The following is a 67131-nucleotide window of genomic DNA, read 5'->3' as shown; positions in this document are numbered from 1 at the left end:
CAAGCAATTCTCCTGCCTCAGCCTCCCGAGTAGCTGGGACTACAGGTACATGCTGCCACGCCTGGCTAATTTTTTGTATTTTAATAGAGACAGGGTTTCACCGTGTTGTCCAGGCTGGTCTTGAACTCCTGAGCTCAGGCAATCTGCTCACCTCAGCCTCCCAAAGTGCTAGGATTACAGGCATGAGCCACCGTGCCTGGCCTTGGCAATCATTTCTTTTATTTTCTTTTTTTGTTTGTTTTTTTGAGACAGAGTCTTGCTCTTTCACCCAGGCTGAAGTGCAATGGCATGATCTCAGCTCACTGCAACCTCCGCCTCCTGGGCTCAAGTGATCCTCCCACCTCACCCACCTCGGCTCCCAAAGTTCTGGGATTCCAGGCATGAGGCACTGCATGTGGCCTCTGGCAAGCATTTCAAAGCCTGTTCTGTGACAGCCCATGACATCAAATCCACTCAAGTGGAGGGCTGGATAGAACCCCGGACACACCCACTGGCACGGAGGTTCAGCTCAGGTGTACAGGAGCCCTGAGGAGGCTCCTGACTCACCGCTCCATGGTCCCAAACAGCCAGTGGGGCTCCTTGGTGAAAGGCATCTCCATGCCATGAAATTGCGCCATCTTCGTGGCAATGGCTGCTGACAACACTGGCTCTCGAAGCTCTTGAGTTTTCAATGGCCGGCTCTGCACCCAGGAAGCTATCAGGGTGGTGATGGGGCTGGGGCAGGAGGGGGAAGGGTTGGGGCAATGGGGGGAGGTCAGGGTTTTGGGGGAAATTCCCTACTTGGGGTGAGGGATGTGAAGGCAGACATTGGGCACTGGGGTAGGGTTAGGGACTGGAGGTGCCTTGGGGAGGAGAGGGTAGGACTGGTCTCGTACTGGGATGTACTGTTCCAGCCGGCCCTCCGGAAAGACTCCGTACAGCTGGGGCCCCAGCGACCGCTCTGCAAGGATGGCGAACATCACGCTTTCCAGCACCAGGGAGTCCACGCCCTGAAAAACGATGGATAGCAAAGGGGCCAAGGCAAAGTGGCACAGGGACACACATCAGGGCTCGCCTTCCTTCCACCAGAGCTGGGACTTCTGGTCCAATTGCCTGGAGGCTCTGGAGCACAGGCTTTAGCGTTGGTCTATTTTTATTTAGAGATGGGGGTCTCACTATGTTGTCCAGGCTGGTCTCGAACTCCTGTGCTCAAGTGATCCTCTCGCCTCAGCCTCCCAAACCGCTGGGAATACGGGCCCAGGCTTCGGTGTAATGAGGTGTTACTGAGACCGTAAGCCTCGGTGTCCTCAACTGCGCAATGGGAACACTACTACCCGCATCGCGTAAGCGACAGGCCCTAAAGCCACTGGCGCTGCGGCGCTCACAACCCCCTCACCTGCAGGATGGCTCCGTACAGCCGCAGCAGCACCTCCCGGGGCTCCTCGCCAACGCTGGGCAGGTGATCCGGGAGCGAGCAGCGGAAGAGCAGGTTGCTGAGGCCTCCGCTGCAGACCCACACCAGGCGCGCTCAGCCGGCGGCCGGCCCTACCTGCCGCGGCCCCGGCCCCCTCCCGGCCAGGTCGGCCCCGCCCCGCCCCAGGCGCGGGCGCAAGAGGGGGGCGAAAACATGGAGCATCCTGAGGGCCCCGCGGCTGACCCCTGACCCCGATCCGCGCACCGGAGAGGCTGACCCCTGACCTCCCACCTCACGGGGTAAACCCTCAGCTCCTCGGGCTGCACTCGGCGCCAGGCCCCGCCCAAGTACTCCCGGCACCATTGGTAGGCTCGGCGCTCGGCGTCACGCGACAGCGACGAGGCGCGCCGCCGTTTTGGGGTAGCGTCCGGGCACTTAGACTGCTGCAAGCCGTCTTTGGCCAGGCAGCCGCCAACAGCCCCGCCTCCGGCCACAGCTGCCCCCTCGGCCGCCATGGCGCGGGGTCGACCGGGCCCCACGCCCAGCTGCGCTCCGCTCCCTTCGGACGGGCTCGGTTCCTTCCGGCCGCGCTCGGCTCCTCTTCCGGCCGGCCTGGACTTCTCCGGTCATACTCGGGTCTCTCCGGCTCTATTCGGCTCATGGCTGCGGCGCTCGGCTCTGTCCGTGCTGCGGCCCGGGGGCTCTTTCCGAAGGCCGAATACCGCAGCTCTCCGCCGTGCCCCGCCCCTATGGACAAAGACCAATGGCCTCTCTCTGGGCGGGGCCGCTGTTGGACGGCCTGGGCCAATCCGGGGCGCCGGGGGCCAGTCAGGTGGCGGAACGGCGCGTGCGCGGGCGAGGAACGGCCTGGGCGCTGTAGCGTCCCGGAAGACCCGAGAGAAGGAGCTGAGTCTCTGTGGGAGCCGGAGGGGCGGCCGGGCGGCGGCTGCAGTTGCAGCTCCGGCGCGAGGGCTCCCTTGCCCGGTCCTCTTCCCCGACCCCTAGGGCGCTCCGACAAGGAAGAGCCGCCCAGCGCGCGTCCGTCCTGAGCGTGGGTGAGGCCTGGAGGAAGCGCGCGCGCGCTAGGCAGGGCCCCACAGCGCGGGCAGAGTGCGGGATACGGGCACCCGGTGGGTACGCAGTAAACATTTGCTGAAGGAATGTGACCCTTGGGACAGTTCGGATGACTCTAGTTGCATACATGCCAGTCACACGGGGACTCCCTGGCCGGTAGAGCCGCGACTCTGAATGAGGAGGCTTTTGCTGCCCTGCTTGAGATGCGCGTCTTCATTCATTCCCCTCTCCCCCTATCCTCCTCGTCTCCTCCAGGCCTAGAACCAATTACAGAGTCAAACCCAAGAGCATAAAGTGAAGACTCCTCCTCGGCCTGCGCACCTCACATTGAGGGCGTCCCGATTTAAACGCGTGCCTCCTGCATTTCTGCTTCTGCCCCAGGCTAGAGCGGCGACCAGGAACGCTGGACCCACAGAGATCTGTGGCAATGTCTGTCGAACCATGGTGTTCTTTGGGGCTTCTGACTAGAGTATTGTTTGATAACCAGAAAGAAATCAACAATTGGTGATCACAAGGCTAATGTCACTTGCTGCAGTGGAAAATCATGATCATTCTGTTTAAATCTGAGTCAGTTTTGAGACCTAGAGCCCATTAATTGACAAGGAGGCTTGGTTCCTTTCGGGGAGGATCTTAGAATACCAGCATCTGAGCATGTACCAAGAAATATTCCTCCAGTCCTTCCCTAAAGGGACCTAGAGCCACTTTAAAAAGTAACTGGGCCGGGCGCAGTGGCTCACGCCTGTACTCCCAGCATTTTGGGAGGGCCGGGGCGGGCGGATCACTTGAGGACAGGAGTTTGAGACCAGTCTGGCCAACATAGCAAAACCCCGTCGCTACTAAAAATACAAAAATTAGCCGGGTGCGGTGGCTTGTGCCTGTAATCCCAGCTACACGGGAGGCTGAGGCATGAGAATCTCTTGAACCCAGGCCTTGTTGCAGCGAGCCACTGCACTCCAGCCTGAGTGACAGAGCCAGACTCTGTCTCAAAAAAAAAAGAAAAAAAAGATTCTGGCTGGGGTCGGTGGGTCACGCTTGTAATCCCTGCACTTTGGGAAGCCGAGGTAGGAGGATCGTTTGAGCCCAGGAGTTTGGGACCAGCCTGGGCAACAGCAAGAAACTGTCTTTACAAAAATTAAAAGATTAGCTGGGTGTGGTGGCAGGCGCCTGTGGTTCCAGCTACTCTGGATGCTGAGGTGAGAGAATCACTTAAGCCCAGGAGGTCAAGGCTGCAGTCACCTGTGTTCACGCCACTGAATTCCAGCCTGAGCAACACAGCAAGACCGTCTGAACAACAACAACAAACACACCAAAAAAACTAGTTTACTTCGGAAAAGGGACTATCTAGGTCTTTGAGGGGCTGATACAGGATCTGAGCTGACACTGTTTCCAGGAGCCCTGAAGCATCATGGCCCTCTCATTAGGGTGCAGGCTTATGGAAATCAGATGATAAGCAGAATTCCCAACCCAAGTCCTGTGGTTACTTCTCTGGTCTCAATGCATACTTGGGATGTTTGTACCTAGCAGAGCGCGGAGCTTGTACATTGATCCTAGGCCTTTGGTACCATATGTAAGGAAGAGCAAAGTAGAAGCCTTTGAGACTCCTCACCCTACTGAAACCTTTCCAAGACAGTAAGTCAGAAACAATGCTGCATTCCAGGTGTAATTGCAGAGGTATTTCGCCCTCGAAGACTTATAAAGCAGTGGTTACCCTTTCATCCCTTCAGTTAACCTGAATGGCTCCTGCTAAATCTCAGTGGATTCAAGTAAATGATGATGTCCTGCACAAACTTAGCCAAGTCGTGTCCCCGATCACACCGCTGTGCTAGGTGTGGTATCTTTACTGGAACCGATAAATGCACCTCTGGCACTTGATAATGCAATTATTGACTTGGTGAACATTCTTTTCAATTCCCAGTGGTAAAGAGGATTAAAAGCAGTTCACATTTATATGGGAAGGACAGCTCTGTAAATGGTCTTGCTTCTTGCTATTTGAACTCTCCTGTTCTCAGTCACAATAGTCCTTAGGTAGCTTATCTATATTCCATGTAACATTGATGACGTCATACTAGTTGGACATGGTGAAGAAGGAAGCGCTCTGGCCTTGTTAAGGCCATGCATGTCAGAGGATGAGCGAGAAGCCCTCAGCAGTTCTGGAGCCTGCCATATCAGCGACGTTCTCAGTGGTGCAGCGTTTGAGGGCAAGCCAGGGACAAGTTATTGCATCCTGCATCCTTACAAGGAAGAAAGAGTCACAGCATTGATGCACCTCTGTGTTTTGGAGTCAGCATGCACCACACTAGAGGATACCTCTCTGACCCCTTTATTGGGTAACGGGAAAACTGCCAGCTTTGAGTGGGGCCCAGAGGAAAAGAGGGCTCTGTTAAAGATTTGGATTGGGGCCGGGCGCGGTGGCTCACGCTTGTAATCCCAGCCCTTTGGGAGGCCGAGGCAGGCGGATCACGAGGTCAGGAGATCGAGACCACGGTGAAACCCCGTCTCTACTAAAAATACAAAAAAAAAAAAAAAAAAATTAGCTGGGCGTGGTGGCGGGTGCCTGTAGTCCCAGCTACTCGGAGAGGCTGAGGCAGGAGAATGGCATGAACCCGGGAGGTGGAGCTTGCAGTGAGCCGAGACTGCGCCACTGCACTCCAGCCTGGGCGACAGAGCAAGACTCCATCTCAAAAAAAAAAAAAAAAAAAGATTTGGATTGGGAGATGGGCTTCCCTGCTGCATAGATCCAATGGGTTACCGGGTGGCTTATTTGGGGTAGGAAGGACCCTATATGGCATCTCTGGCAAACTCCAGTGGAAGAGTTGTAGTGCACTGTCCTAGAGTTCTTGGACAAGACCATGCCTTCTGCCGCAGAGAACTACTCACCAAGTGAGAGCAGTACCAGGCACACTACCAGACCCAGGTAGAAACCGAGCACCTGCTAGTGGGACATCAGTGACCATGCGACAGGGTCTGCCCAAGTGAGGTATCGTCAGATCCTCCAAGTCAGTAGGTCAGAGGCTCAGTAGCAGTTGATGGTACAATGAAAAAGGTAGCCTCGGGCTTGGACCCAAGCGTGTCTAGTGGGTAACAGTCATTTACAGGAAGAGGTGGCAGTGTGGCCCCACATCTGCTTTGCACTGATATTTCTCCCTTAGCAGACAAGCATTCTGGTCTGGTTCGTATACGGGTCAGTTTGATGTGTTGATATGAACTGAAAATGAACCACAGGTACACTACAGTCCCATTCAGGGTGACCCTAAAGGACGATAATAGGAAATCCTCTATGGGGCTGAGCTTCCAGCAGTTCATGTGGATATCCACTTTGTGTGGAGGGAGTGGACAGTGGACAGAGTAGTGGCCTGAGGGAGGGACGCATATGGACTTCTGGGTTGTGACGTCCTGCTGGCTGGTCAGGGGCCTGAAAAGAGCAAGAGGGGAAGATGGGCCTACAGGAGTGGCCACACAATATGTGCATCTTTCTCCCTCGTGTTAATACTGCAGAGGAGTCGCTGAACAGCAGGATGGATGGGATGTCAGTCAGCTGTGCCCCTGGCTACCTATGTGCTTGAACAGTGGATTGTGAGTGGAGGCGTCATGCAGAAGGGCACAGGTTAGTGTCCGCCAGCACAGGCCTTCTTTTATCAAGGCTTGTCTCATGATTACTCCTGCTGAAAGTGATCAGTGCTGAGCCCCTCCTGAGATACCATCCCTAGAGCACCCCAACTAGTTACTTAGTGGCAAGTCGGTTACAGCCCTTCATCCTTGCTGGAGTTGACATCTGCTCTGGATAAGGGTTTGTTTTCTGTATCCACAGGGTCCCAGGCCAGCATCACTATCCAGGAGCTTCAAGCATGCTCCATGTACCAACATGGGATCATGGGTCACATTGCCTCAGGCCAAGAAAGCCATTTTATAGTGAAAGAGGTATGGTAGTGTGTGGATTACCATGGGATCCACTGCTTCTCTAATATCCTGCGTTATGTAAAAGCAGCTAGGCTACTGGAAAGATGGGATGACTTTTTAAGGGCTTAGCTGAGGTCCTGGTTCTCAGATAGTATCCTGAGGAGATGGGATATATACACTGAATCAGAGTCTAATATATGGTGCTCTGCCCCCAGTAGATACATCATGTGGATCCGAGAACAGACACAGGTCCAAGAACCCAAGAGTTAGGATTAGCTACGTCTCACCATCATTCCCAGTGACTCACACGTAGAATTTGTACATTCTGTCTCCACAGCCTTAGGATCTGCTGGATTACAGCCTGTTTCCCAGGTAGGAACGCTTCCACGAGGGCACTCCCACTGGTTGCAGGAAGGATACCTCCGCTGAGCCTGAATCTGCAAAGACCACCAGGTTACTCTCAGCTCCTCATACTGGTGGACCAGCAGGCCACAAAGGAGGGGATACTTGATCCTGATAAATGGTGAGGAGGTAGCGTGGCTGCTGCATAACGGGGCAAGCAGGCATTGGTCTGGCACTTAGAGGATTCATCTAGGTCTGTCTTAGTGCTTCCATGCCAAGTAATGACAATGAAAAGGTCTTTTCAGCAGCCGTAGCCTCTAAGAGCTCAGATGCCTTAGGGTGAAGGTCTGGGCGACGTCACCAGGCACGCCATGGAGACAAGCTGGAATACTGGTGAGGGTGAGGCCAAGGAGGAGGTGGCTGCTGAATATCTGTTACTTGGGAGAAGCTGTAGCAGTGGGGATTGTATTTGTTCTGCTAAGCCTCTTGTATTAAGGCTTTCATAGGAGTTGTAACTAGCCTTTACTTTGAAGAATCGTGACAGAGTAGACTCAGTGTTGTAGCTGAGTAGATCTGAGGGGTGCAGGAGATGGTGTCTTCACTGATGCCCTCAGCCCACCTTTAACTGCAGTGGACACAGAGCTGCATCTCTGCCGTGTGTCTTTGCACTTCCTGCTCCAGGCCTTCTCTGATACCATGGCAACCCCTGAGCCTGTGCCGAGATCGTGCCACTGCACTCCAGCCTGGGCAACAGAGCTAAACTCCGTCTCAAAAAAAAAAAAAAAAAGGCGAGGGGAATACATACAGGAATGGACTGTGAGGATACAAAGCCAAGAATGAATTGTAGATTAGTGCAAATTTATCAACATGGGTGCACTTCAAAGAGAATCTTTGATTCCATATTTTGGCTCAAGGCCTGGGAGTAGTTATGACTGTGCCTGGTTGGCTGAATGAAGCCTGGACTCCTTGGTGGTTTACACTGATGGGAAGATGAGAATGTGGAGTGGATTTGTGAGTATGTGACATGACCTGGCTGCCACTCTCCTCTCTCTATCCCTTCATTAGACTGTTGTGTAATTAAAAAAAATAGGTTATAAATTTCTTTTCAAGATAGTAAAGGGGTACAATCAACAAAATGAAAAGGCAGCCCATGGAACGGGAGAAAGTATTTGCAAATCATATATCTGATAAGGAGTTAATGTCCAAAATGTATAAGGAACTTACAAAACTCAATAGCAAAACACCAAATAACCCAATTTAAAAATGTGAAAAGGACCTGAATAGACATTTCTCCAAAGACGACATGCAAATGACCAACAAGTATATGAAAGGGGCCCAACATCACTAATCAGGGAGATGCAGACACCCCAATGAGACACGACAACAACGCGATCCACCTCACACCTGTTAGGTTGGCTATTATATAATGAAAGGGGCCCAACATCACTAATGAGGGAGATACAGACACCACAACGAGATACAACAACAACGCGATCCACCTCGCACCTGTTAGGTTGGCTATTTTATATATATATATATATATATATATATATATATAAAGGCAAGAGATACCTAGTGTTGGTGAGGATGTGGAGAAAAGAGAACCCTTGTATACTGTTGGTGAAAAGGTAGATTGGTACAACCATTATGGAATACAGTAAAAAATTAAAACAGAACTACCATGCAGTCCAGCAATCCCACTTCTGGATGTATATCCAGAGGAAATGAAATCAATATCTTGGAGGATGTCAGTACCAGCATGTTCATTGCAGCATTATTCACAATAGCCAAATTAGGAAGCAACCTGAGTGTGCATCGGCAGGCGAATGGATAAAGGCCAGGTGTGGGTGCTGGCTAGGGATTCTAAAATTATGGGAAAACTGGAAAATTGATATTAGGGGACCATCTGCCCCTTTGGCCATGCCCTCTCTATTTCCTGTATACAAAACTCACTCACCTTATCCTTAAGGGAGACCACTGTAAAAGTTGTTGCAGCATCCAGCTCAAAATTTAGGTTCTCTGACTTCTATGCAATTTGCTCCTTCAGGTCCATAAGTAGATCCTTGTGGTCCAGTGACTTATAAAAGATTTGTCATTCATTCTCCAACAAACTCAGTGTACACTAGTTTAATCCAATGACGTATAAACTAAAACATATTTTATGTGTCCCAAACATACAAAGAAAGATTAAGGGCCGGGTGCAGTGGCTCATGCCTATAATCCCTGCACTTTGGGAGGCTGAGGTGGGCAGTTCACCTGAGGTTGGGAGTTAGAGACCAGCCTGACCCACATGGAGAAACCTTGTCTCTACTAAAAATACAAAATTAGCCGGCTATTAGCCAGCGTAGTGGCGCATGCCTGTAATCCCAGCTACTCGGGAGGCTGAGGCAGGAGAATCGCTTGAACCCAGCGGGCGGAAGTTTCAGTGAGCCGAGATCGCGCCATTGCACTCCAGCCTGGGCAAAAAGAGTGAAACTCCGTCTCAAAAACACAAAACAAAAAACAAAACAAGAGTAAGAATTGGGTAAATACAACAAATACCCCATATTTAGACCCAATCTCTAGTCTGTGGCACTTGCCAAATTCTGTTGAGCATAAATAGTGAAGTCCCCTTTCCTGGCAGCGCCGGCTCAGTTTTCTGGAATGTTTCTCCTTGTCTGTTACACTTCGTGTCCACATCTAGGAGGATGCTGGAGAGGAACCTTCCTGGAGGCTGCATAGTTTCTTCTATGGGATCAAATGCCTCCTGGCTTTTGTAGGGGTTACTTTAGGAGCTGAACTGTCAGAGGGTTTGAGATTGTAGTTTCTTTGGTGATACGATTTCTCCACATTTTCAGTAGTGACATTCTAGCTTCATAACATGAGTTGGGAAGGTTTCTGCCTCCTGTTTCCTGAAATGGTTATGTAGGGTTAGTATTATTTCTTCCTTAAGTGTTTGCTAGAATTCACCAGTAAGGCAATCTGGATCTGGAGTTTTCTTTGTGGAAAGGTTTTTAATTGGTAATTCAATGTCTTTAGTAATTATGAGGCCATTCAGATTTTTCTATTTCTTTTTGTTCCAGCTTTGGTAATTTGTGTCTTTCAAGAAATTTGTTCATTTAATTTACATTGTCAAGTTTATTGGCATAAAGTTGTTCATAGTTTTATAATTCTTTTAATATCTGCTGAATCTATAATGATATTTGTGCTTTCATTCCTGATAAGGTTATTTATGTCTTCTTTTTTCTTGATTAGTCTAGCTAGAGGTTTATCAATTTTATTGAGTTTTTTAAAGAACCAGCTTTTGGTTTCATTGATTACCCTCAATTGTGTATATATTTTTTATTCCATTGATTCTGATCTTTCTTTCTAATTCACTTTTCCCTTTTTTTCTTTCTTTCTCTTTCTTTCTTTCTTTCTTTCTTTCTTTCTTTCTTTCTTTTTCCCTTTCTTTCTTTCTTTCTTTCTTTTTCTTTCTTTCTTTCTTTCTCTCCCTCTTCCTCTTCCTCTTCCTCTCTCTTTCTTCTTTTCTTTCTGACAGTCTCACTCTGTTGCCCAGGCTGGAGTCCAGTAGCACTATCACAGCTTACTGCAGCCTTGACCTCCTGGGCTCAGGCGATCCTTCAGCCTCCTGAGTGGCTGAGACTACAGGTGTGTGCCACTACCTGGCTTGTGTGTGTGTGTGTGTGTGTGTGTGTGTGTGTGTGTAGATGGGGGTCCCACTATGTTGCCCTGGCTGGTCTCGAACTCCTGGGCTCATGCTGTCCTCCCACCCTGGCCTCCCTGCTGGGATTACAGGCATGAGCCACCACACCTGGCTCATTTATTTTTCTTTCTTTCCAGTCTATTACTTTTAGCCTATCTTGGTGTTTATATTTAACATTTCATTTCTTGAGGTAGCTTATAGTTTGTGTCTCACTTTTTAAATACGTTCTGATAATCTCTGCCTTTCAATCTGAGTTTAGATCATTTCTATTTAATGTAATCATTGATATTATTGGATTTAAATCTACCATCTTGCTATTTGTTTTATTTGTCCCATCTTACCTTTGTTCCGTTTCCACTTCTTTTCTGCTTTCTGATGGATTGATCAAGTGTTTTAGTATTCTGTTTTATTACCACTCTTAGCTTATGAATTGTGTCTTTTTGTAATTTTTAAAATGTTTTCTCTAGGATTTATAATATACATTTTTAACTTCTCATAGTCTACCCTCACATAATGTTATAGCATCTCACATATAATGTAAGAGCCTCCTTACAGCAGTGTGTTTTCATTTCTCCCTCCCATCCTCTGTATTGGTGTTGTTATGTTTTAGGGCTGGGCATGGTGGCTCATGCCTGTCATCCCAGCACTTTGAGAAGCCAAGGCTGGAGGATTCTTGAGCCCAGGCATTCAAGACCAGCCTAGGCGACATAGTGAGACCCTGTCTCTACAAAAAAATAAAAAATTAGCCAGAAATGGTGGTATGCACCTGTCGTCCCAGCTGCTTGGGAGGTGGGAGAATCACGTGAGCATGGGAGGTTGAGGCTACAGTGAGCCGTGATCATGCCACTGCACTCCAGCCTGGGCAACACAGTGAGACCCTGTCTCTAAAGGAAAAGAAAGAAAATATGTGCAAAACCCACAAAACTATAAAGAATAGTCAAGCAGTTTGAAAAGAACCAAATGGAAGTTCTAAAAGGAAAGTTTTAATTTAGTTCAAATTTTAGTTGAATTTTAATTTCAACTAAATTAAAAATTTAGTATGCAGCTTTACCAGAAGATTATAAATAACCAAAGAGAGAGACTTCATGAGCTAAAAGATAAATATGAATAAAGTATACAGAATGCTGCCTGGAAAGACATAGATATGGAAAACCTGGAAAAAGGGTTAAGAGACATAAAGGCTAGAATAGGAAAATCCAACATGAGCCTAATTAGAGTGCCAGAAGGAGAAGAGATGGAATGGAGCAGAGGAAATATTTGAAGAGATAATGGCTATGAAATTTCTAAACTAATGAAAGTCACATAATTGGGAAATTCATATAAATTTATATAATTGAGAACCTCATGCAGAAAAAAATACAAAATAAACCTACACGTAGATAGACCACATTGAAACTTCAGAACACCAAAGACAAAAAAGTCCTAAGTGCAGCTGGAGATGCGTGGAAAATGACCTTCAAGGGAGTGACTGAGAGCTGACGTTTTGTAGCAACAAGGAAAGCCAGAGGAGGACAACGGGCGAGGCCTTCGAGGTGATACTGGAAACTAATGACGCAGAATTCTGTATCCTGTAAAAATATCTTTCAGGAACTAGGACAAAATGAAGACATTTTCGGACAAATTGAGTTTACTACCGAAGATTCTCATTAAAGAAACATTTAAAAGGTGTACTTCAGGCAAAAAGAACTGGTATCACAGGATGATCTGACAAGGAAAAAGGAATGAAGAATACAGAAAGAGGTAACATTTGGGTAAATCTAAGTAAACATTGATGGCTTAAAGCAACAATAACAATTCCTATGGGTCTTGAAAAGAAAAATAATAGCCAGGCACAGTGGCTCACACCTGTAATCCCAGTTCTTTGGGAGGCTGAGGCAGGAGGATTGCTTGAGCCTGGAAGGTTGAGGCTGCAGTGAGCCAAGATCATGCCACTGCACTCCAGCCTGCGTGACAGTGAGACTCTGTCTAAAAAGCCAGAAAAAAAAGGAAAAATAAAGAATATTAAAATGCATAATAATAAAATTTAAGTTGGGACTGGAGTAAACAGTTAAATACTTCTCGGGCCCTTGTATTGTTCAGGAAAAGGGTAAAACTATTGATCAACTTTAGGATTTTATAATTTAAGTGTGAGTGCCACAATTAACAGGATGCCTTAGATTGGATTCCTTCAGAAGAAGTAGCTGAAACGAGGATTCACATGCAAGTAGTTTGTTTGAAGCTGCAGGAAATAAGGTGGGTGGGCGAGAAAGTGAGGCAGGGGAGGGAAGAAGTGCCATCCTCCCAGCTGCCTGGTCTCTTATCCTGTGGCCTGTGTAGCAAGATTGTACTTAGAACTTAGCTATTAGATCCAGAGGATAAAGACAGTTTTTGAGGCTGCACATGGTGGCTCACGCCTGTAATCCCAGCACATTGGGAGGACGAAGCGGGTGGATCACCTGAGCCCAGGAGTTGGAGACCAGCCTGGAAAACATGGTGAAACCTTGTCTCTACCAAAAAAAAAAAAAAAAAATAAAAAATTAGCCAGGCATGGTGGCAGGTGCCTGTAGTCCTAGCTACTTGGGAGGCTGAGGTGAGAGGTTTGCTTGAGCTTAGGAGGCAGAGGTTGCAATGAGCCAAGATCACGTCACTGCACTTCAGCCTGGGTGACAGAGTGAGACCCTATCTCAAAAAAAAAAGTTTTTATTAATCAAATTAGGTAATTATGCTGGGAGTTCCAGGATGACAAGTTTGTGGGTGTAAGAGGCCTGATAGCCGGCCGGGCGCGGTGGCTCACGCCTGTAATCCCAGCACTTTGGGAGGCCGAGGTGGGCGGATCACAAGGTCAGGAGATCGAGACCATCCTGGCTAACACGGTGAAACCCCATCTCTACTAAAAAATACAAAAAATTAGCCGGGCGTGGTGGCGGGCGCCTGTAGTCCCAGCTACTCGGAAGGACGAGGCAGGAGAATGGTGTGAACCCGGAAGGCGGAGCTTGCAGTGAGCCGAGATCGCGCCACTGCACTCCAGCCTGGGCGACAGAGCAAGCCTCCGTCCTCCCAGCAAAAAAAAAAAAGGCCTGGTAAATCTCTGTTCAGGGTCTCCAGCAACCTATCAGGGACTCTCCCTGTCAGGCAGAGCCCTGTCATCACCAACTTTAGTGCGTCTTTGGGAGGAATTGGGGAAATCTGAGAAGCGCTCACCAAACATTCTCCAGCTTGATAGCTCCTGGCATGCTTTGCTGGGCCTGTTCCCTTTGCGCTCATCGCAGTAAATGGAAAACTCTCCAAAATTTGTATGTCAGAGAGATTTGTCGAGGCTGCAGTGCTGTCCTCGTTGGGGCTATGATCCTGCTGCAGTGCGAAGACTTTGATGAAAGTGTATAATCCTGTTGTTTATTCAGTTATTATAAAGGTGTCTTTGGGCACCTTTCAGATTTCAGAGATTTAAAAGATTTCCTGGCAAGGCGTGGTGGCTCATGTTTGTAATCTCAGCACTCTGGGAGGCCGAGGCAGGTGGATCACTTGAGTTCAGGAGTTCGAGACCAGCCTGGCCAACATGGTGAGACCCCATCTCTACTAAAATACAAAAATGAGTTGGGTGTGGTGGTGCACACCTGTAGTCCCAGCTACTTGGAAGGCTGAAGCAGGGAGAATGGCTTAAGCCTGGGAGGCGGTTGTTGCAGTGAACTATGATTGCACCACTACACTCCAGCCTGCACGACAGAGCAAAATCGTGTCTCAAAAAAAAAAAAAAAAATTCCCGATAGTAGCAATCTATTTAAAAACTTCAACTGATGCATGTTATAATCATCTTCTGCACTGGTAGAAATCTGTTTTCTGAAAGGTATAATTATGTGTGAGATTTCTTTCTTAAACCAGAAGGATTTTTTTTTTTTTGAGATGGAGTCTCGCTCTGTCACCCAGGCTGGAGTGCAGTGGCGCCATCTCGGCTCACTGCAAGCTCTGCCTCCCAGGTTCATGCCATTCTCCTGCCTCAGGCTCCCAAGTAGCTGGGACTACAGGCACCCGCCACCACGCCCGGCTAATTTTTTGTATTTTTAGTAGAGATGGGGTTTCACCGTGTTAAGCATTGTGCTCGATCTCCTGACCTTGTGATCCGCCCACCTCGGCCTCCCAAAGTGCTGGGATTACAGGTGTGAGCCACCGCGCCCGGCCTACTGTCACTTTCTTTAAGGCATAACAACGTCGTAAATGCCATGGCCATGATTTTGGATGTCCTGTACCATCAGGTGAGAATTACCGTTTTCTTTAACATAGGTCATGCTTGTTTGCTGATGGAAATGATCCAGAAGAGAAGGACAAGTTGACGGTTGAGAGGGTTAATGTCAGGCAAGAAACTTGAGTGGACGTTGAGGAAAGAGTGAGGTTCAGTGGACTGGAGGTTTGTGGTGGTTTCATGACACATGGACTGGAGATTTGTAGTGGTTTTATGACACAGCTCCTAAGTTCTTTGACACTCTTCCCATGGAGGGGTAGGGTCTGTGACCTCCCTCTTGAAGCTGGGTAGGCTTGCAACTGCTTTGACCAATAGGCACAGCAGCAGTGATGCTGCAGGACTTCCAAGGTTAGACCAGAAAAGGGCATGCCCTCCAAGGATCCTCACTCTGATGGGAACCAGCCATCATGTAAGAAACTCTACCCTTGGCTGGGTGCAGTGACTCACGCCTGTAGTCCCAGCACTTTGGGAGGCTGAGGTGGGCGGATCACCTGAGGTCAGGAGTTCGAGACCAGCCTGGCCAACATGGCGAAAACCCGCCTCTACTAAAAATGCAAAAAAAAAAAAAAAAAAAAAAATGAGCTGGGCGTGCTGGCAGGCACCTATAATCCCAGCTACTCGGGAGGCTGAGGTAGAAGAATCACTTGAACCCGGGAGGCGGAGGTTGCAGTGAGCCAAGATCACACCACTGCACTCCAACCTGGGTGACAGAGTGAGACTCTTGTCTCCAAAAAAAAAAAGAAAGAAAAGAAACTACCCTGAGACCACCATGCAGGAGAGCCCAGTGGATGTGCTGCTGACAGCCGCGGCAGAGCCCCCAGCTCACACTCAGCATCCACTGCCAGCCTTCTGAATGAACCGTCTCAGACCTCGAGCCAGGCTCACCTCCAGCTGCAGCCAAACCTCAAAAGAAACCCAGGCAAGAACTTCCCGCTGGAGTCCTTCCTGAATTTCCACCCCCAAAACAAACAATTGTAAATAACAACTGAATTGTTTTAATCCACTAAATTTGAGGATAATTTGTTACACAGTAATAGTAATTGAAGCACATTTCTTATGGAGTTAAAAAAAAAAACAGGCTCGACACAGTGGCTCACGCCTGTAATCCCAGCACTTTGGGAGGCTGAGGTGAGTGGATCGCTTGAGCTCAGGAGTTTGAGACCAGGCTGAGCAACATGATGAAACCCTGTCTCTACAAAAAATAAAAACATTAGCCAGGTGTGGTGGCGCACACCTATAGTCCAACTACTCTGAGGAATGAAGTGGGAGAATTGCTTGAACCTAGGAGGCAGAGGTTGCAGTGAGCTGAGATCGCACCACTACATTCTTGCCTGGGTGACAGAGCAAGACCCTGCCTCAAAAAAAAAAGAAAAAAAAAAGTGGGTATTGTAGTAATGCAGCAAGAGACCAAGAAAAGTAGGAGGTAGTGATCAGAGACCTGGCTGCGTAAAAATCAAGATTCGGGAAATGGTGGCGTTAGGACTTCACCATGGTGAAGGTAGAACTCTTAATTTTCATCTTTATTAAATGTCTGTTTGCAGTTTTAACCATTGGCATGTTTATTTTGTGTTTGTGATTTCTGTGAAATATGAGTACAATAAAGACGGATAGTTTGCATTTGTTTTCTAATCTCTCAGAAAGTTGTCAGAAAATGTTCTCTGACTTTTTAGAATTGCTGTGGTCAGGATTGTGGAAACTGTTGCGATTCCAACTTTCCCTTCCAGGTCCAGTCAATTTTGTGCTTTGTAATGTCTATGCCATTCGTGCACCACAGAGGGAAGAAAGCGTTAAAATGGTCATGTCACAACATCTTGATTTGTCATTGAAGGAGAAGGAGGAGTCTGGAAGGACGCTGACAACGGGTGGTGGTCAGGAAGGAAAACCCAGTGCCCGTGGCCCACAGGCCGGAGGAGGAAAGAACTTCAAGGAGGGATATTCAGCTCCCTGTGGACCCCCATTTGTTCATCCATACAATGATGCTCTGAGGAACACACAAGGAAGGTGCAAATTTGATAAAATGTGCATGATGTAAGGAGCATAAACCCCCTCAGGAAAGAGATGCTGCCTTTCCACTAATGTATCCCTGAGCTGCACAGAGCAGCCCTGGGGGACTGGGAGGCCATGGTCCCAGTGTGAGGAGCAGGGGAAAGGTGAGCCTTAAATGATCACCAACAAACAACAGGGCCTGTGTCTGGGGCTTACACATGACACGTGGTCCTCACAGCACCATTGCTCAGAGGAAGAAACCAAGATCTGGAGGGATTGAGTAATTTGCCCACATTCAACAAGTTGGTGCGCAATGAAGAGTGGCTCCCCTTTCAGACTTGAAGGCCGACGATCTTCCATCTGTGCTCTGGGGGCAAGACGGGAGGTCCACAGATAAAATTGCGGGTGGTATCCCTCATCTCATGGTCTTTATGCTCATGGGACGTGGGAGTGACCATCTTTTCAGAGGGAGGGAAGGAAGGGGAGAGGCTTGAGGAAGGTTTTGGGGGTTAGGATCTAAGATGAAATTTGAGACTATAAGACTTCAGATCGGATGCTGTGGCTCATGCCTGTCATCTCAGCACTCTGGGAGGCCATCGCTTGGACTTGGGCCCAGGAGTTTAAGACCAACCTGGGTAACATAGTGAGACCCTGTTTTTACAAAAACAAACAAACAAAATGCCAGGTATGGTCGTGCGCGCCTGTGGTCCTAGCTACTCAGAAGGCTGAGGCAGGGGGATTCCTTGAGCCCAGGAGTTTGAGGCTACAGTGAGCTAGGGACACACCACTGCACTCCAGCCTGGGTGACAGAGGGAGACCCTGTCTCAAAAAAAAAAAAAAAAAAAAAAGATTTTAAGCTTGCTGCAATTCCAGATGAAGGTAGATCCTGGAAGCACTTTGTGGAAGAGGTCACCACACTTGAGTATTAAAGACTGTTGACAGATCAGAAATCAAGGAACTGACTGACCATGGTATTGGACGGGTCATTTATGTGGATGTCCAGATGAACCAGTTTGGTGAAAAGACTTGGGATCAAAAGGAGATCTAGAAAGTTGAGGTCAAACTCTGTGAAATCTGGGAAGAGATCTGGATTTTCTGGGAAAGGCAGGGAGTGGTTAATAGGCCCAGACTCCTTGAACTTCAGAAATGGGGAATGTTCTTAGTGCTTCTAAAATGGAAAAGACTGTTATGGCAAAGACCTGATGCCCCGGACTGGGTTAGAGACCATAAGCTCTCTCATTCATTCATTCACGTCTGCTAAGCACCTACTGTTTGCCGGGCACCATGCTTGGAGCCTAGGGCCTTCACAGAGAGATGACAGCCTCTCTTCTCTCCAGCCAACCCAAGTCAAGAAGGCAAGCATAAACTAGTAAATGGCTTTGTTTTTTGTTTTTTTTTTGAGATGGGATCTCACTCTGTCCCCCAGGTTGGCTGCAGTGGTGTGATCTCAGCTCACTGCAACCTTTGCCTTCTGGGCTTGGCCAGTTTTTTTTACTTTTGGTAGAGACATGTTTCCAAGCTGGTTTCAAACTCTTGAGCCCAAGTGACCCACCCACCTTGGCCTCCCAAAGTACTGGGGTTACAGGTGTGAGTCACTGTGCCCAGCCAAGTAAATGCCATTCTTAGAAAAATACTGTAACTGGCATAAAATATAAATTGTGATGGGACACCAAAGAGTGCAGGTTCAATCAGGCCCTGGCCACAGGCCTCTCTCTGAGCTGGAATGGCGATACCCCCGCTTCCCGACTTGCATGAGCTCCTTCTGCCATGTCGTTTCTGGTGTTTGTCACTCAAGTGCCTCGTCTTTTCCTAGGGAATAATTTTCCAGGCCAGGGGCGGTGGCTCACACCTGTAATCCCAGCACTTTGGGAGGCCAAGGAGGGCAGATCACCTGAGGTCAGGAGTTTGGGACCAGCCTGGCCAACGTGGCGAAAACCCATCTCTACTAAAAACAAAAACTAGCCGGACATGGTGGTGGGCGCCTGTAATCCCAGCTACTCGGGAGGCTGAGGCACGAGAATCGTTTGAACCCGGGAGGTGGAGGTTACAGTGAGCTGAGATCGTTGAAACGCCGGCTTCCTCCTTTAGCCAATATTTAGCCAGGTGCTGTGGCTCACACCTGTAATCCCAGCACTTTGGGAGGCTGAGGCCAGAGGACAGCTGAGCCCAGGAGTTTGAGACCAACCTGGGCAATACAGAAAGTCAGTCAGTCTCTCTCTCTCTCTCTTTTTTTTTCTTTTTTTTTTTTTTTTTTGAGACGTAGTCTTGCTCTTGCCAGGCTGGAGTGCAGTGGCGCAATCTCGTCTCATTGCAACCTCCGCCTCCCAGGTTCAAGTGATTCTCCTGCCTCAGCCTCCCGAGTCGCTGGGACTACAGGCGCCCGCCACCACGCCCGGCTAATTTTTTTGTATTTTTAGTAAAGACGGGGTTTCACCATGTTGGCCAGGATGGTCTTGATCTCTTGACGTCGTGATCCACCCACCTTGGCCTCCCAAAGTGGTGGGATTACAGGGTGAGCCACCGCGCCCGGCCACCGGTCTCTAGTTTAGAAAGAAAAAAAGTGTTCTGCAGTCTCCCTAGTTCTGCGCCCTCAACCCTGATCTCCCGCCTCCTCCCACAGCCACCCTCTCGAGCTCAGCTTCAACCATCGTCCTCCCCACAGGGCTCCATCCCAAGCCAGAGCGGGTCAGTTCCCTACACAGGGCCCAGCAACACGGTGCCCAAGAAAAAGTGTTTCCAGTGGGACGCACATCGCCTCCGTGGGTGCTAACTTCTCCCGGTGCCCGTCGGTACCTCTGTCTGGCTGTGCCGTCTCTACTTAGTGCTCAAAGTCCACTTTTAGCCCCAGCCAGCATCCTCTGAGTACCTTGTGCTCGATTCTGAATCCAGCCCTGCTCGGCGACCCTTGTGCAGACGTCCCCGTGCAGCCCCGGTCAGCACCCCGTGGGGACAGCTCCGGTCAGCACCCGACGGCGGACAGCTCCTCCCGCGCCTCCCGCCTCGCCCGCCACCCCGCTCCGGGCCGCACCCGGGTTAGGGTTCCTGGGGGGATCCTGGGGGCGGCGGCGCAGCTCCTGGGGCCGCCCCGGCCTCTCGCCCAGAGGAAACAGCCCACGGTGAGCCCGAGGCCCGCGGACCCCGGCGCTGCCTCCCCGGCCTCCCGCCCCGCGCGGGTCCTCCAGGGCGGGGCCCGACGCCCACCCGCCCGCCCCTCCACGGGAAAAATCCTCATCGCACGCTCGGCCCTTCCCCAACCAGCGCCCGGCAGTGAAGCCGCCGCCTCTCCTCCAACCAGCGTCCCCGGCCTCGTCCCTCCCCCGCCTCCCCCGCCGCCCTCCCCGCACCGCCGCGGAGTCCGGGCGAAGTGCGCGGGGCGGGCGCCGCAGGGCGTGTCACGAGGTGAGCGGGGCGGGCCGAGCGCGGGCGCGGGGCGCGGCGAGGCTCCCGCACCCCCCGCCGCAGTCGCGGGCCTCTCCCGGAGAAGATGGCGGATCGCGCGGAAATGTTTTCTCTCTCCACCTTCCACTCGCTGTCGCCGCCGGGCTGCAGGTACCCCCTCGGCGCCCGGGCCGGGCTGACCCTCCGCTCCCTGCGCGCCCCCCGACCCCTACCGGCCCGGACCCCCGTCCCCGCCGCTCCAGCCCCGCCGCCGGCGCGGACCCGGCCCCAGCCCCCTGCGGTCCTTGAGCCTCGGCTCGGGCGCCCCACCCCCACCCCGCTCCCACTCCCTCCATCTTCACCGCGCGTCCCCAGCCTCAGTGACCCCTGGGCCCCGCCGGGATTCTGAGCCGCGCCCGGCCTGGACGGCTGACCTGTCAAGGGTGGAGGCCCTGTGCCGACCCTCTGCGGCGGAGGATGCGGGCGGGATGCGGGCACACCCTCCCAGCGCGGCGTGTCCCGGTGGCCTTGGCCTCTTTCAGTGGACGCCAGACCTGGCCGCTAGGGCCTGGCCGGGAGAGAGTGGAAATCAAGCCCGGAGCCCTGCGGGAAGGGACTGGGGTGGGGAGGACGCTGGGCCTCTGGGTTTAGGCCTCACTCCGCCGGAGAGGGGGAGAGAAACAGGCCAGACTCTCCTCCCACAGCAGGCGCGACCCCTCCCCATCTGCCGCTGCCGCCGTTGCAGCTCCCCCTCCCCTGCTCTGCAAGACCTGACCCCAGGGGCCTGGAGCTTCGCGTGGAGGGAGGAGAGGCTGTTGGCTCTCCAGGGAGGCGGGGTGGGAGGGGTGGGGGCAGGGTTGGCTCCTCCGGGCAGGCCTGGCTCAGATGGGGGAGGGGATCCACGGGAGAGCAGAGCTTGGGGGTCAAGATGATGGCAGGATGTGTTCCGAGAGCTGGGGGCTGTGGAAACCACGGGGCGTAGGAGCTGAGGCCTCCTTCTGCCCCTCCTCAGGGCCAGTTGCCAGGCAGGGAGTCCAGGGTTGGTGGCTCTCTGACCCTGGTCTCCTTTCCAGGCCTCCCCAGGACATAAGCCTGGAAGAATTTGACGACGAAGATCTGTCTGAGATCACTGATGACTGTGGCCTGGGCCTCAGCTACGACTCAGACCACTGTGAGAAGGTGGGGGAAGAGCTGGGCACACAGATCCAGCTCAAGGAAGGGCCTCATTAGGCTCTTCTTAGCGTTCACTTGGGGTTTTAGGGTGGGTGTGAGCTCAGCCTTGAACCGGGGACTCCTCTGATAGCTCCTCCCCACTTAACCCTTGAGGTTTCCTAGGTACCAACTCTCTGTTATTCCAACACATTGCAGGCCTCCACACAGGGCCTTCCCCAGCATTCTCCCCGACCCCATCGGTGGCCAGCCCAGGGCAGGGAGGTGCTCCTTTGCTTTGGGTGCCCTCTGTCCTCAGATCACTCCCAGAAAGATCTAATCCCTGGCAGCTGCCATCACAACCTTGTCCCCTCCGCAGCCCTGTGCCCTTGTCTGCAGCTCCCATCTGTCTGTTTCATGTCTCCCCCTGCTGAAATCTTTTCTCGCCCGTCTCCTGCTTCTCCTCCTCCCTGTCTCTCCACATTTCTGCTTTCGTTTATTGAAGAACATTTCTGAGCAACTGCCATGTGGCAAGTACTGGGGGCTTCTGGGTGCTGGGAGTGGAACAGGACAGCTGCTCTCCGGAGCTGCAACTTAGTAGAGGAGAAAGACTTGTAAGGGACAATGGCTGCCCACGTGTCAAGGGCTGCATTCCAACAGGGACATAAGTTCCACGAGGGGGAAGGGAACCCAATCCACACTGAAGGAATCAGGGAGAATTTCCAGAGGAAATGTCAGCCATGCCCTGAGGTTAGCAGAGCCAGGCAGATGGGGTAGGTAGGAGGGAATGGAGGAGAGGAGGTGCCAGCATGGGGATTAACTGTGCCAATGGCCCTGGGGTTGGTGCAAAGTTGGTGAATCCTCAGAGTGCAGGCTGCCTCTCCATTTATGCATTTGTTTGGTGTTTACTGAAATCCGCTGAGCCCCAGGTCTTGTTCTTGGGGGTGGGTACAACGGTGCACAACATGGACATGACCCTGCCCTGGTGGGGCTTGCAACAGACCAAAAACCATGTCCAGTAACTGTAAGTTGTGTTAAAACACTTTGAAGGGAACACGGTGCTGGTGTCAAATGTGATGGAGTTCTGCAGTTAGATGAGTCTAAAAGTGGGGCTGGGGCTGCTCTGAGAATCCCTGTCATTCAGCTGTAGAGTTTGGGCCCTTCCCAAGAACTGGAGTGATCCCGATGTGTGTTAGGCAGATTTTTAAAACATCGCCCTGTAGACAGAGGGGCAGAGTGAGGTGGAAGGGGCTCTCCTTTGACTGATGCTCCCCGATTTCCCTTCTCCTAGCACCTGGGCCCCTGGGCTACTGCTGCCCTCTGGCCCAGCCCTGCTATCTCCCTCCGTCCTGCAGGACAGCCTCTCCCTGGGGCGCTCGGAGCAGCCGCACCCCATCTGCTCCTTCCAGGATGACTTCCAGGAGTTTGAGATGATCGATGACAATGAAGAGGAGGACGATGAGGACGAGGAAGAGGAGGAGGAGGAGGAGGAAGAGGGAGATGGGGAAGGCCAGGAGGGAGGAGACCCTGGCTCAGAGGCACCTGCCCCTGGGCCCCTTATCCCCTCCCCTTCCCTGGAGGAGCCCCATAAGCACCGGCCCACCACGCTCCGTTTGACCACACTGGGGGCCCAGGTGAGTGCCGGGACCCACCGCTCCCTGGAGCTGAGCCTGGGTTCATAGCACCTGGGACTGCAGCCAGCCCTGCTCACCCCTTGGGAGCTGGAGGCCCTCCTCAGGACGCCGTCATGTGTCTCCACCCCAGGACTCCCTGAACAACAACGGAGGCTTTGACCTGGTGCGTCCAGCCTCCTGGCAGGAGACAGCGCTATGCTCACCCGCCCCGGAGGCCCTCAGAGGTGAGGGGCGGTGGGCCCGCGGGTCACGGGGAAGCGGGGGAGGAGGGGAGGGAGGATGGACTGGCTGCTGGAAGAGGCCTGGGTGGTGCAGAGGGTGACCCCACCTCCCTGCCCAGCAGAGCTCCCGGGCCCCCTCCCTGCCACGGACGCAGGGCCAGGCGGGGCGCAGTCGCCAGTGCACCTGGGTTGCGACTGCGAAGGGAACCGGCCTGCGGAACCCCCGGCGCCAGGGGGAACTTCGCCCTCCTCAGATCCCGGCATCGAGGCTGACCTGAGAAGCCGCTCGAGCGGCGGCCGCGGGGGACGTCGCAGCAGCCAGGAGCTGTCCTCGCCCGGCTCCGACTCGGAGGACGCGGGCGGCGCGCGCCTGGGGCGCATGATCTCGTCCATCTCGGAGACGGAGCTGGAGCTGAGCAGCGATGGAGGAAGCAGCAGCAGCGGCCGCTCCTCGCACCTCACCAACTCCATCGAGGAGGCCTCGTCGCCCGCCTCGGAGCCGGAGCCCCCGCGCGAACCCCCGCGCCGCCCCGCCTTCCTGCCCGTGGGCCCCGACGACACCAACAGCGAGTACGAGTCGGGGTCGGAGTCGGAGGCGGACCTCAGCGAGGACGCGGACTCGCCCTGGCTGCTCAGCAACCTGGTGAGCCGCATGATCTCCGAGGGCTCCTCGCCCATCCGCTGCCCCGGCCAGTGCCTGTCTCCTGCGCCGCGCCCGCCCGGGGAGCCCGTGTCGCCGGCCGGTGGGGCCGCCCAGGACTCCCAGGACCCCGAGGCGGCCGCGGAGCCCGGCGGCGTGGAGCTGGTGGACATGGAGACGCTGTGCGCGCCGCCGCCGCCCGCGCCCGCCGCGCCTCGACCCGGCCCCGCGCAGCCCGCGCCCTGCCTGTTCCTCAGCAACCCCACGCGTGACACCATCACGCCGCTGTGGGCCGCGCCCGGCCGCGCCGCCCGCCCGGGACGAGCCTGCTCCGCCGCCTGCTCCGAGGAGGAGGACGAAGAGGACGACGAGGAAGAGGAGGATGCCGAGGACAGTGCGGGGCCCCCCGGGGGCAGGGGCACGGGCCCCTCGGCGCCGCGGGACGCCTCGCTGGTGTACGACGCGGTCAAGTACACGCTGGTGGTGGATGAGCACACGCAGCTGGAGCTGGTGAGCCTGCGGCGCTGTGCTGGGCTGGGCCACGACAGCGAAGAGGACAGCAGCGGGGAGGCCAGCGAGGAGGAGGCGGGCGCGGCGCTGCTAGGCGGCGGTCAGGTCCAGGGGGACACCTCGCCGGACAGCCCTGACCTCACTTTCTCCAAGAAGTTCCTCAATGTCTTCGTCAACAGCACATCTCGGTCCTCCAGTGAGTGAGAGGTGGGGAAAAGGGGGATGGCCCAGAGGAATGTGCAGATTCCCTGGCCCCGGTCCCAGGGTCCCCCACAGTGCTCAGGGCCACCTGAGGGTCTGGCTGTGGTCAGGGCTGGGTGCCCTCTCCCACTCAGGACATGGCATGAGGTGGCCTGCTCTGCCTCAGCTCCTTCCCGCGCGTAGGACACCGACACCGGACTGCGGACGGGACTTGGCCGCTGCCCAAGGCCAGGCCTCTAAGCACTACTGTGACTCTCTGACTCTCTGTCTCCCTGTTTCTCCCGCCTCTGTCCTGCCGGGTCTCTCAGGCACCGAGTCCTTTGGCCTTTTCTCCTGTCTGGTCAACGGCGAGGAGCGAGAGCAGACTCACCGGGCTGTGTTCAGGTACAGCCTCCCTCCTTGCTGGCGGTGGCCCCGGCCTCAGTCCGTGCCATCACAGGATGCCAGTGGACACAACCGTCAGTCCCGCCCCCCTCCCCAGTGACCTCTCCCCCAACGGCAGGTTCATCCCGCGGCATCCAGACGAGCTGGAGCTGGATGTGGATGACCCTGTGTTGGTGGAGGCCGAGGAGGACGACTTCTGGTTCCGTGGCTTCAACATGCGTACGGGGGAGCGCGGTGTGTTCCCCGCCTTCTACGCCCATGCGGTGCCCGGCCCTGCCAAGGACCTGCTGGGTGAGGTCCCAACCCCGAGGGGAGGCTTTTCACCCCAGATCCTCCCCTCTGCCCCCGCCTGACCTGGGCCCTCTGTGCCCCTCTCCCCAGGGAGCAAGCGGAGCCCCTGCTGGGTGGAGCGCTTTGATGTGCAGTTCCTGGGCTCTGTGGAGGTGCCCTGCCACCAGGGCAATGGCATCCTGTGTGCAGCCATGCAGAAGGTCAGTGTGGAGGCCAGGCAAGTGCAGGCTGAGGGTCCGCATGGCGGCCACACCAGCACTGCAGGCTAGCACAGGGCCTTGAGGCTCCAAGGCCTGGGGTCTGATTTCCTCCAGGGAGGGTCTGGGGGATGCTGCAGGGGTAGCCCAGGCCCTGGTTCAGAGGCCTGAGCAGGTGAGTCTAGAGCAGAGCACAGCAGCTGTCCCTCATCACCTCGGGGTCTCTGGGCCACAGATCTTCCAGTTGGCCCTGACTGCCATCAGCCCTTCCTCTTCCTGTCTGGAATCAAGACCAGCCCTCGCAGCCTCCTCCCTGGGAGCTCTCTACTCATCCACTCACTCAGTGGACATTTAGTGAGCACCTGCCCAGGCACCAGTACTGAGACTGAGGCTGGAGGGCAGATGGGAGCAGAGCAGCCCTGCATCTGAGAGCTCCCTCAAGCTTATGGGGCCAGGCAGTGAAGAGGCCAGGGTGGGTGGGGCCTGTGTTCCTGGCTCCTGAGCCAAGCGCAGCAGCCCGCCTGGAGGAGCAGAAGGAAGATGAAGCAGGCTGACTGCAGAGAGGCGAGTGCCCCTCCTGAGCCTGAGGAGTGGCCAAGGCCACGCCCCTTATGTCTTCCAGAATTGCGTCTCGGGGTCCTCAGCATGTGTGTCCTCAAACATAAGCTAAAAGGGGCAGAGGCGTAGTCCTGCCAAGGGAAAGGCCCTTGTGGGCCCCTCAAGACCCTCTTCTCCCCCAACTTCTTCTGTAGATTGCCACTGCCCGGAAACTGACCGTCCACCTGCGTCCTCCTGCCTCCTGTGACCTCGAGATCTCTCTTCGGGGGGTCAAGCTGAGTCTGAGTGGAGGAGGACCCGAGGTGGGAGTGTGGGGGACTGGGGACCGGGGACTGGGGGGGTAGGGTTAGGCCACGGAGTCCGACGGGGCCGGGCCTCGGGCGTCCGGCAGGCGGGAGGCAGGGGTGGCGCCTCCTTTGACACGGGCTTCTGCCCACCTCTGCTCTAGTTCCAGCGCTGCAGCCATTTCTTCCAGATGAAGAACATCTCCTTCTGCGGCTGCCATCCCCGCAACAGCTGGTGAGAGTCTGACCGTCCCCGAGTCCCCCAACCGCCCCCCGAGTCCCCACAGACCCTGAGCCCCCACAAACCCTGAGGGCTGCCCGCACCCAGCCCTGAGAGCTCCACCTGCACCCACTTGGCTCTGTGAGCTGAGCCTGCAGTGGTGCCTGCTCTGAGCGGGACTCAGGAGGTGCGGGTCAGACAGGCTTGCATCTGGTCTGGGTGGAGAGAGGCACACGGGCGAAGGATGTGAGAAGCCTGTGTGGGTGCGGAGGACGCCCGGGTGGGCCTGGGGCTCAGGATGGCCAGCCTGGAAAGACAGCAGGTGACAGGGGTGGAGAAGTGGATCTTCCTGGTGGGGTCCAGCTGAGCCAAGGGTGTGGGATGCACTGGTGGGGAGCTATAGGCTCTGGGGCCTGCGTGTAAGGGGAGCAGCTAGAAAAGCCGGGGGAGACCTGGACCCTTTTGACTGAGCCAAGGAGCTGTACTTAATCTTGCTGGTAATGAGGCCATAGAAGGCTCCTAATGGAAGGAGGTGACACAGTCAGGTTGACGTGCTGGCTCTGGCTGCTGTGCCGACTGCATTGATGCAGGTGCTTGCTGCTGGTAGGGGACCTGGTGGCTGCTGAGGTTATACAGGTGCCATGTCCTGAGACCAAGTGTGCAGATGCAAGAGGCATTGAAGAGGTAGTACAGGCAGGACCTAGGTTGACCGGCTGTAGAGGGTGACCTGGAAGAGACCAGGATGACGTCTCCCTGGGGGATGGTTGTACTGCAGCCCACACACCGAGAGGGGATGTGGGATCAATCACAAACACGGTGAGACTGAAGTGGCCGTTGGTCCCATGGGTCTGGAGTTTAGGAGGGAGACCTGGAGGGAAGTTACCAGGTCAGAGCAGGTAGATCACTGAGACAAGAGGGGAATGGCCAGGCAGGGTGAGGGGAGGAGGAGGTGCTGGCACAGGAGCAGCAGGCCAAGGGGGCTGCCAGCTTCCCTCCAGGCACAGGCCCCTGCCCTCTGTGTCCCAGCACCCTAGAGGAAGGAGATCAGAGAGGAACCAGAGAGGCAGAGCCAGCCAGAGGCTGGAAAGGACTTGCGGGGAGTTGGAGGAAGCAGGCTCACAGGCAGGCAGGACGCAGCAGGGCACGGTGCTGCCAGGACTGAGGCGTGGGACAGACGTCAGTGCATCTTGGGGGCCTTGTGGACCCTCCATGTGGTTGAGAGTGAGGGTGCTGCCTGCTGGAAGATGCAGAGCCCTTTTGTGTCATCCCCGTCGAGTGCGGAGATGGTCTGATGGGATCCATGCAGAGACGCTGCTCAGTGGGGTGGAGAGGTGGGACAGCGTGCAGGGGCACAGACCAGACAGTGGGGCCAGCTCTGGGGTGGAGAGGTGGGACAGTGTGCAGGGGCACAGACCAGACAGCGGGGCCAGCTCTGGGGTGGAGAGGTGGGACAAAGTGCAGGGGCACAGACCAGACAGCGGGGCCAGCTCTGGGGTGGAGAGGTGGGACAAAGTGCAGGGGCGCAGACCAGACAGTGGGGCCAGCTCTGGGGTGGAGAGGCGGGACAGCGTGCAGCGGCACAGACCAGACAGCGGGGACAGCTCTGGGGTCACTGGGACAGCGGACACTGCCAGGAGAAGAAGAATGACCCAAATGTCTCGTCAGAAGGAAACTGGGTGAAGCTCAGGCCTCAGGCTGGACACGGCCCCAGCTAGAATTCCGTGAGAGGAAGGTGGTCAGTTGAGTTTAGGGTTTGGGGTCAAGATGTGGCATGAGTGTGGGAGGAGGCAGAGGAGCTGCTGCCCTGGCCCAGACCTTCCTAATATTTGTCACTCCAGACCCCCCGTCCCCGGTCCCTCGCCATGAGGAGGCACGGAGGAAACTGTGTGAGGTGAACGGTGAACTCGTTTCGTCGTGGCAGTGGTGGTAGGTCAGGAGAGCGTGGGGTGTGCTGTGTTGGGATCTGGTGTTAGGATGTCTGGTGTTGGGATCACAGACTGTAGCCTTTTCTCCCAGGGCTGCGCAGCCTGCCTGTGTTCCTGGGCAAGCTCCTGAACCTCTGTGCCTAGCTCTCCATCAGGGCCCTACCTCAGAGGGCTGTTGTGAGGCTTCTGTGAGTTAATCGAAAGGGCTGAGGATGGTACCTGAGTAATGCCGGAAGCCAGACCTGCGGGTCGGCACCGCATCATGACCATGATGACGTGAACGCGGCATTTGAGGCGGGCCCTGTGCTCTGTCTGTGGACAGCGTGCACACACAGTCCTGGCGAGCAGACCATCATGTGGCTTCCCATCTGGTGGAATCGCAAAGCCCCAAAGCCACGGGGGAATGGACGGGTCGGCCAGTTTCAGGGGTGGGGGTGGGGCAGTGTCCTGCTGCAGAACTCTGCCTCTCCCGCTGGACGATGATTTTTTTTTTTTTTTTTTTTTTTCTTTGAGACGGAGTCTCGCTCTGTCGCCCAGGCTGGAGTGCAGGGGCGCGATCTCGGCTCACTGCAAGCTCCGCCTCCCGGGTTCACACCATTCTCCTGCCTCAGCCTCTCCGAGTAGCTGGGACTACAGGCGCCCGCCACCGCGCCTGGCTAATTTTTTGTATTTTTAGTAGAGACGGGGTTTCACCGTGGTCTCGATCTCCTGACCTTGTGATCCACCTGCCTCGGCCTCCCAAAGTGCTGGGATTACAGGCGTGAGCCACCGCGCCCGGCTCTGGATGATGATTTTTTGATTTTTGCTAATGTCTGGGATGGGAAGACAGCACAGGTGGAGGAGCTGGGCAGTGACTCTGTGAGTAAGGCCCCGCGAGGAGCTGCTTTCCACTGGGAGCAAGGGATAGACCGGAAGAGGGTTTTACAGACCAGGGATAACGTCCAGCCCCACCTCGGAGCTGGGCAAGGGCTGTCAGTCTGCTAGGCCCGCTGGAGGAGGCCTGAGTTGGCAGGAGACATGGTCTCCAGTAGCCGGGCAGAGGCCTTGCTCTGTGGTCCTGGGGCAGGCCCTGAATAGGGCCACAGAGGGCGGCAGCGCCAGCTCAGAGAAGGGAGATGTGTCCTCAGCGTGGGCCGGACGCCCCTGGTCATCATGGAATTAACTCAGAGCACGAACTCTCCGTAGGTGCCCAGCCCTGTGCTTGGGCTGAAACCAAAAAGAGACAACTTCAGATCTTGAAATTGTGCGACCCCCACACTCCTGTCCTTACCCTCTCCCCAAGCCCTTTGTTCCTGCCTCTTCTCTCTACATCATTTGTCGGGTGGCCAAGGCTGGGCCAGGGCTCTGACGAGCCCTCCACACTGACTTGCCCGCAGCTATTTCGGCTTCATCACCAAACACCCCCTGCTGAGCCGCTTCGCCTGCCACGTCTTTGTCTCCCAGGAGTCCATGAGGCCGGTGGCGCAGAGTGTGGGGTGAGTGGGGCCCCAGGGCGTGGGGTGCAGAATGGGTGCGGGGGTACGGAGGTGGGGTGTGGAGGTGAGCAGGTGGGGGCAGGAGCCTGGCAGGGGAGGTCTGGGGAAGGAGAACCAGATGTGCTGTGTAGAGAGGGCAGTGGTGGGTGACAGTTTGGGGTCCCGGGCATGGGGTGGGAACAGGCACAGACACATGGCCCAGGCACTCTGGCAGGGGTAGAATTGCTGGGCCAGGAGCGCTGAGGGTCACACTTGGGGGTGACGTGGCCATGCCTGGGTGGGGGTTATGGATGGCTGCGGAGGGAGGAAGGAAGGAGAGCTCAGAGGCGCTGTGGAAGGCGGTTTGGGGGTTGAGGACAGGCCCTGAGTGGCTGGTGGAGGACCGTCTTTCCCCAGCCGCGCCTTCCTGGAGTACTACCAAGAGCACCTGGCGTACGCCTGCCCCACCGAGGACATCTACCTGGAGTAGCCCACCCACCGCTGTCTCCTGGCCGTCTGCTCCAGGCGCAGCTGGGGCTGAGGATGTCTCGAGAGGCCGCCATGGCTTTGGCAAGGACTGTGTTGGGGGGACGTGGGACCTTACGCTTGTGGGGGTCTGCTTGTGGAGGAACTCTCGTCCTCGGTCCCCAGGGCGCAGCTGTGGGGGCTGCGGGGGAGTGGAGACCCCGCGCCCCTGCTTTTCCTCAGATCCGTTCTTTCTCTGTGTTGTCCTCCTCCTTCCCTCCCCAGTCTCCCTTTTCTCTCTCCTGGTGTCTCTGCCCCTCTCTGTGCCTGCAAACCTTTTCCTCTATTCTTCACTTTGGGGTCAGAACTTCGGGGGTGTGGAGGAGGTGCGGCTCTAGGGACGGGTAATATCGTGTTCCAAGTAATGCCCTCCTGCCACTCCCCTGCGATTTATAAGGGAATTTTAATTTTTATAGTGAATCTCAAGGGATCATCCCTTCCTTGACCACAGGGACAAGAGGGGCCCCCTCGCCCCAGCCCCACCCCACATGGAGCTCAGGGGGAAGCAGGGAGGGGTTCCCAAAAGAGCCCTGCGGAGGCTAGGAGTGGTTCTTGATGCTCACCTGAAGCCCCTAGACGCTGCTAGGAGGAGGGGGCCCCTCCTGGGCCCCCAATACTCCTCCGCTTGCTGCTGCTAGCGCACCCCTGCAGTCCAGCGTGCATCCGCCCCACGCACGCCCCGTGCTGTGTTTCTGGGCCCTGCCCATGGCCTCAATAAACTCTCTGCTTGGTGTGACATTGGCTGTTTCTAAGGGGTGCTGAGACACGGGGCCAGGCGCCTAGGGGCTGCCCATTGTGGTAGGGACAGAGTCCCCCGTGGCGGGGGTGTCGTGGGAATCTCACCCTTTTAGTTCTTCCCGAAATTGTGCCGGGGGTCCCTGTGGTGCTGCTCTGGGGCCTCATCTGAGGTGCCGTATCTAGAAGCACCCTTGGGAATTCTCCCCAGGTACACTCGATTGGCCACAAAGGCATCCGAGGCTGTGCAATGGGGTGTCCTTTCCACGTGCACGGACTGGGGGCCAGCACGGCTCAGGTCAGTGTGTAGTGGGGGCATGAACTCCTTGAAGAACAATCTGGCCGGGCGCGGTGGCTCACGCTTGTAATCCCAACACTTTGGGAGGCCGAGCCGGGCGGATCACCTGAGGTCAGGAGTTTGAGACCAGCTTGGCCAACATGGTGAAACCCCGTCTCCACAAAAAATACAAAAATTAGCCAGGTATCCTGGTGCACACCTGTAATCCCAGCTACTCAGGAGGCTAAGGCACGAAAATCGCTTGAACCTGGGAGGCGGAGGTTGCAGTGAGCCGAGATCGCACCACTGTACTCCAGCCTGGGCGACAGAGGGAGACTCCGTCACAGAAAAAGGAAAAGAAAAACAGTCTACTGAGATCTTAAAATTGATATTTAAAAAATTCTCCAGAGAAAGCCAGAAGAAAATAGGTGACTTTTTCACTATGTGCTTAGATGATTGTAGACGCCCAGCAGTGTTCCCTCCCCGGCCCTCCTGGGTGAGCCCGCCTCCCAGGCAGAGGTCAGCATGGCCTGGGTCCCTCTGTCTGAGCCCAGGATTCGTGCGACACCAGGAAGACAACAGTTGAAGGTTCCTTAGTGAGCTAAGGGAAGTATACACAAACTTACTACATAAACATTAGAAAGCGCTGTCCGTGAAAAACACGTCCCTACAGAGCCAACAAGCAGAGAAATAGCTGCCCAGTGTTAGGAAGCGCATCATGATCCAGAGGTTTAGCCCGTGTGCAGCGCACAGACCTGAGACCCCAGAGGGACCGAGGACGCAGACCAGTGGCACGACGGAAACGCAGAACGTTTATGAGAAAACTTTCCTACTAATTGAGATAAAGCTGTAAAGAGGCAGATAGCCCCACTGGGTGTTTACGTTTGAAACTTGTGCCCCCTGTGCTAGGGCATTCGGGGTGTGGCCCTCAGTCCCCTGTAGCTGCTGCCTGGAAACCGTTGCCACCCACCCACCTCCTCCCTCTGCTCTTCCACTCAGGTGAGAATTCTCCAAGCCCCGCCTTCCAGCGCCCCGTCCCGCCCCTGCCCGGCCTGGCCCCGCCCCTCCCCGGCCTGGCCCCGCCCCTGCCCGGCCTGGCCCCGCCCCCCGACGTGTCTTCAGGTCTCTTTCCCTCCAGCCGGCCCTTAGGACGGCTGTTGGACGTGCTCGTGAGTCCTTCACCTGTCTGCCTTCCACCTCTCTGCAGCTCCTTCTGCAATCTCATGGTCTTCTTGAGCTTGGCCGCCCTCCACGCCCCATCCCGGGCTTGATCGGTTCTGGGGTCTACCGCTCTGGCTTCATCCCTCCCACAGTTTCGAGGGTTTCCCTGTGCTCAGGCCCCTGGTGGCCGCCCCCTGTGCAGACCACTGGGCGGATCCAGCTGTCCTCCAGGGGCACTTCCTCGGCTCATCACTGGGCCGGTGCTCTGCAGAATGAGCGGTGAGAGCCACTGTGGCTGGCCAGAGGGTGCCACTCACAGTCACTTCAGACTCACAGGAGCCTTCGCCCCCACCCCTGCATTCATCTGTGTTCTATGTTTTTTCCCAGTCACCTGAGCTGCAGGCCTTGGTCACCCCAGACTCCTCCCTCCTGTCACCCTTATCCTCACCCCAGCACCTTTACGTCTGCCCCTGGCTCCATTTCCCCCTCCTCTGCCTGGACCAAACCACCCTGACTTTCCTGGATCTTCGTGCAACAGCCTGCTCCGGCCACTGCCTCACTGCACCTGCAAATCCACTTGCACCCACACCCAGGCCAGGGTTTTTAAACAGAAGCCTCAGCAGATCCCTCTCTCTGGCCAGCTCCGAAGCAGGTCCCTGTTGAACCTCAGCATGACCCGCCCCCACCCCTGCATCCCACTTCTGCTCTGGGAGCCTCTGGGTTCCTGGGCGCACCTGCTGCCCTTCCCTGTTTGCCACTGGGTGACCTCCCGTCCTTCTGGGCGCTCCCGGGCCCTGGTCTCGGGCCTTCTGAGGACTTGCTCCTGGCTGCTCTCCTGGTAGCGGCTGCTGGCTGTGAGCCCAGAGAGCAGGCGTGGCTGTTGACCTTAGGTCCTCCCAGAACCTGGCGGATCGCCTGGCTCACAGGCAGGAGGCGCTGCATGATGCCTCCAACTTCCGCCAATCTAGCCCAAGGATGGCATCCTAAATAAAATGTGTTCTACAGAAAAGTGTTTATTGCATTCTTCTTTGAAATAATGTAAGCATAAAAGTAATCTGAATATTGACCAATAGGGTTAATTGATTAAGGTATATTTACCTAATTGAAATATTGGGCAGATGTGAAAAAAAGTGCCAATGTTTGTAATTACACAGAAAATTTCTGTTACGCTATTAAGTGAAAATAAATTTCTGGGCACAGTAGCTCATGCTACTGTGTAATCTTAGCAATTTGGGAGGCCAAGGTGGGCAGATCCCTTGAGTCTGGGAGTTCGAGACCAGCCTGAGAACATAGCGAAACCCCTGTCTCTACAAAAAAAAAAAAAAAAAATTATCTAGGTGTGGTGGCACACACTGTAGTCCCAGCTACTTGGGTGGGTCAGGGAGGAGGTTGAGGCTGCAGTGAGCCATGATCATGCCACCACACTCTGGCTGGAAAGAGCAAGACGCTGTAACCACAATGAAAGAAAACAAAAGGAAAGGAGAGAGAGAGAAAAAGAGAGAAAGAGAGAGACGAAAGAAAGAAAAGAAAGAAAAGAAAAGGAAGAAAAAGAGAAACAAAGAAGAAAGAAAATAGGCAGGGTCATACGTAGCATGCTAGAAACTATGTGTTGAAAAATGCTGAAAGGAAACACAAAAAATGTTAAAAGTCATTTTTGGCCGGGTGCGGTGGCTCACGCCTGTAATCCCAGCACTTTGGGAGGCCGAGGCGGGCGGATCACGAGGTCAGGAGATCGAGACCATCCTGGCTAACACGGTGAAACCCCGTCTCTACTAAAAATACAAAAAATTAGCCAGGTGTGGTGGCGGGCACTTGTAGTCCCAGCTACTCGGGAGGCTGAGGCAGGAGAATGGCGTGAACCTGGGAGGCAGAGCTTGCAGTGAACCGAGATCGCGCCACTGCACTCCAGCCTGGGTGACAGAGCAAGACTCCGTCTCAAAAAAAAAAAAAAACAAAAACCTCATTTTTGCTGAAGTTGAGCTGAGGGTGTTTCTCTGCCTTTTTTTCCTGCAGCAAATATGTCTTAATTTTTTGAAGTATTATTTGCTACTTATTAGAGACCTCCAAGTGCAAATAGAAATATCCACAGAAAAACTAAAGATAAAAAAGTTAAGATAAATTAATCAACCTCAAACAAAAAAGTTATTTTGGCTACAATAAAAATACCACCCCATAAGGTTATCATAAGGCTTAAATGAATCTGCCAGTCAGACAGGCCAAGGATAGTGCTTAAGTTATTATTTTTATAAACACTATAAAAGTAGGATTTCCCGGCCGGGCGCGGTGGCTCACGCTTGTAATCCCAGCACTTTGGGAGGCCGAGGCGGGTGGATCATGAGGTCAGGAGATCGAGACCACAGTGAAATCCCGTTTCTACTAAAAAAAATACAAAAAAAAAAAAAAAATTAGCCGGGTGTGGTGGTGGGCGCCTGTAGTCCCAGCTACTCGGAGAGGCTGAGTCAGGAGAATGGCGTGAACCAGGGAGGCGGAGCTTGCAGTGAGCCGAGATCGCGCCACCGCACTCCAGCCTGGGCAACAGAGCGAGACTCCATCTCAAAAAAAAAAAAAAAAAGTAGGATTTCCCTATTTTTAAAAATATTACTTTCCCTGGCCGGGCGTGATGGCTCGCACCTGTAATCTCGGCACTTTGGGAGGACGAGGCGGGTGGATCACAAGGTCAGGAGATCGAGACCACCCTGGCTAACACGGTGAAACCCTGTCTCTACTAAAGATACAAAACCAAAATTCGCCGGGCATGGTGGCGGGCGCCTGTGGTCCCGGCTACTCAGGAAGCTGAGGCAGGAGAGTGGCAGGAACCCGGGAGGCAGAGCTTGCAGTGAGCGGAGACTGCACCACCGCACTCCAGCCTGGGCGACAGAGTGAGACTCCGTCGAAAAGAAAAAAAAAATTACTTTCCCTATAAAGAGTAACACATATCATTATGGACATTTTGGAGACTGCAGATGATAGAAGAAAGGCTAAAATCAACTGTATTTTTACAACCCAGAGATAACTGTTTCTAATATTTTGGTGTATTTTTTCCAGTCTCCCTTCTATATGAGAGTGGAAGGCAGAGGGAGGTTAGGGGAATCAAGAAGAATTTAAAGCAAAAGATAAAGGTAAAATAGCAGAGGTTGTTGCAGGCACACCTTGGAGATTTTGCAGGTTTGGTTCTAGAGCACCACAATAAAACTAAGATTGCAATAAAGTGAGCCACACAAATTTCCTGTTTTCCAGTGTATATAAAAGTTTTGTTGGCCAGGAGTGGTGGCTCATGCCTGTAATCCCAGTGATTTGGGAGGCCGGGGCAGGAGAATCACTTGAGCCCAGGAGCTCAAGACCAGCCTGTGCAACATGGTGAAACCCCGTCTCTATCTAAATAAATAAATAAATAAACAAACAAGAAATTAAAAAAAACTTTGTCCATAAGAAACAATTCTTCATCTGCTCAAGTTTTATCCTGAGATGGCGGCAATTCAGTCACATCTTCAGGCTCCACGTTTAACTCTAATTCTCTTGCTATTATAATACTTTCAACACGTTTGCAGTTACTTCCTCTACTTGGACCTGTCACCTCAAAGTCATCCATGAGGGTTGGAATCAACTTCTTTCAAGCCCTGTTAATGATTTTAACAATGATATTTTGACCTCTTCCTGTGAATCATGAATATTCTTTTTTTTTTTTTGAGACGGAGTCTCGCTCTGTTGCCCAGACTGGAGTGCAGTGGCGCGATCTCGGCTCACTGCAAGCTCTGACTCCCGGGTTCAAGTGATTCTCCTGCCTCAGCCTCCCGAGTAGCTGGGACTACAAGTGCCCGCCACCACGCCTGGCTAATTTTTTGTAATTTTAGTAGAGATGGGGTTTCACCGTGTTAGCCAGGATGGTCTCTGTCTCCTGACCTCGTGATCTGCCCACCTCGGCCTCCCAAAGTGCTGGGATTACAGGCGTGAGCCACCGTGCCCAGCCGTCATGAATATTCTTAATGGCATCTAGAATGGTGAATGCCTTCCAGAAGGTTTTCAATGGACTTTGCACAGATCTATTAGAGGAATCACTATCACTGCTATGGCTTTATGAAATGTATATATATTTTTTGAAACAGAGTCTCACTATGTTGCCCAGGCTGGAGTGCAGTGGTGCAATCTTGGCTCACTCCAACCTCCTCCTACCAGGTTCAAGCGATTCTCCTGCCTCAGCCTCCTGAGTAGCTGGGATTACAGGCGCCCACCACCACTCCTGGCTAGTTTTTGTATTTTTAGTAGAGACGGTGTTTTGCCATGTTGGCCAGGCTGATCTCTAACTCCTGACCTCAGGTGATCCGCCCGCCCCAGCCTCCCAAAGTGCTGGGATTACAGGCATGTGCCACCATGCCCAGCCTGGAATTTTTTTTGAGATGGAGTTTTGTTCTTGTTGCCCAGGCTAGAGGGCAATGTGGCATGGTCTCGCTCACTGCACTCTCTCTGCCTCCCAGGTTCAAGCAATTCTCCTGCCTCAGCCTCCCAAATAGCTGGGATTACAGGCGCGCATCACCACGCCTAATTATTTTTGTATTTTTAGTAGAGACAGGGTTTCACCATGTTGGCCAAGCTGGTCTCGAACTCCTGACCTCAGGCGATCCGCCCGCCTCGGCCTCCCAGAGCGCTGGGATTACAGGTGTGAGCCACCGTGCCTGGTCATGAAATGTATTTCTTAAATGATACGACTTGAAAGTAGAAATGGCTCCTTGATCCATGGGCTGCAGGACGGACGTTGTGTTAGCAGCATGAAGACATTGATCTCCTCGTACAGCTCCATCGGAGCTCTTGGGTACCAGGAACATTGTCAGTGAGCAGCAATATTTTGAAAGGAATATTTTTTTTCCGAGCAGTAGGTCTCAACAGTGTGCTTAAACTATTCAGTAAATCAGGCCATAAATAGATGTGCTCTCCTCCAGGCTTTGCTGTTCCATTTATAGCACACAGGCAAAGTGGATTTAGCATCTTTCTTTTCTTTTTTTTTTTTTTGTTTTTGAGACAGAGTTTCGCTCTTGTTGCCCAGGCTGGAGTGCAGCGGCGCGATCTCGGCTTACCGCAACCTCTGCCTCCCGGGTTCAAGCGATCTTCCCTGCCTCAGCCTCCTGAGTAGCTGGGATTACAGGCGCCCGCCACCATGCCCGGCTAATTTTGTATTTTTAGTAAAGATGGGGTTTCTCCACGTTGGTCAGGCTGGTCTCGAGCTCCCGACCTCAGGTGATCTGCCCGCCTCGGCCTCCCAAAGTGCTGGGATTATAGGCGTGAGCCACTATGCCCAACCTAGCATCTTTCTTAAGGGCCCTGGGATTTTCAGAATGGTAAATGAGCATTCAACTTAAAGCCACCAGCTGCATTATCCCCTAACAAGAGAGTCAGACTGTCCTTTGAAGCTTTAAAACCAGGCATTGACTTCTCTCTAGCTATGAAAGTCATAGATGCTGCCGAGCGCGGTGGCTCACGCCTGTAATCCCAGCACTTTGAGAGGCCGAGGCAGGCAGATCACCTGAGGTCGGGAGTTCAAGTCCTGCCTGGCCAACATGGTGAAACCCCGTCTCTACAAAAAATACAAAATTAGCCAGGCGTGGTGGCACATGCCTGTAATCCCAGCTACTCGGGAGGCTGAGACAGGAGAATCGCTTGAACCCGAGAGGCAGAGGTTGCAGTGAGCCAAGATTGCACCACTGCACTCCAGGCTGGGCAACAAGAGCGAAACTCCGTCTCAAAAAAAAAAAAAAAATTGTGCCGGGCGCGGTGGCTCACGCTTGTAATCCTAGCACTTTGGGAGGCCGAGGCGGGCGGATCACAAGGTCAGGAGATCGAGACCACGGTGAAACCCCGTCTCTACTAAAAATACAAAAAAATTAGCCGGGCGTGGTGGCGGGCGCCTGTAGTCCCAGCTACTCGGAGAGGCTGAGACAGGAGAATGGCGTGAACCCGGGAGGCGGAGCTTGCAGTGAGCCGAGACTGCGCCACTGCACTCCAGCCTGGGTGACAGAGCGAGACTCCGTCTCCAAAAAAAAAAAAAAAAAAAAAAATTGTGTACATTGAAAATCTATTGTTTACTGTAGCCACCCTCATCACTCACCTTAGCTAGATCTTCTGGAGAACTTGCTGCAGCTTCTCCATCAACACTTGCTGCCTCACCTTGCACTTTTACATTACGGAGAAAACTTCTTTCCTTCGATCGTATGAACCAACCTGTGCTACATTCCAGCTTTTCTTCTGCAGCTTCCTCATCTCTCCCAGCTTTCACAGAATCAGAGAGAATTAGGGCCTTGCTCTGGATTAGACTTTGTTTAAGGAAATGTTTCGGCTGGTTTGATCTTCTACGCAGACCACTTAAACTTTCTCCTTATCAGCAATAAGGCTGCCATGGTTTCTTTCTTTGTTTTTCTTGTTTTCTTTTTCTTTTTTTTCTTTTTTTTTTGAGACGGAGTCTTGCTCTGTCGCCCAGGCTGGAGTGCAGTGGCACAATTGTGGCTCACTGCAACCTCCACCTCTCGGGTTCAAGCGATTCTCCTGTCTTAACCTCCTGAGTACCTGGGATTACAGGCGCACACTGCCACACTCGGCCAATTTTTTGTATTCTAGTAGAGACCGGGTTTCACTATGTTGCTGCATCCACAAGGAAGGCTCTCATCCTTCACACAAAGGAGCCAAGGAGGCTGGAGGGGACATAAATAAATGCACTCCCCCTTCATTACTACTGACCGCCTGCACCAGGCTCGGGGCTGCAAAAGGGAGGGGACACATCAGACAGCTGAGAGGCAGTGTCCAGGGTGCAGCAGGGGGTGAGGTTAGAGTTGAATCAACACCTGGGGCCAAAATTCATAATTTGCATGGATGCGGAGAACAATGTGACATGTGCCCGCCCCCCAGACCCTAAACTGATAGCATTGGCTACCTGGGACTGAGATAAGTGGGCATTACTTGAGTTTCTCTAATGAATATGCATTACTTTCGTAATTAAAAATATTCAGAGGTGCCAGGCACAGTGGCTCAGGCCTGTAATCCCAGCACTTTGGGAGGCCAAGGCGGGCGGATCACCTGAGGTCGGGAGTTCAAGATCAGCCTGACCAACATGGAGAAACCCCGTCTCTACTAAAAAATACATAATTAGCCGGGTGTGGCGGCACATGCCTGTAATCCCAGCTACTCGGGAGGCTGAGGCAGGAGAATCACTTGAACCCGGGAGGTGGAGGTTGCGGTGAGCCGAGATCGCGCCATTGCACTCCAACCTGGGAAACAAGAGTGAAAGTCCGTCTCAAAAAAAAAAAAAAAAAAAAAAAAAATTCAGAGGTGAATTTAAACATTGTTCCATTGAACCGTTCCCTGGGCTCCCCCTTCTGGTCACTTGGGGGACAGATGAGCACACAGCCAAGGAGGGGCCCCAGGGAGGGGAGGGGAGAAGTTTCTCTGCAGGTGCCCCTCTTACCCTGTCGTTCATGCGATCACTTGGGCTCCGGATATCCCCTCTTCCTTCCTAACGCACCTGAGGGGAAACCACAGAATCAACTTGTTTGTTTGTTCTGTCCATTTCAAAACACACTTAGCCCCTTGGAGAGGACACTGAGCTCCCTGAGGAAGCTGCTCTGTGGGAATGGATGGCTGCCAGCCTGGTGAATGGATTATCTTAGGCTCACAGGAAAGGGGCTGTTTTTAAATCAACAGTAGCAGTGAAGAAAGGGCAGCGCAGGGAACTGTGTGGCTTTTGGGGCCACAGTAACAGTGTGTATGTCACTGCAAATATGCATGTCTATGCATGCTTGTGTGCACGTGTGAGTCCTTGTGTGTTCACGTGTGTACGTGCCCGGGGGGCATGTATCCCCGGATGCATGTGTATGTGCCTGCGTGCACATGAACGTGAGCGCGCATGTGTGCGTATTTCTGTATGCATACACATGTGCCCATACGCATATGTGTACATGCCTGTGTGAGGAGGGTGCAGCCGGCTCAAACAGCTAACTGACGAAAAGCATTTCTGAACACAAACAAATCAGAGCAAAACCAAAAGCGGAATGGGGGAGTGGAAAAATCTGCTTCTCTTTCCCACCTTGGGTGCAGAGTGCATTTGAACACCCTCCTCAGAGCTCATTTATCGTTCCACCCCCACCTCTTGGTTATGTTCTCGTAAGACCAGGTGCCCTTCGTTTGTGGCATTTATCATGGTTAGATTGTTACTGAAATAGAAAATACGCAATGACGTCATGAAGTATGCACATCTTACGTGTGTGGGTTGATTGCCTTATACATATGCATGCATCATTTTATGACCCCTTAAGATTTGGAACATTTGTAGCACCCACAGGTTCTCTGGTGTCCCTGGTCAGGCAACTCTACACACCCCACCCCCTACCAGAGGCAGTGACTTCAATCACACTGAAATCTCAGGTGCATCTGACATCCCGGGATTAAGCTCATCTCCTTTGCTAGACTGTAAGCCTGGTGAGTGCAGGGTGGGTCTCCTCTGACAACCCCATGCCCAGCACTGCACGGTGCTGATGCCTAAACATGGGTGGGATTAACTCACTTACGAACACTACCCAAGTGAGAGGAAGTGGAGCAGCAGAGCTGGAGGAGGCGCCTGAAGCCTGTGGTTGGGTGTTAGTATTCATTTAGTTCTTGCTGGAGGGTTTGGTCTTTCCATGTGATACTGGAATCATGCCTCCAGTTCAGTTCCTCTCTGCCCTCATCTTGAACCACAGCGCTGTTTGAAATGCTTGTTCCTCGGTGCCATAAATAAACAGCACTTGAACACAAATTTAATTTTCTTTTATAGTTTCTGCAGAAAGGGTACACTCGCCAGCAGTTTTGCCACGAGAGTGCACCGAACAAAGGAGACGGCGTCATTTATAACCTGATGCGTCCACCCTCCTGCTGTGTCCGGTTTCCACTGGCTGGAATGGGACCTCACGTTCTGTATTTGTCCCGATTGGTTAGCAACTTAGAACATTTTAAAAGAGGCAAAGAGAGAGGGGAACAAAGGAAGGAGGAAGTAACTGGTGGAAATGCTGAGAAAGGTAAAAACACCTTCAAATAAGGAAGAGGAACAGGCTATGAGCCTAATGCTTGCTTGGGCCAGTATAAGCATGCCAGGGCAAATATTTAGGCTGAATTGTGGGAGCTAAGAACATAAAGGACATTGAACTCTTTATTACGGCTAGCAGTTATTTAAGAATGTTAGTACAGGTCTTTGAATAAATTTTGCTTTTAAGAGAAGTTACTATTTACTCCTAGATGGGGAGGAAAGTCTGAAGAGGAACCTCTACGTCACTTTTTGCAGCGCCACCTGGGGCCAACACCTCCACTCGGACCACAAGTGCACGAGGGCCCCCCTTGTGCCAGCATCAGGGGCTGCTGGGCACCCCAAGGAAACCACCTTATGGGGGTGATTCCAAACACAGCAGGATTTGGGGTGTGGTCAATGCAGCCCTCAAACCAGATGAAAAGGGATGAAACAGTTGTGTGGAGGGTCCTCAGCACAGTCTGACACCACAGGCTCACACAGGCACCCGTGCCCGCCACACAAACCATTCATAGGCCACATTCCAGCAAGGCTCTTGGCTGCAAGTAACGGAACCCTCACTAGCAGTGGCTTCAACAGGCAGGGTTTATTTTCTTACGCTTGGAGCTCTCCAGGTAGGCAGCTGGAGACGCTGGGTTAGCAGCTGCCCAGTGTCCAATCAGGGCCTGTGACTGCTACGCAAGGTCCTCACGCCCAGGGCTGCCCCAGTCGTTCACTACCAGGACTCCTGGTCACAGGCTACTCCTGAACCAATCACTGGATTGACTGGCTCAGGCTGGTCACCGCCCTCCTTGGAGAGAAAGAGGCTGCAACTCCAAGATCAAGGGACCTTTGCCCAGCACTGAAAAATAGGAGCCCATAAGGAAGGAGGTGGCTGTTTGGTAGCAACGAATGGTGTTTGCCATGGGGAGGTGTCTGAACACCCGGATGGTGTGCTCCTCTCACTTGGCCAACACTGAGGGAGCACCTGGTGCGTGACTGGCCACCTGGGCATGCACGTGGGCCTGGCGTCAGTGTGCCATGCCGCACAGACACGGGCAGGTGCTTAGATGGTCCCTCCCTGCAGAGGAGGCCAACAAGGGAGGCAGAGCATTGCTGTTGAAGGGAACAGCCAGGCCACCCCCTAAGACTGGGGGGAAGGGGGTGTGGGTGGAGGCCTCAAGGGCAAACTAGGTCACTGCAAGGGGTTTGGATTTTCTTCTGAGAAGCCTGTGAAATTTAGAGCAGGAATAGATGCTCAAGCCCAGCCTGATGTTTTATTTATTTGCAGACAGGGTCTCACTCTGTCCCCAAGGCTGGAGTGCAGTGGCACAATTATCGCTCACTACAGCCTTGACCTACTGGGCTCAAGTGATCCTCCCACCTCAGCCTCCCAAATTGCTAGGACAAATGGCACCATGCCTGGCTAATTAAAACAAATATTGTTGGCCAGGCGTGGTGGCTCATGCCCGTAATCCCAGCACTTTGGGAGGCTGAGGCGGGTGGATCACCTGAGGTCAGGAGTTTGAGACCAGCCTGGCCAACATGGTGAAATCTTGTCTCTACTAAATAATAAAAAAAATTAGCTGGGCATGGCAGCATGCACCTGTAGTTCCAGCTACTAGGGAGGCTGAGGCAGGAGAATCCCTGGAACCTGGGAGGTGGAGGTTGCAGTGAGCGGAGATGGCACCACTGCACTCTAGCCTGGGCGACGGAGCGAGACTCCGTCTCAAAAAACAAAAACAAATCTTTAGAGCTGGGGTCTCACTGTGTTGCCCAGGCTGGTCTGAACTCCTGGCCTCAGGCAATCCTCTCACCTCAGACTCCTAAAGCACTGGGATTACAGGGGCGAACCACCGTGTGCAGCCTAACAGATTTTTTTTTTTTTTGAGACAGAGTTTTTCTCTTGTTGCCCAGGCTGGAGTGCAATGGCGCAATCTCGGCTCACCGCAACCACTGCCTTCCAGGTTCAAGTGATTCTCCAGCCTCAGACTCCCAAGTAGCTGGGATTACAGGGATGCACCATCACACCTGGCTAATTTTGTATTTTTAGTAGAAATGGGGTTTCTCCATGTTGGTCAGGCTGGTCTCGAACTCCTGACCTCAGGTGATCCACCCGCCTTGGCTTCCTAAAGTGCTGGGATTACAGGTGTGAGCCACTGCACCCAGCCAACAGATGTTTTTAAGAGATCACTTTGTCTGCTGGGTGGAGAATCATTAGTAGTGGGTCAAAAGGTAAAGGCAGGAGACAGAAGTGTGGGCACAGGTGAAATGCAGAGGCCTGGGAGGGTGGAGGGGCCCCAGGAGGGCTGTCTCAGGGTCTGCTGCTGTGCCTTCCCAGGAGCCAGCAGGGGCTCCAGGCCCCTTACCGCACCTGGAGTGTGCAGCTCATCACCTGGCTTCAGACAGGTTTCTGGTAAGAACCAAGGAGGTCCAGTGCCTGTGCCTCTAAGAACGCTTCTCCTGGGGAAAATCCCATCTCTCAGGCACTTTGCATCTTCTGAGACTTCTGGCCACCGCGCCCTCACACCCTCCCACCCTGTTCCTGGCACTCAAAGGCAGGTGGCGCTGCTCCTGTGAACGGATGTGCCCGTGTCCTCATGGCTGACGTGTGCCTGTGTGCACTGACCCACGTAGATCACCAAGGCGCCAGGGCAGCTTCCAGAGCCACGACACCAGGGTTCAAATCCCAGCCCAACCTCTTTCTGGCTGGGTGATCTTGTACAAGTCCTGAACCTCTCTGCACCTCAGTTTCCTCATTTGTACCACAGGGGACCAGCACCAGCACCAGCACTACCCCAGGACTGGACGAATTGTCACACCTGCAAGTCTCCACTGGTGTTATTACGTTATCAGGTACAAACTCCCTCCAGACACCCGAGCCTCCCCCACAGGCTCCCAGTGATGAGCCATCACATGCCCAGGCAGGCCGAGGGGCCCTCAGGCATGGGGATCTGGGCAATGGCAGCAAGCTGGGTGGGGGGTGCAGCCAGGATGGCAGCAGATCTGCAGGGCGGGGTCCTCGCCCCGGGCCACCTGGCTGGGGCCGAAGGTCACAGCCGCATCTAACTGGGCCTTGAGCAGCTGAAGCTGTTTCAGGGCTTGTAGCACCTCTGGGGTGGCCCCGGCCACACCCCCCAGCAGGTTGTAGTTCTCACCAGGGTCCTTGGACAGGTCGTAGAGCAGCGGGGGCTCATGAGCAGTCAGAGAGCTGGAGGCGTGGCAGGCAGGGTCTGCAGTGGTATCGCTGTGGGCAGAGCCTGGGGAGGGGGCCAATTCTGTGCACAGGGCAAGAGCGAGAGGAGGGGCCAGGGATCTGGGGTTCCGGGGAGGGGTCAGCAGGTCAGGGGGAGGGATCCACGGGGAGGGGTTACCCTGGGTGAAGAAGTGAGCCTTGTATTTTCCACTCCGCACAGCAAAAACCCCACGGACCTCGTCTGGGTAGGACGGGTAGAAGAAGAGAGACTGCCGAGGGCTCTGGGGGCAGAGTCAGGGGTCACGGGGCGGGACAGGCCCCAAGCACTGCACATACCTGGGGCTGCCAGCCCTGGTGTGAGGCCCTGGACGTGCACCGCTTCTTGCCCACCCAGGAACCTGAGAGGTGGCACCACTTGGATGCCACTCAATGCAGGAGGCACTGAGGCACAGACTCTCAGGCACTGCCCACACTCACCCCAGGGGAGGGCCAGGACAGGGGCCAAGGATCTGGGATCAGGGGTCACCGGCCCTACCTTGCCTGTGCCCAGCAGCAGGGGGCTGAGGTCAAAGCCATCCAAGGTGGCATTGGGCAGTGGGGCCCCAGCCAGGGCTGCCACGGTAGGCAGCAGGTCCAGGGAGCTGGCCAGCTCGTGGGTCACGCCTGGGGGCAGGAGGCTGTTCAGTCACTCAGTTCGCCATCAAGGTTGGGGTGGTGGGGCCAGGGTTCCAAGGAGAAGGCCTGCGGACTGACCGGGAGCGATATGACCTGGCCAGAAGGCCAAGGCCGGTTCTCGGACACCGCCCTCGTAGGTCGTTCCCTTTCCACACCGCAAGAGGCCAGAGCAGCCACCTCGGGACATACGCATGGTCTCAGGTCTGGGACACAGGAGGAGCTCATGAGCCATGGAGCCACGGGCCCTGAGCCACAGAGTGACCAGTGGCCCCACACCTCTAAGTCACAAAGCTTGCCTGGAGGTGTCCAGCATGAGCCCGGCACCTCCCAGACCTACCAAGACCAGCTCTCTGTGCACCTGTGTCTCCTGACTACACCTTGGGTCCCTGCAACGTGGCCAGCATCTCCTGACACCCCCTCACCCACTATGTTCTTGGCAAGCAGCCGAACTGCAAGGCCCCCACGGCCCTGGCCTGTGACAGGGCCGGAGCACCCTGCTGCCCTGCTGGCATACCCATTGTCTGCAGTGAAGATGACCAGCGTCTCTTCAAGCAGCCCCAGGTCCCCTATGGCTGTCATCAGGGTCCCCACAGCTGCATCCAGCTCCATCAGGGAGTCCCCAAATGGCCCGCGGCCTGAACGCTCTGCAAAGCTCTGCCCACTGAACTGAGGGTAGTGGGTGTGCTGGGGGCAAAGACTGGAGTTAGCACTGGGTAGGGGTCATGGGCAGCCAGGGGGTTGGGCCAAGATCACTCACGTGAGAGGCGTAGTACAGGAAGAAGGGGCGATCCTGGCGCTGGGCATCGGCCATGAGGTCACGGGCGAAAGCCACGTAGCGGGCCTCTAGTCCGGGCAGCCAGGGGGGCTGCGCCTCCACGGACAGGTTGGCCAACAGTGGGATGGGGACCAGGCCCTGGTCACAGCCACCGTCGCAGGGTGTGGCCGGTGGGAAGCAGGTCAGGTTCTGGCAGGGGCCCTGAGAAGGGCAGCTCCTGTGAGGGCTGGGCTGGCAGGCGGGGCTGTGGGAGCATCAAGGGCTGGGGGACTCTGAGAGGTGGGAGGGTGGCTGAGGGCCCCGGTGGTTCCTACCTGGTCGTGGGAGTATGGGATGCCTAGGAATCGATGGAAGCCCTGATGGGGGGGCAGGAAGGCCCCCTCAGGCCCCACCCCCAGGTGCCACTTGCCGGCCATTCCTGTGAGGTAGCCTCGGGCAGCCAGGACTTCGGCCACGGTCACCTCCTCCAGGGGCAGGCCCCCCCGGGAGCTGGGCACCAGGACGCCAGGGTACATGCCCATCCGAACCGGGAGCCGGCCGGTCAGGAGGGCGGCCCTGCAGGACAAGTCACAGAGTCCCTGAGACAGACGGAAATGTGGCCTTCCCTAGAGAGAGACAGACGTTTATCCCGCCCTACTGCAATCCATTGGGAGGAAAGGGATGGAGGGTCGCGGCGGGAAAGAGGCGCGGCCCCCTCCTTACCTAGAGGGTGTGCACAGAGACACAGGCACGTAGAAGTCTGTGAACCGCAGCCCTCCTGCTGCCAGCCGGTCCAGGTTGGGGGTGGTAGAGCTGGGGTGCCCATAGCAGCCCAGGTCCCCATAGCCGAGGTCGTCAGCAAAGATCAGCACGATGTTGGGCGGACGGGCAACGGCCAGGCCAGCAGCCAGGGCCAGGAGGAGGGACCGCGGTGCCCCCATGGACATGGGACCGAGGGGTCTGTCCCAAGAGAGGGAGGACTACTTCGCTCCAGCAGGCTTGTTCCGAGACCACAGACCCAGGCGCCGCCCTTCCCTGAGACCCCAGACCCAAATACTCCCCGACCCTGACGGCCGCCTCCTGAAGCTCCCGAGGACCGGGGCCCGACAGTACCGGGAGACCGTGGGCCGGGACGGAACTCCTCCAGGATCGGGGCACCTTCGGATTCTCCAGCGGAGATCGGAGATCGGAGATCGGATCCTCTTCGCCTAGCGGTCCGGGCTCAGGGTCGGGGGCATAAGTCACCTGACGCTGACCGGCGGAGTGTCGGGCCAGGGGGAAGGCGCTGGACCGAGCCCAGATGGGGCCAGTACCGGGCTGCGGGCGTTTCCGCGTCGGCCCCGCCCCGTGACCTGTGACCCTTGCGAGGCGGGGCCAGGGCGGGGCCGGGGCGAGGGGCGTTGCTGCGCGTGCTCGCTCCGAGGCCGCAGTTTGCGCCTGAGGCAGTTGGCTGCGATCCTGAAACCGGCTGTGGGAGCTGCTTCTGCGCGGTCGGCCCCGGCTGAGGCGTCCCGGGCTGCGTGCGGGGCTCGGCGCTGCGCAATGTCCGGGGCCCTCTCGGTCCGGAGCTTCTCCAGAGGAGGAGCGGCTCGTGCGCCCCCAGACCTCCGGTGCTGGGAGACTTGGGCCCTCCTTTAAGAGACCCGGTGAACGAGCAAATCGCAGGGAAAACCGTGCAGCCCCGTGGACTGCGGGCTTTTCCTTCACGACTAGCAAAGGCTTTGACACCCTTTCTCCCGCGTACGTGTGTCTGTGTGCGTGTAAGCTGTGGCTGGGTGCGGGGGGCTGTGTACGTGTCTGTGTGTGGCGTGTGTGGAGTGGTTGAGGTAGGTGTGTGTGTTTGAGGTGTGTGTGGGGTGTGTGAGGTTTGTGTGTGTGTGTTTGAGGGGTGTGTGGTTGAGGGGTGTGTGTGTTTGAGGTGTGTGTGGGGTGTGTGAGGGGTGTGTGTGTTTGAGGGGTGTGTGGTTGAGGGGTGTGTGTGTTTGAGGTGTGTGTGGTGTTTGAGGGGTGTGTGTGTTTGAGGGGTGTGTGTGTTTGAGGTTGTGTGTGTGTTTGAGGGGTGTGTGTGTGTTTGAGGTTGTGTGGTGTTTGAGGGGTGTGTGGTTGAGGGGTGTGTAGTGTTTGAGGGGTGTGTGTGTTTGAGGGGTGTGTGTGGTGTTTGAGGTGTGTGTGTGTTTGAGGGGTGTGTGTGTTTGAGGGGTGTGTGGTGTTTGAGGCGCGTATGTGTGTGGTGTTGGGGGTGTGTGGTGTTTGAGGTGTGTGTGTTTTTTGTAGTGTTTGAGGGATATGTGTGTGTGGTGTTTGAGGGGTGTGTGGTGGTTGAGGTGTGTGGTGTTTGAGGTGTGTGTGGGGTGTGTGTTTGAGGCTTGTGTGTGGCGTTTGAGGGGTGTGTGGTTGAGGGGTGTGTAGTGTTTGAGGTGTGTGTGGTGTTTGAGGTGTGTGAGGGGTGTGTGTGTTTGAGGTGTTTGAGGGGTGTGTGGTGTTTGAGGGGTGTGTGGTGTATGTGTGTTTGCGGTGGTTGAGGGGTGTGTGTGTGTCTAGTGTTTAAGGTAGGGTGTGTCTGTTGTGTGTGTGGTGGAGGCATGGTGTGGTGTGGAATGTGTGTCTGGGTCCAGTCTGGCCTGTCGCAGGGTTATGCTCCTGGGAAAAACTCATCTGAGGACAACGTGATTGGATCCTGGCTCCCTCGTTGGGCAGCCTTGGACTTAACCTTTTTGATCGTGAAGGAAAACAAAATATGTCACCTCCAAATATATTTCCTTGACATGGTTCAAGACAGTTACTCAGAAGGACTGGAAATAGAAGAATAGCTGAAAAGCTGTCTTTTGTGGGGGACATTTGCATCTGTGGAGAGAATCTACACTGATGTGGCCAGGCCTTCTCTGAGGCCCTCCCTTGCCTGGTCTGGGAAGAGTAACAGAGTCTGACGCCTTCAAAGGTCTGAAGGGAACATTCACCATCTGTTCTCTCTCAGGGCTGCTACCTGTGCGGTTTCATCTATAGAACAAGGCCACCTTTGCTAGCCAGGCCTCCTCTGCTCTCTCTCACGTAACCGGTCTTGTCTCTGTCACCTGATTTTCCACCGTAAACTGTTTGTGGCCATGCTTTGAGCCCCTGTTCTTTCTGTAACCTCAAGATGGTATATAAGCTTCTGAACCCCATTGGGAGGTTGGGGTCATCACTCTGGTTCTCCCTGTGTGCATGAATAAATCTGTATGCCTTTTCTCTTACTAACCTGGCTTTTGTGGGTTGATTTTCTGAGAACTCAGAGCGCAGAAGGTTTTTCTCTAGGCTCCTACAGTTTTGGTGCAGTCAGTAGGATAACTAAAGTCACTCTCCTGGGAGCCTGCATCAGGGGAACCCAGGAGCCGACAAGCTGGCAGAAAGAAGGGTAAGAAGGTCTTAGCAGCCAGCCTCCCGGCCTCTCTGTGGAATCTTGTCAAGCTGACGGTAAAAATCACTGTTTACCTTGTTTTCCTCTTCAAAGTCTTAATGAGAGAAATGTATTTATGTGATTAGTTTTGTATTCATATTGTTTGATTGCTTTTTTCCCCAGAAATAGTCATCTTTCATTCTTGTCCTTCTGTGTTTTTCTATCATAAAGAGGGGTATCATGGGGTAGAACACAGGCCTAAAACCCCTGTAAGCCCCGTGTTGGGGCCACCCTGCAGGCTAGTCAGTTCTGCAGCTCTGATCAGATGCGTCTAGTTAGACAAACTTTGCTGTGGGTCCCTGAAATGAAAACTGGATGAGAGTCTTCTCTTTTCTGATGTCCTTGAAAGCTTGAGTTGTGAGCAAGTGGGAATGATGCAGGGCAGGCAGACCCCAAAGTGGAGCTTAGCCAGTGACGGTTTTGGCTTTGCCCAGGAAAGAATTCAAAGACAAGCCAGAGGTAGAACAAAACAGCTTTATTGAACAGGTGGCGTTACAGCTCTGTGACTGCTTCTGCAGAGCAGGGCCACCCCGTAGGCTGAGTGTAGCAGCTCAGGGCAGTTTTGCAGTCACATTTATACACACTTTTGATTGCATGCAGATTAAAGGATGGTTTATGCAGAAGTTTCTAGGGAAGGAGTAGTCATCACTGGGTCATTGCCATGGAAAGGGGTGGCAACTCCTGGGTGTTGCCATGGCAATGGTAAACTGACATGGCACAGTGGCGGGCATATCTGACTGAAAGCTGCTATTGCCCCAACCCTGTTTTAGCCAATCCTCAACCTGGTCAACTGTCTAAGTCCCACCTCCTACCTCAGGAGCACTCTCTTGGCCTCTGCCAATCAGAGGTAGTGACTCGCAGGTCACATTTTGTGGTCAGTTTGAAAATGGTTGGGAACCCAAGACATGTAAGATTTTAAGCAGCACTGTTTTTGTTCTGAATGTGTCAAGCTTTCAGTTTGTCTTAAGAAGTCCCTGCCAGGCGAGGTGTCAGAGCCCCGGCACTGGGGAGTGGTGGTCAACTTGCGGGTTGGTAAAAAGAATTTACCAACAATAGGTTTGGAAAACGAAAGTTTGGCCGGGCTTAGTGGCTCATGCTTGTACACTCAGCACTTTGGAAGTCCAAGGTGGGTGGATCACCTGAGGTCAGGAGTTCGAGACCAGCCTGGCCAACATGGAGAAACCCTGTCTCTACGGAAAGTATAAAACTTAGCCAGGTGTGGTGGTGCGTGCCTGTAATCCCAGCTACTTGGAAGGCTGAGGCAGGAGAATTGCTTGAACCCGGGAGGTGGAGGTTGCAATGAGCCAAGACAGAGCTCTGTCTCTAAAAAGAGAAAAAAGAAATTTTGCCAGGCACGGTGGCTCACACCTGTAATCCCAGCACTTTGGGATGCTGAGGCAGGTGGATCACCTGAGGTCAGGAGTTCAAGACCAGCCTGGCCAACATGACGAAACCCCATCTCTACTAAAAATACAAAAAATTAGCCGGGCATGGTGGCGGGAGCCTATATTCCCAGCTACTTGGGAGGCTGAGGCAGGAGAATCGCTTGAACCTGGGAGACGGAGGTTGTGGTGAGCTGAGATCATACCATTGCACTCCAGCCTAGGCAACAAGAGTGAAACTCCATCTCAAAAAAAAAAAAAAAAAAAGAAAAGAAAAGAAAGAAAGTTTATTAGAATGCTGCGGAAGAGTGCAATGGGGTGCCTCAGCAAGAGGACTGAGTACGCCGGGTGGATTTCTCCTTAAGGGCATTTATAGGCCTTAAAGTGGGGGCTTAACAGTAATTTGGACCATATTAGCCATGTAGGTCATGATAAATGATTACATTTATAGTAATTTTGGTGCCTTAATGTCAGCAAGGGTTGTACAGTGAGTTTCGGCATGGCATTCTGGAGACATATAGAAATTCTAGTTACTTATAAAATTTTTGGGGGAAGAAATCTGGAACCAGATGCCTGCTTTAGATAATAGGGAAGTTTAGTTACTTCTAATTTTCCCCAGATAAGGAATTTTGCCTCGGAGGGCCTGTTTGATGTTTGACAGTCGCGAGGTGGTCTTTGCTCCCTTCTCAATTCCTCAGATAAGGAGCTTTTGTCTCTGGGGCCTGTTCGATGGTCACCAGGTGGTTTTTGCTCTCCTCAGGCCCATCCATAAGGGGCTTTTGTCATCCCAATCCTTGTTGCCTGGTCAGTCCTCAGAAAGCCCAATCCCAACAGGCCTACCCTGTGTTACAGGTTAATGGGTCTGTGACTGGCAGCCCCTGACGGATTTGTGTGTTACTGGAGGCACTGTATGTACAAACACCATCCTTAACTGTCTCTGGCAACAAGAGTCTTTTGCTGTCTTTGCCTATTCCTGGGAGTGAATTTTGGGGGCATCATTGGAACCTCCTCTTCTATGCCCTCTCTAAACCTGGAAAATAATCTTTTGGGCTTCCCATGAAGGGGCTTATTGGATTGAGTTGCTGTTGGAATAAATACATCATTGGAAATTCTGATTGTCAATAGCCAAAAGGTGAATACTTTACATTAGAAAGATCCCTAAAAAAAAAAAAAAAGATTTTAGAGGTCTCTCATTCTAAACAATTGCCTTATTTGTATTTGTGGAGAGATTAAAGGAAAGACACATAATAATGTTGTGGCTAGCCTTAGAAATCCCCTTCACAAAATTAAAGAGCAAAAATCTGACCTGTAACAAGTTAAAATCCTTTGTGCGCTCAAACCATTGCTTTGGATCCCTGCAGGATTCACAATGAAAACTGCTGCATCTTGGAAACTACTTAAAATTCTGTACTTTCACTGCCATGGCCTGGGTTCAGTTCCCAATAGAGGAACCAGTCCCTTTTGGTTTGATATTTGTGTGACTTTTGAATTCTTTCTTTTTTTTTTTTTCAAGACGGAGTCTTGCTGTGTCGCCCAGGCTGGAGTGCAGTGGCATGATCTTGGCTCACTGCAACCTTTGCCTCCTGGGTTTAAGCAATTTTCCTGCCTCAGCCTCTGGAGTAGCTAGGATTACAGGTGTGAGCCACCATGCCTGGCTGATTTTTTTTTTTTAGTAGAGATGGGGTTTCACCATGTTGGCCAGGCTGGTCTCGAACTCCTGACCTCGTGATCCTCCCGCCTTGGCCTCCCAAAGTGCTGGGATTACAGGTGTGAGCCACCATGCCCAGCTGATTTTCTTTTCTTTTTTTTTTTTGTATTTTTAGTAGAGGTGGGGTTTCACCATGTTGGCCAGGCTGGTCTCGAACTCTTGACCTTGTGATCCGGCTGCCTCAGCCTCCCAAAGTGCTGGGATTACCAGAGCCATGCACCCGGCCAACTTTTGACTTTGTGGAGAACTCACTTGTTGTTGACCTTCCCCCTCCACAGGCAGCTTTTGATTCCCTTTCTTTGAGCTGTCTTTGGGGTGTCTCTGGATGTTGTCAGGACTGCTTTGCACCTCTTTGGAGATGGCTTGTGTGTCCTTGGTTAAGTCCATAGCTTTGGTTAAGGCTTATTGGTTTTGGCGAGTCACTTGGGAGGTACCTTTGGTTTAAAAAAAAAAAAAAAAAAAAAGGGCTCAAAGCCATGGCTGTCAGCTGTTTGTCTCAGCTAAAATCTGATAATAACATATTTGAAAGGATTTTAAAAAAGAGCTCTGTGGTCAGAAGTTGGCTTAATTAAAAACAGGTGAGCTGATCTTCAAGCCATGTATCTATAGGCTTTTCTGCTTTTGGACCCTGTTTCTGGGAATTTTTTTTCAGTTGACTGAAACTCCTTTAAATTGTATGTTTGGTCTTTCTGTTTGGTTCCTTTGTTGGTATAATTTTGATGAGAAAAATGTAAAATTGTATTGGCCTTTTAGAACCTTAAAATCTTTCCAAATTGGCCCCTCTAAGGATTGCAGTCCCATTCACTTCTACCCCTCCGTACTCCTCCATCCCCTTTGCCGTCTTTGGTACCTAATGAAGGGATCTACAAGGGACTTCTGATGACTTAGAGACCCCTTGGGGAATGCAAAGAAAGGTGCCCCGCACCCCCCTTTTGTCTTCCTTATGGGGCCTGAGGAGTCGTGGGTAGCTTCCTCTCGGGTCTAAAGCTCGGCTGTCTTTGGCACTGTGTCACTGGATCTCTTTGGCTTTGGGGATACCAGGGATTACGTGGCACTGTGAGACAGTGCGTGACCTGAGTGTGTGTGATGGCCGGCAAGTCACTGGCGAGGGCTGCCTCACAGTGTTGGAGGTGGCTGAAAGCAGTTGTAGTGAATGGTTGTTCCTGCAGTGGCTGCTTGTTTGTCTACATGTTTAGATGACAAAGGCACAGTCTGAACACTTGGAGGCTATGGAAGCACTTGGCGTCAAGGGCTGAGACTCCGTGGGCTGATTGCTGTGGGCAGTCACAGGGAATGTCTTCATAGTGAGGTACACTGTGGAAACATTGTATGGCTTTGTCTCAGATCTCATTTTAGAGGGAACTCAGCATTCAGTGTAAATGTGGGATCCTTGATTTTAGAAGGTCTAGATGCTCTGCTTTCCAGCTGCACCTGCTTTTCACATATTTAAATATTAGGTCCTCCAAACTGCAAATGATTTTTTGGCCATGTTCATTAATGAGCTCTGTCCTGAGCCCAGTGGTCTAGTTCAAGAGATCGAGACCATCCTGGCCAACATGGTGAAACCCCATCTCTACTAAAAATACAAAAATTAGCCGGGCATGGTGGCGTGCACCTATAGTCCTAGCTACTCAGGAGGCTGAGGCAGAGGAATCGCTTGAACCTGGGAGGTGGAGGTTGCAATGAGCCGAGACTGCACTACTGCACTCCAGCGTGGGTGACAGAGTGAGACTCCATCTCAAAAAAAAAAAAAAAAAAATTGATGTTAAAATTAGAATATCTTCAAAGTCATCAATCTTAAATATAATTGAGACATCTTTGCCTGGGCCAATTGGTCAGACAGGTTTATACAGTCTCTGTTAGATGCTTTAAGGTCATAAAATTTGCTTCTGTCATATTTTTGATACTTGCTTAATTTGTCTGTGGACTTATGTCTTTGGCTTTGATCCTTTACATTCTAGGGTCAAGACAAGTGGACATGATGTGGCCTGGAGACATCTGTGTGTCTGCAGTGCCCGAGCCCCGTCCTCCCTGGCCCAGCTGTGCCCCCCGGCCATGCTGTGTGTCTGCAGTGCCCGAGCCCCGTCCTCCCTGGCCCAGCTGTGCCCCCCAGCCATGCTGTGTGTCTGCAGTGCCCAAGCCCTGTCCTCCCTGGCCCAGCTGTGCCCCCTGCAGTGCCCCAGCCCCATCCTCCCTGGCCCAGCTGTGCCCCCCGGCCATGCTGGGAGGGGTTGAGTCCTCCAGGCATTGTCTTTGTATTAGTCCGTTCTCACACTGCTAATAAAGACATACCTGAGACTGGGTAATTTGTAAAGGAAAGAGGTTTAATTGACTCACAGTTTAGCATGGCTGGGAAGCCTCAGGAAACTTACAATCATGGCAGAAGGGGAAGCAAACGCGTTCTTCACATGAGGTCAGGAAGGAGATGTGCAGAGCGAAGCGGGGAAGGCCCCTCACGAAACCATGAGACCTCGTGAGAACTCACTCACTAGCACAAGAACAAGATGGGGGAACCGCCCCTTCATCTAATCACCTCCCACTGGGTCCCTCCCACAACACCTGGGGATTTGGGGAACTGCAGTTCAAGATGAGATTTGGGTGGGGACACAGCCAAACCATGTCAGTCTTTAAAGCTCTGTCCTTTGTCCTGGGCTTTGCATCTTTAATAACAATTAAAATTGCTTACTTCCTATGTTTTTCACTGAAAATTAGGCTTCCTAAGAGTTAACATTGTAATTAATATATGTATTTAAAACTACTAGATATAAGAGAAACACTTCTATATGCAAAGTTTATAAGGAAAGTAGGATGTGTTTTTGGTAAGGAAGGTTATAAAGAAGACATGAGAATGAGGTTTTTGTTAAAGGAAAAGTAATTTTGTCTAGTTTTGATGTTTTTAAAGGTTGTTTTAAATTGAAGGAATAAAAAGAATGATAGATAAAACTGAATATATATATAAAGTTTGAGACACAAAGAATGGAACAAATTTTAAGAGGTTATTAAAGGTTTATGGAACTCTTATATGGTCAAAGCTGATTGAGATTGAATGGATCTGTTTTTAAGTTTTTATTAAAATTAGCTTTAGTATTAATAATATGCTAATGTAAAGGTAGAATTTGGTTTTCATTTTTGAATAAGATTTTCATGTAGTATTAATAAGAGATAGTAAAAGATTTTTGTTTACCTTTTGAGTAAACTGCAAAAAAAGGAGGAGTAGGCCGGGTGCGGTGGTTCACGCCTGTAATCCCAGCACTTTGGGAGGCCGAGGTGGGTGGATCACCTGAGGTCAGGAGTTTGAGACGAGCCTGGCCAACATGGTGAAACCCCGTCTCTACTAAAAATACAAAAATTAGCCGGGTGTGGTGGCGCGTGCCTGTAGTCCCAGCTACTCAGGAGGCCGGGGCAGGAGAATCACTTGAACCAGCGAGGCGGAGGTTGCAGTGAGCTGAGATTGTGCCATTGCACTCCAGCCTGGGCAACAAGAGTGAGACTCTGTCTCACACAAAAAAAGGAGGAGCAGAGAGTTTGCCTCATGCTGTCTTCATTTATTTATTTATTATTTTGGAGACAGGATCTTGCTGTGTCACCCAGGCTCGTCTCGAACTCCTGAGCTCAAGCAGCCCTCCTGCCTTGGTCTCCCAAAGTACAGGGATTACAAGTATGAGCCAGCACGCCTGGCCCAAAATTATAATTATTACGTTAAATTGTTGTATGTCACACAAAAAAACAAATCTCCTTGTGAATTGCATCTTTAACCATCATTAGTCGAAGTCATCTGTCATCCACAGTCAATTACTGTTTTACTTTGATTCTTTTTAAAAATCAGCTTATAATTAGCTACAGTTCAAGACTCGCTTCTTCCTCAAGGAAACTCATGTAAAGTACCCTGACAAGTACTTTTTTGTTTTGTTTTGTTTTGTTTTGTTTTGTTTTTTTTTAGATGGATCTTGCTGCGTCGCCCAGGCTGGAGTGTGGTGGCGCGGTCTCGGCTCACTGCAAGCTCCGTCTCCCGGGTTCATGCCATTCTCCTGCCTCAGCCTCCTGAGTAGCTGGGACTATAGGCGCCCGCCAACACGCCCGGCTAATTTTTGTATTTTTAGTAGAGACGGGGTTTCACTATGTTGGCCAGGCTGGTCTCGAACTCCTGACCTCGTGATCCGCCTGCCTGGGCCTCCCAAAGTGTTGGGATTACAGGTGTGAGCCACTGTGCCTGGCCTGTTGATTCTTTTTATGTTTTGCTTTCCAGAGTCAAGAAAACGTTTTTTCTCTTAAGCTGTTATAGCTTATAGCAATTGAGTAAAGTATACTTTTGTGAGCAAAATGGAAACATTTACCTTTCCCTTTACCTGATTTCTCCAAATTCAGAAACTATTTGTGAGTTTTTCTATTTTGTGGCAATATAGTTATTTTCATAAGTTCAAAAAGAATCTGTTTTCTGGCTGGATGTGGGGGTTCATGCCTGTAATACTAGCACTTTGGGAGGCTGAGGTGAGAGGATTGCTTGAGCATGGGAGTTCAAGACCAGCCTGGGCAACATAGTGAGACCCCCATCTATATTTTTTAAAATGAAAGAAGAAATCCATATTCTTCTTTAACAGGACACAATTGGAGACACTGGTTATTTTACAAATGCTTTGACTGGATGTGATTAGACTGCTTTGAAGAATTGAGGTTGATTTATAGAGCCAATAAAACGCCCCTTGGAAAGGCTGGCCTGGTACCTTGTATACACGGTTCCCTTACAAGGTTCCTGCCCTTGCAGTAAGTAAAAAATGTCACTTTATGACAGGCCTAGGAACCACAAGATATGCTGGAACCTGAAGGAGGAATTCACCCAATTCATACTGGTACTCAGGGATAGTCTGATGGCAAATATTTGGGTTGCCTTCCTAGACTCAAGATGCTTTTTTTTTTGAGACGGAGTCTCGCTCTGTCTCCCAGGCTGGAGCGCAGTGGCGCGATCTCAGCTCTGTGCAAGCTCCACCTCCCGGGTTCACACCTTTCTCCTGCCTTAGCCCCCTGAGTAGCTGGGACTACAGGCACCCGCCGCCACGCCTGGATAATTTTCTTTGTATTTTTAGTAGAGATGGGGTTTCACTGTGTTAGCCAGGATAGTCTTGATCTCCTAAGTTCATGATCCACCCGCCTCGGCCTCCCAAAGTGCTGGGATTACAGGCGTGAGCCACCGCGCCCGGCCTCAAGATGCTTTTAAAAGTCTAATCTGAAGGCCAGGCGCGGTGGCTCAAGCCTGTAATCCCAGCATTTTGGGAGGCCGAGGCGGGTGGATCACGAGGTCAGGAGATGGAGACCATCCTGGCTAACACGGTGAAACCCCGTCTCTACTAAAAATACAAAAAATTAGCCGGGCGTGTTGGCGGGCGCCTGTAGTCCCAGCTACTCGGGAGGCTGAGGCAGGAGAATGGCGTGAACCTGGGAGGCGGAGCTTGCAGTGAGCCGAGATTGTGCCACTGCACTCCAGCCTGGGAGACAGAGAAAGACTCCGTCTCAAAAAAAAAAAAAAGTCTAATCTGAGATTCCTTATGAAAAATTCTGGCAAAGCCAACTTGAAGAGGTTGAATGGCCAGTCAGTATTATTACTGTTCTTTATGCAAATAATCAGGCCAATTATAATAAGACTAAAACTTATTTTATTAATCAGTTGTTCTTACTGTGATTTGTCTTTTGTACAAAAGGGAGACTGGAGAGAGAAAAATATGTTTTAGAAGAAAACTATAGTACACCTGTTATTAGAGTCCGGACTGACTGTTGTTTTTGAGATGTTATCGTTTGCCTATAGTTTGAACTGAATCCTGCATTCTTTCCTAGCTTCAAGTCTCTAAACTAATGCTTTCCAGTTTTTCTCCCATTTTTCTAATTTAAAGTCACTGGAAATTAAAATGGCTTTTCTTGAAGCCCTGCAACTGAAGCTAAATGACTTATAAACTTCAGGAGAAATCATCACAGCAACTTACATATAAACAGCTTTTGTGCCTGTTGATATATGGACTATTCAGAAAGTTCACTTGAACGCCCAATTAGAACTACAATCCAGAGAAATCTGTCAAATTGCCATTGCAGTCTGAAGATGCTCCAGATGCCTCGGACTGAGGAGAGCTACAAAAGCTAGTCTATGGATGACGCCAGACATTCACCGCTTTTTTCCTTCTGTTTCTGCAGAATTGTATCTCGTTGAAGATCTGTCTGTGTGAATTATATACGAGTCCCAGCCCATCTGCAATGCCACTTCTTGGAATAGGATACAGCTGTTTAACTGAACTGATCTAGTCTCAGGACTAAGAGACGGATTCAAGAAAATATGACATGATACATATCTATTTTTTAGAGTCAGGGTCTCAGTCACGCAGAAAGTGGTATGATCACAGCTCTCTGCCATCTTGACTTCCCAGGCTCAGGTCATCCTGCTGCATCAGTCTCCCAGGCAGCTGGGACCACAGGCACAAACTACCATGCCTGGCTAATTTTTTATTTTTTGTAGCAATAGAGTCTCCCTGGGATGCCCAGGCTGGTCTGAACACCATGAGCCACTGTGCCCTGCCAGGATGACATTTAAATTTGTCCTTTTCTGCTTATCCCAATTTCTTTTTCCCCCACTTTGCCTGTCTCTTATCTAACAACCTCTAACTCAAATCTCTTCAAAGCTATCAACTTTCTTTTTATATGGGCAACTTTCTGAAAGTTTCAAAGTAGGGACTGAAGGAAACCAAAATATTTCACCCCAAAATGTATTTCCATGGCTGGGCATGGTGGCTCACGCCTGTAATCCCAGCGCTTTGTGAGGCCGAGGTGGGCAGATCACCTGAGGTCAGGAGTTTGAGACCAGGCTGGCCAACATGGCGAGACCGTGTCTCTACTAAAAATACAAAAATTAGCCGGGCATGGTGGTGCACGCCTGTAATCCCAGGGAGGCTGAAGCAGGAGAATCGCTTGAACCCGGGAGGTGGAGGTTGCAGTGACTGAGATTGCACCACTGCACTCTGGCCTGGGTGACGGAGTGAGACTCTGCCTCAAAACAAACAAACAACAACAACAAAAATATTTCCTTGACATGGTTCAAGACAGTTACTCAGAAGGACTGGAAATAGAAGAATAGCTGAAAAGCTGTCTTTTGTGGGGGACATTTGCATCTGTGGAGAGAATCTACACTGATGTGGCCAGGCCTTCTCTGAGGCCCTCCCTTGCCTGGTCTGGGAAGAGTAACAGAGTCTGACGCCTTCAAAGGTCTGAAGGGAACATTCACCATCTGTTCTCTCTCAGGGCTGCTACCTGTGAGGTTTCATCTATAGAACAAGGCCACCTTTGCTAGCCAGGCCTCCTCTGCTCTCCCTCCCGTAACCGGTCTTGCTACTGTCACCTGATTTTCCACCATAAACTGTTTGTGGCCATGCTTTGAGCCCCTGTTCTTTCTGTAACCTCAAGATAGTATATAAGCTTCTGAACCCCATTGGGAGGTTGGGGTCATCACTCTGGTTCTCCCTGTGTGCATGAATAAATCTGTATGCCTTTTCTCTTACTAACCTGGCTTTTGTCAGTTGATTTTCCGTGAATCTCCAGAGGGCAGAAGGCAAGTTTTCCCTTGGCCTCTACAGTCTCCAGTTTGTTTAATGGTCAAATGGAAATGACAAACGTGTATCTGAATGTTGACCTAGAAGAAAGAAGCTGAAGCAAAATTAACATAAGCAGAGGGTTTATTTGGGCCAAGCTTGAGGATTGCAACCTGGGAGCAGAGATTCAAGTTGCCCTGAATATACACCCTGATTGGCAACAGTTACAGTAGTTTTTAGAAGGAAAAGAGGTGGCCGGGTGCGGTGGCCGCTTGTAATCCCAGCACTTTGGGAGGCCAAGGCGGGTGGATCACTTGAGGTCAGGAGTTCGAGACCAGCTGGGCCAACATGGCGAAACCCTGTCTCTACTAAAAGTACAGAAATTAGCCAGGCGTGGTGGCATGTGCCTGTAATCTCAGCTACTTGGGAGGTTGAGGCAGGAGAATTGCTTGAACCTGGGAAGTGGAGGTTGCAGTGAGCCGAGATTGTACCATTGCACTCCAGCCTGGGTGCCAGAGCGAGACTCCGTCTCAAAAACAAAACAAAAAAAAACAAAAACAGATAACATTGGCTATACATTGTTCTTTCTGTTTGAGACAGTCTCACTCTGTTGCCCAGGCTGGAGTGCTCACTGTACCCTCCGCCTCCTGGGCTCAAGTGATTCTTGTGCTTCAGCCTCCTGAGTAGCTGGGATTTACAGGTGTGAGCCATCACATCCGGCCTACATTGTTCTTTGTGTCACAAATTCCAGGAACATGAAGATAATGGTGAGGCAGCTGGTCTGGAACAAAGCGTCCTGAAACAATTGTCCCCAGCCATTTTTGCAGAAGTGCAGGATTACTGAGGTCCCACACTCATCTTGGCCGCACACCCTGCCTAGTTCAGACTCTGCTCTGAGCTACCTCTTTTCTCATCAGTGTAAGAGACAGCCCCAGAGGGGGCTTCGGTGGGGATTTTATTCTGTGTGGCTGAGGGCCCCAAGGTTACTGTAGTAATTGGGCCCTGCCAGGGTATCTCTCTCCATAGCCCCTGCCCTGCACAGTTACCACTGCAGGTGTCCCCAGGACAGCTCCCTCAGGGTGGCCCCTCCTAGGGTGGCTCCCCAGGGCAGCTCCTTGACCTTGGGCTTCTCCACAAGCTCAGGCTGCCCCTTGGGGAGGAGCAGGACCTGGTCTCCTGATGGGGAGCGCTTTCCCTGGCCACTGACCCTGCAGCCAGCGGGAAGGTGGACAGGGCTCTGGAAGAGCCTCTGGGGACCAGGATGAGGGTTCAGGACTCGCCTTCCACTGAGGCCCAGCTGTGTGTAGGGAGCTGGCATTTTCCTGAGGAAACGTGAAAGCTCCAAGATAGAGGCCATGTGGGAGCAAAGTTTGAAGGGACTCCCAGAGATGGGGTGGGAAGGGCTGGGCTTGAGGCTGCTGCTGACCTTGTGGGGAGCAGGAGGGGCCAGTCTCTGCCGGCGAGCCCCTTGATGTTACATTCCAGTGTGATTTCTGCACCTGTGCATGGCGGGGCTGGGGGGCAGGGGTGCGCTGCTGGCGCTTCCATCTGGAGCCAGAACAGAAAGCTGCTCGGTGGCCCAGAAATCTTTGAACCTGTAATTGGAGCTATCACAGCTGGTCGGCGCTGTGAATTGGAGTTTAAAAGGAGACAATCAAAGGCACTTTCTTCTCTTTCAACTGGAAGCTGGGAACTACCCCAGGACCGGCCCCTTATTCCCGAGAAGAGCCTGCTTAGGGTTGTAGTGTTACGCAAATGGTGGCACCTTCCCCCTGGGCTCTGGAGGCCGCTCAGGTGTTGCCCACGTGACAGCTGCCTTGGCCCAGCCCTGACCTCCCGGCCTGGAGGAGGGGATGTGTGTGCTGCCAGCTATGTTTGTTCAAAGCCAAGCTCTGCAGGCCATCCTGCCTTTTGGAGATGTGAGTTCTTTTTCTGCATTGACAGAGCCCCAATTGGAGGCAGCCTGCTGGGGTTCGGGAAGTGGATCTGGACGCCTGGGGCATTGCTAATTTGGGACTAACGCCCACAGTCAGGAGAGGGCCTTGAAATGAGGGGCATGGGTCTTGTCTTTTTGCACCTTGGACAAGGGATGGAAGACGCCTCTATGTGGGGAGGGTAGGGAGTCGAGCTGCTTCCGCAGGAACACGTGGCCTGAGTGGAGGGATTCTGCAGCAGTTCATGAGACCTGCTGACATGGGGATCCACCTTAGGCCCCCTGGGTAGCCTTCACCTTCCCCACCCCTGTGGGCCTGCTCCATCCTCGTCCCTTCAATAACCACCTTGAGGCCCTGTGGCTGGTCCCAACTCTGAAAGGGCTCTGCTGGTCCCAGCTGGGCAGATACATGACCTGGCCAAGGGGGTGGCAGGTACCGACTGGGAGGTTCTTGTGGAACCCACTGGCAGGGAGAGGAAGGCAGGAGGTTCCCAGAAAGAGGGGCAGCCTTTTTTTTTTTTTTTTTTTTGAAATGGATTCTCACTCTGTCATCCAGGCTGGAGTGCAGTGGCGTGATCTCGGCTCACTGCAAGCTCTGCCTCCCGGGTTCACGCCATTCTCCTGCCTCAGCCTCCTGAGTAGCTGGGACTACAGGCGCCCTCCACCACGCCTGGCTAATTTTTTTGTATTTTTTTAGTAGAGACGGGGTTTCACTGTGTTAGCCAGGATGGTCTCCATCTCCTGACCTTGTGATCTGCCCGCCTCAGCCTCCCAAGTGCTGGGATTACAGGCGTGAGCCACTGCGCCCAGCTTGGGGGCACAGTCTTGAGCAAATGAGGGAAGCATCCACTGCCCACAAGAACCGTGGCAGGTGTGAGGTAGCTGCTGTGTGGCACTGAAAGCTCCTCTTCTTGGGCAGACGGCAGCTCCTGAACCTTCTCCGAAGCCCATCTGTGCAGTTCCTTGTAAAATCCAGTTTTAGCAAGGACCTGCCACCCTCAATACCTGATCACCCTTTATGTAACCACCCAGTGAGTTCACTTTGCCCGCTGTCTGCACAGAGCCGATTTATCAAGACAGGGGAATTGCAACAGAGAAAGAGTCATTCACACAGAGCCGGCTGTATGGGAGACCAGAGTTTTATTATTACTCAAATCAGTCTCCCCGAGCATTCGGGGAGCAGAGTTTTTGAGGATAATTTGGGGAGTGGGGGGAGGCCAGTGAGTTGAGAATGCTGATTGGTTGGGTCGGAGATGCAATCATGGGAAGCTGAAGCTGTCCTCTTGTGCTGAGTCAGTTCCTGGGTTGAGGCCACAAGATCAGATGAGCCAGTTTATGGATCTGGGTGGTGCCAGCTGATCCATCCAGTGCAGGGTCTGCAAAATATCTCAAGCACTGTTCTTACTTAGGAGCAGTTTAGGGAGGGTCAGAATCTTGTAGCCTCCAGCTGCATGACTCCTAAACCGTAATTTCTAATCTTGTGGCTAATTTGTTAGTCCTACAAAGGCAGACTAGTCCCCAGGGAAGAAGGAGGTTTGTTTGGGGAAAGGGCTGTTATCATCTTTGTTTTAAGCTATCAACTATAAACTAAGCTCCTCCCAAAGTTAGTTCAGCCTGTGCCCACGGAGGAAGGAGCACAGCTTAAAGGCTAGAAGCAAGATAGAGTTGGTTAGGTTAGATCCCCTTCACTGCTTCAGTCACAGTTTCGCAAAGGCGGTTTCAATCATACCTGGTCAGGTTCCTCACCCTCCACCGCCTGGCAGCTGATGTTGGTCATTCTGGCCTGTCCTCAGCAAGAATCCTCTTCACACCTGATGCTTTCCCTTAGTACATTAACATCCCCTGCCCCCACCCCACTCCTTGGCTATAAACTCCCAGTTACCCAGGTTGTATTTGGGGTTGAGTCCAGTCTCTCCCCTGCTGCCAAATCCCCTTCCAGGGGTCTCTGTGGTCTCTATACCTCTGGTGATGGTCCTGAATGAAGTGTGCCTGACTGTGCTTTAACGAGTGTCATTGAGTCACTTTTCTCTCTGATATACTGCCCTTAAGCTGTCTGCCCAGGCTGGCTGCAGGCATCCTCTAGCCTCCGGCCACTGAACTTGCTGTCTCCCCAACCTGGAATCCTGCTCCCTGGACTCCTTCATGCCCACCACTGTGGCATTCTCTCAGGAGGGCAGCCTGGCCCCCAAGCTCTCTCTCCCACTCCTGTACCCAGGCATGAGCTTGTGAAAGGAAAAGAAATCTTGGGTCCCCAAAATCACTAAGCTAAAGGGAAGAGTCAAGCTGGGAACTGCTTAGGGCAAACCTGCCTCCCATTGTATCCAAAGTCACCATCTGCTCACTGAGATAGATGTATATCTGATCTACTTATGACCTGGGAGTCGCCTCCCTGCTTCCAGTTGTCAGGTACGGTTGGTCAAATCTGATGGGAGAAAGACCAAAGCAATGTCTTTGCCTTTCTGAACCAAAGCAATGTTCGTCTTACGTATATTCATTGATGTCTTGTGTCTCCCTAAAATGTATAAAACGAAACTGTGCTCTGACCACCTTGGGGACATGTTGTCAGGACCCCCTGAGGCTGTGTCACGAGCATGCATCCTCAACCTCGGCAAAATAAACTTTCTAAATTAACTGAGAGTGTCTCAGATATTCGGGGTTCACACTTTGGTAACCACAGAGGGATTCTGAGTGGAGATGCCCCTGATCTGGACGAATCTCCTATCAGTGCTTGGTACCAGCATGAGCCAACTTTATGGCTCAAACCAACAGGACAATTTGCGAGGTCCGGGAGCATCCTCTCCAGAGAATCCCTGAGCTTCCAAAATTTGGTTAAAATCTGAAGTTTATTTGCTGTACAACTCCCTTCTTTTTGGAATTTGTCTTGCTTCCAACAAGGAAGGCAAGCTTTCATGCTTCCATGATGATGGAAGGCAGGTAACTCCTTTATGGAGTGTTTTTTTGTTTTTTTTTTTGAGACGGAGTCTCGCTCTGTCGCCCAGGCTGGAGTGCAGTGGCGCCATCTCGGCTCACTGCAAGGTCCGCCTCCCGGGTTCACACCATTCTCCTGCCTCAGCCTCCCAAGTAGCTGGGACTACAGGCGCCCGCCACCACGCACGGCTAATTTTTTGTATTTTTTGTAGAGATGGAGTTTCACCATGTTAGCCAGGATGGTCTCGATCTCCTGACCTCGTGATCCGCCCGCCTCGGCCTCCCAAAGTGCTGGGATTACAGGTGTGAGCCACCGTGCCCGGCTGAGCTCGAGTTTTTTCCTGCTTCTAGGATGGTGGAGAGCCATCTTCGGCCTGAGACCCATCCCTAGGTAAGTAGCTGAATTGGGGTTTTGTCTTGGCTAACGTTTAACCATCATCTGGTCTTAATTTCTCCATTAGACCCTTCTGTGATCATATTGTCGGGGTTTTTTGTTGTTTGTTCTGGTCTTTCTCCCATCAGATTTGACCAACCGTACCTGACTTGGTCAAATCTGAGTGAGAATTCCAAATTATGGATAACAAGCCTGTGTATTTTGGCTAAAATTCTTTGCAGCTGCAAAAGAGGAAAAAACAACAAAACAAAGAAAACCAGAAAACCATGTATGTGTTTTCTGTGTTTGCTTCCTGTTTTTTTTTTTTTTTAAATTCTTTCATTTATTTTCTTTCACCCTATACCTCCTTCCCCCATTTGCCATCTGCAGTACCAAAGAATCTAGAGAAGGATCCTAATGACTTGAACCCCTTTAAATAATTCAGAACAGGCTGGGAACGGTGGCTCATGCCTGTAATCCCAGCACTTTGGGAGGCCAAGGCAGGCGGATCACCTGAGGTCAGGACTTCAAGACCAGCCTGGCCGACACGGTAAAACCCTGTCTCTATGAAAAATACAAAAACATTAGCCGGGCGTGGTGGCTGGTGCCTGTAATCTCAGCTACTTGGGAGGCTGAGGCAGGAGAATCGCTTGAACCCAGGAGGCGGAGCTTGCAGTGAGACAAGACTGTGCCACTGCACTCCAGCCTGGGCAACAAGAGTGAGACTCTGTCTCAAAAAAAAAAAAAAAAATTCAGAACAAAAGCATCACTCGCCCCTTTTGGGGTGTCCTGTTTTCTTTGTGGAGTTTCAAGTCATAGGCAGATTCTTCTTTGGTCTAAAGCTCTGTTTTCCTGTATTGCATGACCTGACCTTTTTGGCTTTGGGGGTACCAGAGATGACCTTGTACTGTGAGAGGATTTGACCTTGGCATGTGTAATTGTGGACAACAGCTACAAAGTTAGGGGTGGCCAAGCACAGTTTACAGGAAGTAGTCTTGGCTGTTTTTTTTTCTCTCCTGGGAAGTTGTTGTTTAGTGACCCTAATTCTAGTTTGGAGATGCATTCTAAAGGGCCTTCTCTATTGCTTTTTCTCCTAAAATTAATCATGATTTTGCTTGTCTATGTGTATTTGAGTGAGGAACTGAACTGTTGCTTTCATAGGAGTGCTCAAAAGGGGGTTGTTCTCCTTCTTCTCTCATTCTTAGATTTGGGAGGCACGATCTCGGGCACTGCACTCCAGCCTGGGTGACAGAGTAAGACTCTGCCTCAAAAAAAATTAATTAATTAATTAATTAATGTGTATACAGTTTCACTACTGAATTTATTAAGAGCTCTAATTAATTGATTTAAGAAAATAGCCAGGCACAGTGGCTCATGCCTGTAATCCCAGCACTTTGGGAGGCCGAGGTGGGCGGATCACGAGGTCAGGAGTTCGAGACCAGCCTGTTCAACATGGTGAAACCCTGTCTCTACTAAAAATACAAAAAATTAGCTTGGCGTGGTGGTGCATGCCTGTAATCCCAGCTACTCAGGAGGCTGAGACAGAAGAATCACTTGAACCCGGGAGGTGAGGTTGCAGTGAGCCAAGATCGCGCCACTACACTCCAGCCTGGGTGACAGAGCTAGACTTCCTCTCAAAAAAAAAAGAAAAAGAAAAGAAAAGCGTTTGTATCAAATACTTTATCAGGAAAAAAGAAAAGACTAGTCAAATGCTTTTTCAAGTTTACATAACTTATGTACAATTTTTAATAAATAAGCTAGCAAATTATTGGTAAAGTAATATTAGAAATGTCTTAAGAATTGCCAGCATACATTTTTGTTTGCATTTATTGGT

General features: G+C 52.4%; 3 protein-coding genes and 1 long non-coding RNA gene across 18 annotated transcripts in view; 2 read left to right on the top strand and 2 right to left on the bottom strand.

Moving 5' to 3' along the window:
* The window catches only part of CHKB (choline kinase beta), a 6871-nt gene extending 1879 nt beyond the window's left edge, over nt 1-4992 (bottom strand). For 2 of the 3 annotated variants that reach the window (XM_055251447.2, XM_055251448.2), the window contains exons 1-4: nt 1685-4992; nt 1376-1484; nt 876-989; nt 547-680 (exon numbers count right to left, since the gene is read on the bottom strand). In XM_055251447.2, the coding sequence (XP_055107422.1) occupies nt 547-680; nt 876-989; nt 1376-1484; nt 1685-1908 (581 nt within the window). In that variant the 5' untranslated portion in view covers nt 1909-4992. Of the gene's footprint in view, nt 1-546; nt 695-875; nt 990-1375; nt 1485-1684 lie in introns of all 3 variants that reach the window. The other variant, XM_063622400.1, reaches the window with a different exon arrangement.
* Nucleotides 4993-19946: 14954 nt separating this feature from the next.
* Nucleotides 19947-30900, top strand: MAPK8IP2 (mitogen-activated protein kinase 8 interacting protein 2). Of its 3 annotated transcripts, none has more exons than XM_055251436.2 (12): nt 19947-20142; nt 21045-21150; nt 22476-22754; nt 22885-22978; nt 23230-24321; nt 24635-24710; nt 24829-25001; nt 25092-25201; nt 25951-26058; nt 26205-26275; nt 29562-29660; nt 30057-30900. In XM_055251436.2, the coding sequence occupies exons 1-12, from the start codon at nt 20078-20080 to the stop codon at nt 30127-30129; spliced, it is 2346 nt and encodes a 781-aa protein (XP_055107411.1). In that variant the 5' UTR covers nt 19947-20077; the 3' UTR covers nt 30130-30900. The 3 variants fall into 3 exon arrangements, with proteins under 3 accessions (XP_055107411.1, XP_055107410.1, XP_055107409.1); XM_055251435.2 differs by having other exon boundaries at nt 23098-24321; XM_055251434.2 differs by having other exon boundaries at nt 23095-24321.
* Nucleotides 30901-34555: 3655 nt separating this feature from the next.
* On the bottom strand, nt 34556-47338 carry ARSA (arylsulfatase A). Of its 10 annotated transcripts, none has more exons than XR_010116862.1 (11): nt 46702-47311; nt 46314-46554; nt 45982-46200; nt 45739-45908; nt 45303-45427; nt 45085-45212; nt 44728-44830; nt 44512-44613; nt 39785-39841; nt 38435-39014; nt 34556-34713 (listed from the first exon to the last, which is right to left on the bottom strand). XR_010116862.1 is itself a non-coding variant. In XM_063622399.1 (10 exons), exons 1-9 carry the CDS (start codon nt 46923-46925, stop codon nt 39801-39803), a joined length of 1353 nt encoding a protein of 450 aa, XP_063478469.1. In that variant the 5' UTR covers nt 46926-47311; the 3' UTR covers nt 36008-39014; nt 39785-39800. The 10 variants fall into 10 exon arrangements, 8 of the variants coding, with proteins under 8 accessions (XP_063478469.1, XP_063478468.1, XP_055107416.1 ...); XR_010116863.1 differs by having other exon boundaries at nt 34556-34710; XM_063622399.1 differs by lacking the exon at nt 34556-34713 and having other exon boundaries at nt 36008-39014.
* Nucleotides 47339-47356: 18 nt separating this feature from the next.
* LOC134733431 (uncharacterized) lies at nt 47357-57400 on the top strand. Of its 2 annotated transcripts, XR_010116865.1 has the most exons (4): nt 47357-47825; nt 48055-48075; nt 48234-48371; nt 48440-57400. It is a non-coding gene; the product is annotated as an uncharacterized lncRNA (long non-coding RNA). The 2 variants fall into 2 exon arrangements; XR_010116864.1 differs by lacking the exons at nt 47357-47825; nt 48055-48075 and having other exon boundaries at nt 48149-48371.
* Nucleotides 57401-67131: the final 9731 nt, after the last annotated feature.

Source organism: Symphalangus syndactylus, chromosome 18 (genome assembly GCF_028878055.3).
Source record: "Symphalangus syndactylus isolate Jambi chromosome 18, NHGRI_mSymSyn1-v2.1_pri, whole genome shotgun sequence".
NCBI lineage: Eukaryota > Metazoa > Chordata > Mammalia > Primates > Hylobatidae > Symphalangus > Symphalangus syndactylus.
The sequence above is the reverse complement of the archived record's forward strand: the minus strand, read 5'-3'. Positions and strand labels throughout refer to the sequence as shown.

What these genes read in the sequence shown, in the direction of transcription:
- ARSA (XM_063622395.1), bottom strand. Translation starts at nt 46,925, where the DNA reads ATGTCCATGGGGGCACCGCGGTCCCTCCTCCTGGCCCTGGCTGCTGGC. An exon ending in TCCCATACTCCCACGACCAG is followed by an intron (nt 46,201 to 46,313) that starts GTAGGAACCACC and finishes TGCCCTTCTCAG; the next exon opens with GGCCCCTGCCAGAACCTGAC. An exon ending in ATCTTCACTGCAGACAATGG is followed by an intron (nt 45,428 to 45,738) that starts GTATGCCAGCAG and finishes CCTGTGTCCCAG; the next exon opens with ACCTGAGACCATGCGTATGT.
- MAPK8IP2 (XM_055251434.2), top strand. Translation starts at nt 20,078, where the DNA reads ATGGCGGATCGCGCGGAAATGTTTTCTCTCTCCACCTTCCACTCGCTG. An exon ending in ACTCACCGGGCTGTGTTCAG is followed by an intron (nt 24,711 to 24,828) that starts GTACAGCCTCCC and finishes CCCCAACGGCAG; the next exon opens with GTTCATCCCGCGGCATCCAG. An exon ending in CCCTGCCAAGGACCTGCTGG is followed by an intron (nt 25,002 to 25,091) that starts GTGAGGTCCCAA and finishes CCCTCTCCCCAG; the next exon opens with GGAGCAAGCGGAGCCCCTGC.